The 60948-nt window shown below is 40.6% G+C and overlaps 2 protein-coding genes across 4 annotated transcripts in view; both read right to left on the reverse strand.

Moving 5' to 3' along the window:
- The window catches only part of LOC140478818 (apolipoprotein D-like), a 17687-nt gene extending 215 nt beyond the window's left edge, over window positions 1–17472 (reverse strand). Inside the window, exons 1-6 of one of the 2 annotated variants that reach the window (XM_072572227.1) lie at window positions 17303–17472; window positions 14897–15036; window positions 9177–9304; window positions 6586–6674; window positions 3542–3571; window positions 1–732 (exon numbers count right to left, since the gene is read on the reverse strand). The exon at window positions 1–732 is cut by the window's left edge and continues 215 nt beyond it. In XM_072572227.1, the coding sequence (XP_072428328.1) occupies window positions 506–732; window positions 3542–3571; window positions 6586–6674; window positions 9177–9304; window positions 14897–15016 (594 nt within the window). In that variant the 5' untranslated portion in view covers window positions 15017–15036; window positions 17303–17472 and the 3' untranslated portion in view covers window positions 1–505. Of the gene's footprint in view, window positions 733–3541; window positions 3572–6585; window positions 6675–9176; window positions 9305–14896; window positions 15037–17155; window positions 17175–17302 lie in introns of those variants that run through there. The other variant, XM_072572228.1, reaches the window with a different exon arrangement.
- An 18312-nt stretch (window positions 17473–35784) lies between these two features.
- On the reverse strand, window positions 35785–58071 carry LOC140478483 (apolipoprotein D-like). Of its 2 annotated transcripts, none has more exons than XM_072571743.1 (6): window positions 57947–58071; window positions 56320–56447; window positions 52102–52223; window positions 49425–49513; window positions 44040–44075; window positions 35785–36678 (listed from the first exon to the last, which is right to left on the reverse strand). In XM_072571743.1, exons 2-6 carry the CDS (start codon window positions 56425–56427, stop codon window positions 36452–36454), a joined length of 582 nt encoding a protein of 193 aa, XP_072427844.1. In that variant the 5' UTR covers window positions 56428–56447; window positions 57947–58071; the 3' UTR covers window positions 35785–36451. The 2 variants fall into 2 exon arrangements, with proteins under 2 accessions (XP_072427844.1, XP_072427845.1); XM_072571744.1 differs by lacking the exon at window positions 57947–58071 and adding an exon at window positions 57560–57825.
- Window positions 58072–60948: the final 2877 nt, after the last annotated feature.

The following is a 60948-nucleotide window of genomic DNA, read 5'->3' on the forward strand; positions in this document are numbered from 1 at the left end:
TAGCTAGAAATCATATTTTCTGCTTATTTACTGCCAGTCCATGATTTTTCTAGCTAATAAAATGATTGGGTGTAGAAAATATGAATTGAAATGTCACAAACAGAAAATTCAGTTGTTGAGTACAAAATTGGACACCATCTGGTGACCTCTTTCATGTTCATGACCACTAGCTAATGTCTGTACTTAGACCAAATGGTGTTTGTATGAAGTGTGATTCCAGTTATCTCGAATTTTAAGAGGCATTTATGGTCATCGATAGATGGACCAGTCAAGATTTTATCATTGATTTGAATTTCAGAGGGGTTAGATATTGACAATTGGAGTATTTCTTCAAACTCCTGCACTTTTGATGAAGATAACTCAATTCATAGTCCATCACAGCAACTGCAGCAGATATTATATAAGTTCAGTTATGCTAACTCCAGTATAAATTACAATGGAGTAAACTAAAAATCAGTATATTTTGACGCACGTTAAAATGTTTTATATGTACTCTGATCGGCTCTTAAGTGCAACCGTCAACATTGATTTTCACAAAATCTTCAGTTTTAATTTTGTTTCTTTCCAGGACACCATGCAGGTTCTGTGTGATATTTGCTGACAGCTGTCGTTCTCTTGAAAAAATCCAGGCATAAGGGGTGTGCATTATACCAAGGAAAGATACACAGGAGAATACCAGAGAGTAACTTGTATAGTCAGTGTCTAACACCCAGTAGTGTAAAATATTTCCATCTGAAATAAAAGAAAAAGAGTATTGAACATTAATCTGTGATAAATCAAGCAGCTAGTTTCTTTTTGTTGGTTCACCAGTTAATCAAATTAATTGCAGTTTTGGAAAAGAAATTCAGACATACTAAAACACAGCATTTCCAACAGTCATGTAATAAATATCCCCATTAGCAGATTGAGGACCATCTCATTGCTATCAGACTGCAGGACCAATTCTTAGCACCATCTCATTGCCCCTGGTAAGGTAGCATTGATGACTTTGGTCTTACAGAACTTATGCCGAATGCCATCCCAGGAGATCTTCAGATTCCCTCTAAATTACCTCCTCTTCACCTTAAACTCATCCTCTGATCTTAGACACATTTGCTATGAAGAGAAGATTCTCATGGTCTACTCTGTCTATACCTCTCATAATTTTGTATTCTTCAATCAGTCTCATCTGCTCCAAGGAATATGACCCTGACCGTCTCACTGTCTCCTAATAACTGAGATTTTCCTTCCCAGGCAACATCCAGGTGAATCTCCTCTGCACCCTGTCCAATGCAATTCACATTCTTCTAATAGTGTAGCGAGCAGAACTGCACACAAAATTCCATTTGGGGATCACCCCAAATTCTTCCTTGCTCTTATATTACACACCCAAGTTAATGAAGGCAATCATCCCATATGCCTTCTTCATCACTGTCACATTCGCTGACACCTTCAGGGATCTGTGACTTGTACACCAATGTCCCTTTGTTATTCATTACTCCCTTGGGACCAACCATGTATTGTGTAATCCTTCCCTTATTGCAACTCCCAAAATGCATTATCTCCCATTTATCAGAATTAAACTTCATCTGTCCATTGCTCTGCCGATTACCAGGTGGTCAATATCAGACTTGAGCCTGAGACCATCCTCCTCACAATCAAAAACACCACCAATTTCTGTCATTCAAATTTCTACTTGCACATCCAAGTCATTAAGGTACAGAATAAACAGCAAATGTCCCAGCAATAATCCCTGTGGTATTACCACTGGTCACAGGCTTCCTATCACAAAAATAAAACCCTTCACCATTGCTCCTTTGCCTTCTGTCTGCAAGCCACCTTTGGATCCAGTTTGCCAAATTGCCTTGGATGCCATGGGCTCTTAACCTTTGGACCGGCCTTCCACGTAGGATTTTGTCAAAAGCCTTAGTGAGGTCTATGTAGATCACATTAACTACACTACCCACATCAATATATTTAGTCAAATTTTCAAACAATTCAATTAAAGTTATCAGGTGGGACCATCAACACAGTTTGCCAGTGTTCTGAACTTAATTCTTACTATTGTGGATGCAATTAACTAGTTTGCTGAGATGAAAAATATTTGAAAGACCACCTCAATTTGCCTGTTACTGAAATTATGTTCAAAACCAGCAAGTGGGAGGTAGTGTTGCGACAGCATTCTCATTGAAGACTCACAGCCACAGCGTTAAAACCCTATCTGAGTTTACACGTATTGTTTGCAACATCTATGGGTGGCACTGTGGTTCAGTAGTTAGCACTACTGCCTCACAGCACCAGCTCGTTTGATTCCAGCCTCAAGACTATCTGTGTGGAGCTTGCATGTTCTCCCTGTATGTGCATGGGTTTCCCCGTGTGCTTCAGTTTCTTCCCACAAGTTAAGTGGATTGGGCATGGTAAATGGTCCTTAGTGTGCACAGATGAATAGGTTAGGTCTGTTAGCCATGGGAAATGCAGGGTTACAGGAATAAGGTTGGGGATGGGTCTGGGTGGCATGCTCTTCAGATGGTTAGTGCAAGCTTGTTGAAATGAATGGCCTGTTTCCACACTGGGGGAATTTTATACTATTTTCTCTATTCTATTCTATCCAGTGAGCACATATTTACACCAATAATGTCAATACACCAAATAAAATTTCTACCCAATGTCACAAATCAGTCAATTAGAGGCAAAATAAGTCAATACTGGAGTTCATGCCCCTTGGAGGTTTTTAATTTATGATTCAAGAGTTTGAGTGTTGCTGTAAAAGGACATATTTTGTCAAGGTTTTCTGTCTTAGACTTACTGGATATTCACAGGAACACCAATATGAATGGGAATAAGATTGTATTTTGTTTGAGAAGACAGTGCTAACTGGTTGACAAGTAGACCTTGCAATTAAATGCACCGATCAGCACTGTCTTCCCACACAGCATTCAATATTGTTCCCCTTCATAATGATTTTCAAGTGAACATCCTGATTATTGCACCTTAAAAAGTTTTAATAAAATGTATCTATTTTCAGCAATATTCTAAACCTGTATAACCAAATGACTATTCAAGAGTCTCATGGCTTGTTTTGCACCCATATTAATGTATTAAAAAATGATTTCTCTCATATGCCTCTGGTTTATACACTTCTCCATCTCATGATGTCAGTGTTCCTGCACACCATACTTGTGTTCATCGTTAATGGCTGTTGTTACATGAGTTATGTTCCACCACTGGAAATGCTACGGTAAATATCTCATGTTAGTTATTAGCTAGCAGTAGAGTTTTATTCAGGAAGTTGCTGTCTCAGTAAAGGCCCAACATCCATTTGTATGTTTGGAAATTCTGGTGGAAGTTACTTGCTAGCTTAATCCCCAACAAATGATGATGCCAAACTCAAAAATGAACTATTTTTTAAAAATTACTGCCAATTTAATGAGAAGCATTAATGAGAAACAGTAATGAGGAAAATGTAATCAGTAGTCAAAATACTGAACACTGTATTACATTCTCAAATGGGATCGAATTTTGTTTGTTTATTAATCAAGGAGCTGTAATTTTTAATACATACCATCGTAATGCTCTTGCCCTATTATCTGATCTGTTGAATGAAGAAAATAAAAATTAATCACAAGCCACAAACTTTCCATTGATTTTTAAAGTAGAACAAAATGGAACTTTGCATTTTACCACTGAAATTAAAATCTTTCACAATAAACAACCAACAACAAATTGTATTTGTTCATCATCTTTAACAGAGTAAAGTGCCCCTAAGGTGAATCATAGGAAGAAAAAATTATCAAGTCATAAAGTCACTAATTACACAGGAGGAGACTATTAGAACCGTCAATCCATGTTGATTATTCCTAAGCAATCCAGGAAATCCTGGGTCTTGGTTCAATTCCTGTAGATCTAGAAGCTTATTTCCTTCAAATGCCAACCCAATTTCCTTTTTGAAATCATTGATTGTTCCCCTTCACAGGTAGTGAATTCCAGGTCTGTACAACTCACTGTATACAAAGATTCTTTCTTATATCGCCTTGCACCTCTTGATCAGGTGTCCATCCGTGTCACCTAGAAATAATTTATCATTGACTACCTTATTTTGGACTGTTATAATCTTGCACACTTCGAAAAAATCTTTCCAGAATTTCCATTGTCCAATGAGAACAACACCAGATTTTCCAACCTAACCTTATAACTAAATTTCCCCATGTCTGGAACTATTGAGGGTAAATCCCCTTCATATTCATCTTCTCTTTAATTGTAAGCTTTGTTATCCATTCCCTGATTATATGCTGACATCTTTAAAGATCAATAGACTTGAACCCGTAGCACCCCTTCACTTGTAAACTCTTTAGAACACTGCTACTAAGTCTATATCGCCTCTCCCTCCTCACTCTGCCAAAATACATCACCTCACATTTCTCTGCACTAAATTCCACCTGCGCCTTGTCCATCCATTTTGTTAACCTATCTGTATTCCGCTGCAAGCAATTTGTATCATTTTTACTTTTTGACACTCCTTCAAATTTCATAACATTGGCAAATTTTGAAATTTCCTTCCATTCCAAGATCCAAGGCATTTCTTCACAACCACTTAGAATGCTGGTACTAACACTGGCTGATGGGAAACACCACTATCTGTTCTTCTTGCCTGAACAATACCCATTCATCACAACTTGCTGCTTAAGTCCCTGAGTCGAGAGTGTGGCTCTGGAAAAGCACAGCAGATCAGGCAGAATCTGAGGAGCAGGAGACTCAACATCTCGAATATAAGCCCTTCATCGGGAATGAAGCTTGTGGGCCGGAGGCCTGAGAGACAAGTGGGAGAAGGTGGGGCTAGGGAGAAGGTAGCTGAGAGCGTAATAGGTAGATGAAGGTGCAGGTGGAAGCAGTAGGTCGGGGGGAAGGTGGAGTGGATGGGTGGGAAGGAAGGAAGATGGACAGGTAGGATCGGTCAAGTGTTGGAGGCTTGGGACTGGGATAAGGTGGGGGGAGGGGAAATGAGGAAACTGGAGAAATCCACATTGATCCCATATGGTTGCATCTCTGAGTCATTTTTTTATCTAACAGGACATTGACCCTTTAATTTCATGAGCCAAAATTTTGTTAACCAGCCTTCCAAGTGCTATCTTCTTGAATGCTTTTTAAGTGCAAAAGTCTTTTGTAGAATAAAAGCTATAACCTCTAGAGGACGAAACCCTCTGTACAAACAAAACAGTGTTTCTCCAGTGAATAATCCTATTTACTGAAAGTGAAAAGCTTCAGTATTATGCAAAGGATGAGGCAGTGGGGATGTGGTAATGTCAGTGGTGTTTGCTTGAGTATTTAGTATTACTTTGGAATGTTATTAGTGTCTTCTATTGCGAAGACAGACAAAAATATTTCTTCTGCCATTCTCTGGATCCCTTGTTATTTTTCAGTTTTGTTCTCTGAGGGACCTGTGTTCACATCATCCTCTCTCTTCTTTTTCATATATAAAAATAATCTTTTATTGACCATTTTTATGTTATTGCTAGTTTGCCTTCTTAGATTACTTTCTCCATCTTTTTGTTTCTGGTTTTCCTTTTTGGCTTTTAAAACTTCCTTACATCATCCTGTTTGTCGCAAATCTTTTCCAGTACCAGTCTAACCCAGGATCAATGCACTGCCTTTTTTACATGCCCTCCTATTCTGATTTATTCACTGCCCTTTATTTGTGATAGCAACATTTAAGAGACATTTGGACAGATACATAAACAGGCTGGGAATAGATGGCTATGGACTATGTGTAGGCCAATGGATTAGTTTAGAATGGCATCATGGTCAGCAAAAACATGATGGGCTGAATGGCATATTTTTGCGGTATATTATTCTATGTCCTAACAGTCACTATTAGGGGGGGCTGTAAACTATTCCCACCAATATCCTCTTCCTCTTGTTATTTTCTACCACCACCTATATGGATGTTACATCATTCAATGCAAAGTCATTTTTTGCTATCATACATATTTCAGTTTGTGCGAACAAATCTTCCACTTTCTAACCATGTCTTCATAAATGCTAAAAGATTGCTCCCAGTAACCCCATTGTGCTGTTAATTTGTTTATTTTGTTATGAATACTGTGTACAATCAAGTAAAGAGCCATTAATTTTCTTTTTTTAAAATCAATTTCACCCCTAAATCATATTGGCTTGTATGCTCTGCTCCTTCCTATTCCACTCTTAGAATCGTTATAAAAATAAGTGCCTGCAGTGCTGTCATTTCTTTTTGCTTTGTAAGCCAACATATCTTCCCTCCTGAGACCTTCCCCCTCTAATTAAATCAAAAGCCCTCCAAACCCTCAACTTCTGCCAAATACAAGGACAAGGGCTGTGGATACTTGTGAACACTGTTATCTGCAAGTTCAGCTTCAAGCCACACACCATCCCAACTTGGAACAATATCACAATTCCTTCACTGCCACTATATCAAAACCCTGGAGCTCCCTTTCTAACATCACTGTGGATCTATCTACACTCCATGACTAGTTCAAGAAGGCAGTTCACCACCGCAGTGTTTAGAGCAATTAGAGGTGGGTAATAGATGCTGTCCAAATCCCATGAAAGATAAATAATCAAAAAAAAACTTACCAAGTCTATACTTTAGTTTTGCTTGATCTTTGGCTTTCTTGTCAGGTGGAATTAATTCTGCAGTGTATACATTCACATCATTACCCTTCCTGCAAAAAGCAGAAAAGCTTTGTATATATAAAAGATGAATCCAGTACTTCCATATTGTCATGAATTCATCTGAGGTAAAGAAGTGGAGTGATGGGGCAGACTCACCTCTTCAAGGTGAATCTTGAAACCACAAACCATTTTTCCTCCTTTCAAGGAGCCCAGGTCCCTTACATTACTTTCTATTGTATGGTGTGATCTTTCACATGGCTGTCCAAAGATGCAAGGTGAGCATGAGGGAACTCTGTAGGGAAACCCATCCCACTCCACAATTTGGATTGTCACAGGCAAGGAAGGAGTCTCCAAAGGCAGCTCCAATGGCATTCATGCTTATCAGGAATGTAACCTTTGAAGAGTCCAGTTTTGATTCTCGAACAAGGTTTTTGATAAACAAGGGAGACAATGATTACTGCACACAAACAGGGAGTGGAACTGAGACTACAACCAGATCAGAAATGATTGTATTGAATAATGAAGCAGGACCGAAGGGGCACATGGCCTACTCTTGCTCCTACATCCTACATTCGTATCTAAGTTGAGGAATCCATGGGTGGAATTCTCAAAATCAAATGAGCTGGTGTCATTTCACAGGTTCGAATAGAAAACAAATTTGAAACATTGAGGGGAGGAGAATGGTTTATGACTCAATAACACTATCCCAGCCTCCCTGGTCACAAACAAGCTCAATGTGAGATTGTTGCCCCTTGGTGGAAGGGGCAAAATCCATTTGCAAAAACTAAATGGATACTAGACATGCATATGTCAGGGCTTTTTTAGGTAATGATCAAGCACCCTAGGGAGGAACAGGAGGGGAATTGGGAGGGAAGATGGTGTTTCCATTTCAGAGTGGCGCCCTGATGAACACAGGGTATCCTAAAAGCATTTACCCCTCGACCTAACATTTTCATCAGTGTAGTGAAGACGTAGACTGTTCAGACTTGCCCAGTGTCCTCTGCCAAACACCATATGATATGAATGATGAAACATTCCAGTCAATTGGCTTGCAGCAACCTCATTTATTCTAAAATTATTTTCCTTTGGCCCATGCTTAATTCCATATACATTTTAACGTCAGGTTTGCAACATCACACTGTGTTTGAAGCATTTACGGATTGGTAGCTGTCTTGATTTCCAAATGCAACATTCCAATCACTTAAGTCTTTTAATGAGACTGTAGCCTTCATTTACACTCATGTTCTTTTTAACTACAATTGTTTCCAAGGCTCTGTTTCCAAGGCCACAAGTAACCCTGCAACTTAAGGCGCAAGGCTTGCTCAGTTCATATGGCAGGTGCCTTGGCAATTTGCTCGCAGGCCAGCAGGAGTGTCCCATGATCTGTCTGTTTTCCATATCACTTCCAGAGACCCTCAAACATCATCTGCTCCCCTGGGTCTGCATTCACCAGAGTGCCCTCGCTGATACTCCAGGAGTGCTATTGGATCCAACATAACCCTACCCTCTCCACAATCAAGACCCCTATGACATCTTTCACATCCTTTACTGAAAGATGTTCTTCTTGTCAATCAGGCTGACTTAAGGGTGGGAACTGCAGAGAATCTAGATCCATGTCATTTTTCAACAACAGTTGAGATAGATGACTGAAAGAAATAGAAACAGATGGGAATTAAGATGGCAATAAGTATGGTGGATGAAGTCCCTCATGGATTTGTTTTGCCAGATAACTTCCTTCCTTGATATAATTTGATGTAATTTAAGTCATTTCAGTTCCTGAGTAACAGCTTACTTATACAACTGCTTATCATCATTGGACACAGGAAAATGTTTAACTAACTGGTTGGCCATTTGATCCACTGGACTAACATTGTGGTGCTGATTTTTACATTGAGTGAAAGCAGTTCACACAGTTGGTCAAAGGGGTATCAGGGATTACTTGGTGGGATTATCATTTACTGGGATCAGCATCTAGTGATGCTCCACTATAACCTCTTTCATGGTGGCTGCAGTGAAATAAAGGCCACGAACAAAATGCCAACTTATCCACACCTGAGACAGGAAGATCAGGCTGGTACAGCAGAAACAGCAGCAGCAGCAGTGCTGTGGAGACCCAGTTTATTGTCACAGATATTGCTACATCTTCTTAATCTTTCTCCTTAGTGATCTGGAAGAAGACTTTTAAGTCTGCAATGGAGTCCTCAATTGGGAGAAGAAAATTAGGTACTCCTTTCCCACCTTTCTGCAGTTCAATCTTATCAAACTTGTTCAATTTTAGCACTGTTCCAAATTTTCATTGCTCTAATCAATGTTGGAGCTTGTGGTTTTCATTTTGGTGTATCACACTGTCCTTTGGAAAACTGCAGTAACGCCCTGTACTGCTGTACCAAAATAGTTTTTGCAGTCTCTTTATTTGGAGTATTATGGTAGCTAAATTTTAATAAGGAGGTCATGACAATCATTTTGATGTCTTGCATGTACACAAACAGAACATACACAAACCTGCATATATATATACACACACAGACACACACACAAACAGTCGAACTTACGTAATCAAAGTGGTAACCTCATATATGGTACTTATCCCATTGTACGCCGAGGATATTGTTTCAGAAACACATCTGAGGTCTTCAGTGACATTATAAAATCGTTCAATTTCATACCATGTACCCAAATACTGTAAAATAAAGTGTATTAGCTTATTAATAATGTGCATTATTCATTGAGGACCAAATGCTGAAGATGGGAATTAAATCAATACTAGCCATGCAACAAGTCAAAAATATCTTCACAAGATCCTCTTGAAGTTAAACCCTGCTGTGGTGGTGTATATCATGATTCTGTAAATATGATTCTCCATGCACCAGTGACCAAATCTCAATTCCTCAGATTTAACAGAAAATAAACATGTACTTCATGTTCCTATTAATTCCTCCTGAGATATAGATGCAAAGCTTTAATAGTAGAAAAGTGCAAATAGATCTTGACTTCATTTATTTATTGTCACATGTATTTTGTTACAAAATACAGCGAAAAGTGTTGCACGGTGTAGCCATTCTCTGGCACTATCTAAAAACAGAAAAATAAAGTAAAATATTGAGTAAAGAAATTTTAAAAAGTTTAGAACTTTACAGGCCTTCTTGTTAAGTACTCCGTCATGGAGTAGGGGCCTGGTGACAAGGTAAGAGTCCCTTGGCCATGCCACTGAAATGAAAGTTGCCACTCTTCCGTGCCATCTCACTTCTACCGATGCTCTCGCCACTATGAATCATAAGACCATAAGACCATAAAACATGGGAGCAGAAGTTAGGCCATTCAGCCCATCAGGTCTGCTATGCTACTCAGTCACGGCTGATAAGTTTCTCAACTCCATTCTCCTGCTTTCTCCTTGTAACCCTTGATCCCCTTGGCCATCAAGAACTTATCTATCTCTGTCTTAAATGTACTCAATGGCCTGGCCACCACAGCCTTCTGTGGCAATGAATTCCACAGACTCACCACTGTCTGGATGAAGAAGTTTCTCTTTATCTCTGTTCAAAAAAGTCTTTCCTTTACTCTAAGGTTATGCCCTCGGGTCTTAGTCTCTCTCACCAATGGATACATCTTCCCAACATCCACTCTGTCCAGGCCATTCAGTATGTTTCAATTAGATCCTCCCTCATCCTTCTAAACTCCATCAATTACAAACTCAGAGTCCTCAAATGTTCCTCACATGTTAAGCTTTTCATTCCTGGGACCATTCTCGAGAACCTCCTCTGAACACGCTCCAGAGCTGGTATATCCTTCTTGAGATATGGGAACCAAAACTGTGCACGTACTCCAATCATCACAGGAACTCACCAATGCCAATGCTACCAATGCCATTCCACTGTCTCTTCAATATTAAGGAACAACATGGGGTTGTTCTTTCATTACTAACATAGGGATTCATTGGTTTCCATTTCAATGGAATTTCAATTACTGATCAGAGCAAACTAAAATGGAGATGCTCGAATACAGAGCGTAACATCTGAAGAAGAGTTGGCAGTTTATATTTTGGGTGACAATCCTTTGTTGGATTCTCAGAGGGAGGCAAAGGCGCCTTTACATGAACTATTAAAAATAGGAACAGGACAGAAAACTATAGATTGAGAATATAGGAACATCTATCTCCTAATATAGCAAGGGATTTTATAAAGAAATTGTTATTGTATTTAATAGGTGGCCATGAGATTTTAAGTTCGTGCAATATTTTTATGCATGGAGTAGTAAAAATTGAAGATAAATGAAACAGTTGCTATGTAGGGAAAGGTAGTGAATATTATTTGGTTGACATGATAAAAGGCAAGAAGAGAAGAGGACCCCAAGAGGAATAGGAAAGAGGAGGACCCGGAGACAGACAGCAGCATATAAAAGAATGGGAAAGAAAAGGAGACATTTCAGAATACGAGTCATATTTGATTCAAAACAAGCTTGCCCTGCTCTTCTCTACACAGATGCTGCCAGATCTCAGAGTCATAGAGTCATAGACATACACAGCACAGAAACAGAACTTCAGTCAAACTCACCCATGCCGACCAGATATCCTAACTTAATCTAATTCCATTTTTCAGCACTTGGCCCATGTCCCTCAAAACCCTTCATATACCCATCCATATTCAAAGTTTGTGAGAAGATTTGTAGCTCGGATGCTCGTTGTTGCGGTTCTGTTCGCCGAGCTGGTCATTTGTGTTGCAGACGTTTCATCCCCTTTCTAGGTGACATCCTCAGTACTTGGGAGCCTCATGTGAAGCGCTTCTGTGATCTTTCCTCCGGCATTTGTAGTGGTTTGAATCTGCCGCTTCCGGTTGTCAGTTCCAGCTGTCCGTTGCAGTGGTTGGTATATTGGGTCCAGGTCGATGTGCTTATTGATTGAATCTGTGGATGAGTGCCATGCCTCTGGGAATTCCCTGGCTGTTCTCTTTTATGGCTTGTCTGATAATAGTAGTGTTGTCCCAGTCAAATTCATGTTGCTTGTCATCTGCGTGTGTGGCTACTAAGGATAGCTGGTCGTGTCGTTTCGTGGCTAGTTGGTGTTCATGGATGCGGATCGTTAGCTGTCTTCCTGTTTGTCCTATGTAGTGTTTTGTGCAGTCCTTGCATGGGATTTTGTACACTACATTAGTTTTGCTCATGTTGGGTACCGGGTCCTTTGTTCTGGTGAGTTGTTGTCTGAGCGTGGCTGTTGGTTTGTGTGTTGTTATGAGTCCTAGTGGTCGCAGTAGTCTGGCTGTCAGTTCGGAAATGCTCTTGATGTATGGTAGTGTGGCTAGTCCTTTGGGTTGTGGCATGTCCTCATTCTGTTGTCTTTCCCTTAGGCATCTGTTGATGAAATTGTGCGGGTATCCGTTTTTGGCGAATACATTGTATAGGTGTTCTTCTTCCTCTTTTTGCGGTTCTGGTGTACTGCAGTGTGTTGTGGCCCTTTTGAATAGTGTCTTGATGCAACTTCTTTTTTGTGTGTTGGGGTGGTCGCTTTCGTAGTTCAGGACTTGGTCTGTGTGTGTGGCTTTCCTGTAAACCTTTGTGCTGAATTCTCCGTTCGGTGTTCTCTGTACCATCACGTCTAGGAATGGGAGTTGGTTGTCCTTTTCTTCCTCTCGAGTGAATCGGATTCCTGTGAGTGTGGCGTTGATGATCCGGTGTGTGTTCTCTATTTCTGTGTTTTTAATGATTACAAAGGTGTCATCCACATATCTGACCCAGAGTTTGGGTTGAATTTGCAGTAAGACTGTTTGTTCTAATCTTTCCTAGAGGCATGGTACTCATCCACAGATTCAATCAATAAGCACATCGACCTGGACCCAATATACCGACCACTGCAATGGACAGCTGGAACTGACAACCAGAAGCGGCAGATTCAAACCACTATAAATGCCAGAGGAAACATCACAAAAGCACGTCACAGGAGGCTCCCAAGCACTGAGGATGTCACCTAGACAGGGGACGAAACATCTGCAACACAAATGCCCAGCTTGGCAAACAGAACCAGAACAACCCATCCATATGTTAATGTATCAGCCTCCACGACTTGGAGGGTTTGGGCTAAAGGGAGAGGCTGAACAGGCTGAGGCTGTTTTCCCTGGAGCGTCAGGGGCTGAGCGATGACCTTATAGAGGCTTATAAAATCATGAGGGGCATGGATAGGTTGAATAAACAAGGTCCTTTCTCTGGGGTAGGGGAGTCCAAAATTAGAGGGCATTCATTTAAAGTGAGAGGGGAAAGATTTAAAAGGGACCTAAGGGGCAAATGTTTCATACAGAGGGTGGTGCGTGTATGGAATGTACTGCCAGAGACAGTGGGGAGGTTGGTTATAACATTTAAAAGTCATCTGGATGGGTGTATGAATACAAAGGGACATTTTAAACATTATCTTCTAAATTGGAAACAGGAGCTGGCCATTCATTCCATTGTACATGCTCCTCAATCAATACAAAAACTCAAACACTTCAATAAATGTTTCCCATACCACGTCCAAGATCATTTAAATATTTAGCAATCAAAAAGTCTTTACCGTAAAAGTCATCTGAGGTTTACCAGCTTTCTTGGATAGAGAATTCCGATGATTCAGAATCCTCCAGATAAATACAATTCTCCTCAGTTTGGTCCCCCTTAATTTGAAACATTTTTCCTCTGGTTCTAGATTCCCACACCCAATACCCATACACAGATTTGGAGAGACTTCTTGCCCACATCTCCTAGATTTACACTATCCCTTTAGGTATTCTGTAGGTTTTAATAAGATCATCTCTCATTTTCTGCATCCTGCATGGAAACCTAGGAAATACGAGCAGGAGTAGACCATTCAGCCCTTCAAGCCTAAACCCACATCCCATGAGAAAATTTTACAAATCACATTTTCCAACACTTAGCCTATCGTCATGTATGCCTTGACATTGCAAGTGCACATCTAAATATTTTGTAAATGTTATGAGGGTTTCTGTCTCTACCATCCTTACAGGCAGTGAGTTCCAGATTCCCAATACTTTCAGAGTGAAAAGATTTTCCTCACATCTCTTTTGAACCTCCTGCCTGTTACCTTCAATCTGTGCTCCATGGTCATTGATTCTTCAGTCAAGTGTAAATTTCTGTCTTGTCTACCTTATCTGTGACCCTCATAATTTTATACACCTCCATAAAGCCCCCCCGCCCCCAGTCTCCTCTGGGCCAAGGAAAACAAGCCCAGTCTATCCAATCTCTCCTCATAACCAAAACTCCCCAGCCCAGACAAAATCCTGGTAAATCTTCTTTGCACTCTGTCCAGTGCAATCACATCACTCCTATAATGTGGATTCCAGAACTGTACATGAAATTCTAACTGTGGCCGAACCAACATTTAATACAGTTTCAGCAATAAACAGTGTGCGCTGCTAGAACCCACAAGACAGCATTTAACATTAATTCTAATTTCCAAATGCTTGGGAAGGTATTTCTAAATTAAATCCTGAAATTATAATCCAAATGGTTCAATATTTACCAAAGCAAAACAAAGAGAGATTTCCCCTTCTCTTATGGTCTGTACCTAACCCAACATTAACAATGCTGGTATTCAACTATTAACAATGTTTCCATTAAAATGCTGGTGCATTTTTAACAAATTCACTTGATAGTTACAATTAGTGTAACATGATTGTTCAGCACAATTATCCATGCAAATGATTTGCACAAATGAATGTATTTCCTGTATTTGGGCAAGTTATCTTAACAGATATTACACTGAAATAAATTAAAATATTAGTGTCAACACTTTCTGCAACTAAATCACCACAGACATATATTTAATGTGATTATCAGCAAGTACTTGTTGAGACAAATAGGTAACTTTTTGGAGCAGTGTTGAGCCTTCATCAGAAATTTCGGAAGGATCATCAATAACTGAAAGGTTAACTCTGTTTCTCTTCACAGATGCTGCCTAACCTGCTATGTATTTCCAACATTTTCTGCTTTGATTATTGGTGGGTTCAGTGGTGACTTCCCATTCTCAATAAGGGACCATGATCAAAGATGCTTGTTTTAGGGGACTAATTTGTGCTGTTTGTGCTGAATAAGAAACCATATAAGTTGGGGTGTAAGAACATAAATTGATTTTGTTTTCATCTCCGTTGCTAAAGTTGAGCAGATGGTGTGAAAATCCACTGAACCGTCCAATCCCTTTGGCAAAAGATGTTTTATTGATCCTTTGGCATCTGCAAAATGTATTTCGTTACACAAAAAGGAATTGCCAGGCAACTGAAAAATTAACAGGACAAACCTTATTGAGACTAAAATTCTTTTGCACTTCAACATGCTCACATCCACCCCACAGCGCAGCCTGAACTCTTTTGGTTAAACAAATGGAAGTGATCAACAGCGACAGGAACGACCCCCACATGGTAGCAGCTTGAGAGAAATCTGAAACACAAAAGAGATTTCTGAACCAAATATACTCACAAATTGACTGACTCATAAAAACACAGGCTGTTCACTTAATTTTATGGAGGCAACAGTTTGTCTGTAAATCCTCGGTCAGGGTTGCTGGTTCACTCAGTTGGCTGGATTGCAATATAGAGTGATGCCAACAGCATGGATTCAATTCTCACTTTGGTTTAAATTACCATAAAGGACTCTCCTTCTCATCTCAGTCCTCACCTGATTTGGTGACCCTCAGGTTAAACCACTGTCACCAGCCATCTCATTCTGGGAGAGCAATCCTTTGGGAATTCCAAAGACAATAGACAATAGACAATAGACAATAGATGCAGGAGTAGGCCATTCTGCCCTTCGAGCCTGCACCGCCATTCAATATGATCATGGCTGATCATTCCTAATTAGTATCCTGTTCCAGCCTTATCTCCATACCCCTTGACTCCACTATCTTTAAGAGCTCTATCCAATTCTTTCTTAAAAGAATCCAGAGACTGGGCCTCCACTGCCCTCTGGGGCAGAGCATTCCACACAGCCACCACTCTCTGGGTGAAGTAGTTTCTCCTCATCTCTGTCCTAAATGGTCTACCCTGTATTTTTGAGTTGTGTCCTCTGGTTCGGCACTCCCCCATCAACGGAAATATGTTCCCTCCTGCCAGAGTGTCCAGTCCTTTCATAAGCCTATACGTTTCAATCAGATCCCCTCTCAGTCTTCGAAACTCAAGGGTATACAAGCCCAGTCGCTTCAGTCTTTCCGTGTAAGGCAATCCTGCCATTCCAGGAATTGACCTCGTGAACCTACGCTGCACTCCCTCAATAGCCAGAATGTCTTTCCTCAAATTTGGAGACCAGAACTGCACACAGTACTCCAGGTGTGGTCTCACCAGGGAGTGAGTGCACTAAGAATATTTTTTAAAAAAGCTTGCTTCACCATAGAGAGAATTTTAACTTAACAATCCACATCAAGAGGTAATCCCTGATTATTCCGATTTGAAGGAGCTGGTGTTGGACTGGTGTGGACAAAGTTAAAAATCACACAACACCAGGTTATAGTCCAACAGGTTTATTTGGAAGCACTAGCTTTCAGAGCGCCACTCCTTCATCAGGTGGTTGTGAAGCAGAACCATAAGACACAGAATTTATAGCACAAGGAATACAGAGTCATGGAGCTGAAATGATACAATAAACAAATTTAGATTAAGTCTTTCATCTTTCAGAATGGGTTTGCTGGTTTCAGTTCTTTGATGCATAAATCTCAGAACTTTTTTTAAGTTACATTCTCAAGATACCTTCAGGTTTTCTAAGAATAGGTGCCACCACCGGTCAGACAATGCATTAAACGTGTATGGTTAAAGTCTGTCTGAGTTCCAATCTTGAGTCAGACTGGTTGTATTTCTGAAGTGGGATTTATAGAATCTTAAGTGGATTTTTTTGAGCAAACTAAAATATAATTCTGCAAATACAAATTCAGGAGAGACAGAGTGATTGTGTGCGTGTGGGTGTGAGTGCATGCGAGAGACACACGCATACACACTCTGACACCAAGCACCAACCCCAGCTCTTTTCATTCGGGAAGCTGCTGTGGCCGCTTCAGAGGAGCAACAGTCTCCCCGCCCGGTCGAAATACCGAAAGAACGGAGTCAATCGCGCTCTCTCTCTCCCCCTGTGTCCAAATCAGAGCTCCCCGTGTTCCAGTCCAGGCCAATGTTTATCCCCTGAACCTCCCCAGACGGACTGATGCTCACTCCCTTTAGGAACAGCATCCTGGCTGTATTCAAAATGGACAGAGCCCATTGCACAGGCCCTATTATCCAGTCCGACCCTATTATCCGACCAGGCCCTATTATCCGACCCGGCCCTATTATCCGACCAGGTTCTATTATCCAGTCCGACCCTATTATCCGACCCGGCCCTATTATCCGACCAGGCCCTATTATCCGACCCGGCCCTATTATCCGACCAGGTTCTATTATCCAGTCCGACCCTATTATCCGACCCGGCCCTATTATCCGACCCGGCCCTATTATCCAGTCCGACCCTATTATCCGGTCCGACCCTATTATCCAGTCCGACCCTATTATCTAGTGCCAATGCTGCCCTCACTCACTGTGTGAAATATGGTTGTTTTCCCCCTCAGATCACTTGCTTCGTGTGTACATCATTGTTATATCGCCTTTCTCTCCTCCGAGCTTCTCACAATAACCCTTCTCCCTTTCAGTAAGCCCCCTCCTCCCTCTCATTCCCAGCAGCTTACCCTGAGCAATGTGGAGAGTGAGCGGCGGTCAGTACCACAGCCGCTGGGTGCCAGCATCTGCCGAGCAAACTCACAGCCAGTCCTTATATTGCGAGTCCGCGCAAACCACCCAACTCCGAGATCACTGAGCGAACAGGGAAAGGGAGATTCAGAGCCGCCTCCCCCTGAGGGCAGCTGCCACTCACTCACGTACACGCCCGCCCCACGGAATGAGGAAGCAGCTCATGGAAGCCGCTTCTCAAATCTCCCGTCCTGTCCACAGCCCACTCACCCCTGGGCCATCGTCTTCAGGAATCATGCCAACAATATTAACCCCACCTGTTTGTGGGCTCTTCAGTGCTGCTGGTTTGATTTTAAACTGATTTGTTACTGTTACAGGCAACAGTATTGTACTGTGTGCTATTTCAAGCAAATCATACCGTCCACAAGTGCATCAGGGTAATGGGATGCAGAATATGGTGTTCCAGCTGCAAAGAAAGTGCCAGGCTACAGGATCAATGCCCTGGACTGGTTTAAATAACCAGGATGTAGCTGACCTTCACAGAGGGACTTGCTGCTTGAAGGACTGGACCCCTGGCAATACCTCAGTTCACTATCTTCCTCACTGCTTCATTGAATGCCAGGATGTGGAGATGCTGGTGTTACACTGGAGTGAATTTCTGACTTACTTCATTGAACTATCATGTTCCAGTATCAGGAAAGGGGTTAAATCCCACAATCTGATCCTTCTGAAACAAAAACAGAGATTGCTAGATTGCAGGTAATGGCCCAAAACGATTTCTCTCCACAGATGCTGGCCAGACCTGATGAGCTATTCCTGCAATCAATATTTTTGTTCATGATTTACAGAATCTGCAGTTCTTCTGATTTTAACCTGATTCTTCTGGTTTTCTGAATCTTTATTTAGAAAGTCTGAACAATGGGAAGCCCCACGTTATGTCCATTCAACTGCCTTTGCTAAGAACGAGATAAGTCGAATCCTTGTAGCCATGAAACTAGCTGGATTCCTCCCCAAATTCAGCTTTTACATATTAAACAGTACTTAATTTTGTTTAAGCAAAAAACCCCAAGTTCCCTTTGAATAATATTGGCGCTCTCAGGATGTGCTGGTCAGGTTTTAAAAATCATTTACTTTGGGTTTTGCTATTTTGTCTCCATGCTCAGTTGTCCTTGATGAACTGGTACAGAATGGTCCTCTTTAACCATTGCTGTTCCCTAGTGAATGTACCAGTGAGGATTGGCAGCTCTCGGATTTTATCAGTGATAATAAAGGAATGGCAGCAATCTATTTTCGAGCCTGCCTGATGTGAGGCTTGGGAGGAAACTTGGAGTTGGTGGTCTTCCTGTTTGTCTGCTTCCACTTGTTCTCCCATAAGGTCGAGGTCACAGGTTTGGAAGGTGCTGTCAGAGGAGCTTGGCTGAGTTGCTTCAGTGTATGTTGTAGATAATGCACACTGCTGCCACCGTGCATTAGTGGGGAAGGGACTGAATGAACAAAGTGGTGGATGTGTGATCAATCAAGTGGGCTGCTTTGCTCTGGATGGTGCTGAGCTACTTGTGTATCTTTGGATGAACTCATTTAGGTGTGACAATGCCACTCCTTTAACAAGGTTATATTTTCAGTGAGCTCATAAAAGACACAGACTCCAAAAGTCTGGAGTTGAAGGGTTTCAGGGCCAATTCAATTATAGCTAACTGATACTGTCTCAGAAGGCTTTCAGTTTTTAAAAAAATGTGTACAATGAAAGGGAAGTGGCCAGTTCTCCTAGCTCAGCTTATTTCTGGCTTGGTTTGGTTTTTAGCAGTAGTCTTGGAAAAGCCGCTGGACCCAAAGAAGCAGGTCCAGGCTGGTACTCTCTCTCTGGTGTCTCTCCTGTAAGACCCTGCATTTGATTTTACCTTTATCTGCCAAGGAGTGTTTGTGAGGATTGTTGCAAGTATTTGGAACAGCAGCATTACGTTGGGATAATCTGTTGAGTTTTCCGATAGGCTGTTGTTCTGTATTCTGTTCCCTTTTGTTTGTGTTTCATTTGGTAAGCTTGTAAATAAATTCTGTTTTGTTTAAAACTAAATGGTTTGGCCAGCTGCACCACTCCTGGAATATCCACATTACACCTGCTTAAAGCAACGTGCAAAGTTAGGGTCTGGGCTACTTTCTTGAAATGTTTTGAGGGTGTCTGGCCTGGTCCATAACATAGATCAGTGGAAAATAGTCTGACACATTCCTGACTTGACTTACACAGATGTTGGAATGGGTTTGGGGAGTCAGGATGTAAGACATTTGCCACAAAGTACGCAGCCTCTCACCTGCTCTTGTAGCCACAATATTGCCGAGTCTAGTTCAGCTTCTGATCACTTGTAGGGATTGCAAGTATCAAAGTGGGGAGTCAGTTCTGTAAACTTAAACAAAGTTGTATAGTTTGCTGCACAGAAACAAATCACTTGACCTAATAGGTCTCTGCACTTGATAGACATGAAGTTGCTGAACCAGTCAATGAAAACAATGCAGATTCTTTTTCCTTCAGAGCAAGTCCTTGACTTACCAAATGCTCACATCTGAATCGAAGAATTGCTACTGGGCAAATAGAGACTATTAAGCTGATCAAGTCTGCACTCACCCTCCAAAGAGCATTCCACCAAGATCCAACCATGCTCCCCCCTTAACATGGCTAAACTACCATGCCTGCACAAAACTGGACACTATGGGGCAATTTACCATGGCCGATCCACTAAACCTGCACATCTTTGGCCTGTGGGAGAAAACTGGAGCACCCAGCAGAAGCCTACACAGACACGTGGAGAATATGCAAACTCCACACAGGCAGTTGCCTGAGGGCGGAATCAAACCTGGATCCATACAAGACAGCACAGTTAACCGCTGAGCCATCGAGATGCCTCCTCAGCACTTCTCATGAAGTGACACCAGAAGCAAAACACTAACATTGCTTTCTTTCCACAGACCTGTTGAGTTTCCCCAGCAATTGCTGTTTTCTTATTTATTGTCCATCCCTACTTATCGTTGAGGAAGTGGTGATGAGCTGCCTTCTTGAACTGCTGTAATCATGCAAACCCACAATGCCATTAGGAAGGGAATTTCAGAATCTAATGACACTGAAGGAATGGCAATATATTTCCAAGTTTGAAAGAGTGAGTGATGGGGATGACATGAGTTATTTATATGGTGGCTTATTTATATTTTTACTTTTTATTTTGCCACTGTAATTTTTCAAACTAACAGTTAGTAAATGCTCAAGAATCATATGGAATACACTGTCCACCAGTTCGCATGTTTTTCTCTGCACCTAAATATTTCAGTGCAGCTTATCCCACAGAGAATTATGCACATGGATCATTTACTACAGCTCAATTGTACATTAAGCAACAAAAGGTTTCTAACCAATATATTTATGCATTCCAGAAACAGCAAGAGCAGGTTTCATGCTGTCCCTGTCAACAAAACAAACCTTCTGCTCCATAGCTTCATATGCTACATAATACGCAAGAACCCAGGGGACAGAGGCAGAAATATGTCAACAAATACATTACTTTCCACATGAAAAGCTCTTTAAGGGAGCATTGCCCTTTGGTTTCCTAACGTGTGAATATTATACTTTCCCTTTGGTTGTGGTTTTCCCACATCATGCATATTTCAGCAGTTTATCAATCTTCTCCTAATTATACTATTCAAGCAATCAATGGACAGAATATATAAACAAACAAATTCAAGGAGGAACAAGCAATTCATCCCCTCAAGCCTGGCCCAATGTTAATTAAAACCATGGCTGAACTGATTACTCCACATTTCTGCCTCCCTTGATAATTCTTTATCCCCCTGCTTACAAAGGATCTGCCTTAGACTCTGCTCCACCATCTTTTGAAGAAGATTTCCAAAAAACTTGTAACCCTCTTGAGATAGAAAAATCTGCTTATCTCTATCTTAAAAGGGTAACCTCTTATTTTTACATAGTGACCTCTTTTTCTACAACCTTTCTACAACAACCTGATAATGCCTTCCTCTTCTGAACTGCTGCAGATGTAAGTCTGGTCTATCCAACTTTTCCTCATAAGACAGCCAGCTAATCCAGGTATTACTCTTGTAAGCTTTCTCTGAACTCCTTGCAATTCATTTACATCCTTCCTTATATAAGGGGACTCATACTGAGCACAGTACTCTAAATACAGTCTTACCAATGCCCAGTATAACTAAAGCATAACCTGCCTATTTTTATATTTAAATCCCTTCACTATAAACAAACACATTTTAATAACTTTCTTGCTTAGTAATCTGTTGTGAATCAAGTACTTGGACATTTAGATGCTTTATAATCTGAGGTCACTGCAATCTCTCACCATGCTATTTTGTTATTCTTCTACCCAGAATGGATAATTTCACATTTTCCTTGGTAATGTGTTATAGGTTTTGGCCAATGATTTTCCTTCTCAGTCAGTGGTAACTGGTATGTGGCTGTCTTTCTATATCAGCTTACAACATGCAAAGACTATTGATTCATTGTCTGGTGATTCTTAGACATTAACTCATGTCTTAATGTTTTAATTTGCTGTGTGCCCACTACACCCTGAAATTTTCATTAACAGAAAGTTGTGTTTTAAATCTTTATTCTGGCAGACCTATAGAGTTATAATTACTTCATGAATTTTGCGAAAGGAATACAAATTAGTCATTGTTAGTAAAATGAAGTGAGGGTCGATCTTTGTAATGTTTCACCCCATTAAGAGTTTTATGTTGACCATAATTAGTCAGGAATATGGCAAAAATCATTTACACAAGATCTCCATTCATAATGCCCATGTTGTCTTTCATAGTTCTAGTCAAGTGCACAGCTATCACAAGAATATGTAGAATTCTGTGAAACATTACTTCAAGGTAAGACTAATAGTGCATGTATTTCAATGCACGAGGTCCGACAGGGAGGTGAACTTAGGACATGGTTGGGAACATCAAAGTGGGACCAGGATTTCGTAGTTATTGTAGAAATGTGGCTCAAAGAGGGCAACTTAATGTTCTAGGGTTTGGATGCAACAAGAAGATAGAAAGGAAGGCAAGAGTGGAAGGGGAGTGACACACACCTACCCACACACACACACACACACACAGGTACTCCTATACACAGACACACACAAAGACACTCACACACACTCCTACAGACACACACACTCTCACACTCACACATGCATCCTCTCCCAGACTTAGAGACTTTACACTCACACACAAATATACACTCTCTCTCACAGACACTCACAATCCTCCACCCCAGAGACACACACACACTCCCACACTCACACATGCACCCTCGCACAGACTTGGACACTTTACACTCACATACACATATACACTCTCTCTCACAGACACTCACACACCACACCCCAGACACACACACACATATACATTTGTGGCGTGAATTTGTAATTACTTTGCTCAAAAACTGCATGAATCCATGTCAGACTCTGTTTACTCAATTTTTAGATTAGAATCTGTCTAAAACTAATGGCTCAGACAGGGAACACAGGGGGCTAACACCATCAACATCTCAACATCTTATCTGCGCTAACACCAATTGTTACAGTTAACCTGAGAATGTAATGATTTTTTTAAAAATTGTGATTTACATATGAAAGAAGTGAAACTATCATGGTCATTCTAACAGATAAGAGACTTAACAACAATCAAGGTATTTTTCAATGTATAATTTCAGTTACATCACACTGTAAACTTTTGCTATAAATTCTGTGTCTTACAATTGTGCACTCCACAACCACCTGATGAAGGAGCGGTATTCTGAAAACTAGTGCTTCTAATTAAACCTGTTGGACTATAACCTGATGTTGTGTGATTTGTAACTGTGTCACTTTGAAACTGCCATTGTAAATGTAAATCATATTGATATTATTCACTTATTTATTTACTATTTATTGTATTTACACAACATACAATGTCTAGAATAGAATCAATCATTCATGTTATCCTGCAACATCTCAAATTTGAGGCATTAGATGTATAGAACTTTAGTTTGGCCACACTTGGAATATTGTGTACCCTTCTGGTCACGACACCACCAGAAAGATATGGATGGTTTGCAGAGGGAACAGAAAAGGTTTACTAGGAGTTTGCCTGTTATGGGGGATTTTAGCTATGAAGAAAGGTTGAATAAACTGCGTTTGTTTTCACTAGAATGCAGGAGGTTGAGGTTTATAAGATTGTGAAGGGTGAGAATAGAGTGGAAAGTATCAGGCTCTTTCCCAGGATGGAGGGGTCATTACTAGGGGATACAGGTTCAAATTGCAGAGGGTGATGTTTAGAAGAGATGTGCGAGGCACATTTTTCCCAGGAAGGGTGGTAAGTGCTTCAAAAGCACTGCCAGAGGAGGTCATGGAAGCAAACACAATAGCAGCATTCAAGAAGCACCTGAATGAATACATGTGTAGAAAAGGAATAGAGGGATACGGATGTGAAGACAGTTTTAGTGTGGAAGGACAAAATGTGTTGACGCAGGTTTGTAAGGTCAAAGGACCTGTTCTTGTGCGATATTGTTCTTTGTTCTTTGCACTGAAACATCTTTAAAACAATTATCGCTATGGGCAGAAATGTTCCAGCCCTTGTATGATGTGGACCATGACAACAAAGTTGGGAAATTGGATGAGGAGTCCTGTGAGAGCTTTTCAACGCTGAGGACAAAAAGTCTCATTTTCAAACTACAGCTCGTTGTAATTCTCTTGACTGAGCTGCGAGTGATCTATTTGCATATGTTAGCATGTATTAACAAATGTTTTACTTAATCTCAACTCTTAGTACACATTTTTCCATTCTCCCACCCCAACCAAAGAGCAGGTACCAGGCAAGTCGAGCTCACCACCTGCTTCTCCAGGCCTCTCATAAACCAGCAATAGCACAAGGCAACGGCAGGGCCAGCAATTACAAGCCCATGTCCATGAACATTTTCATCTGATATATGCCAGCCTCACAACATCATCATGGTCCATCACTGATCCACTTACTATTGTGGCTCTGTATTTCAATTTTGAACTTGGGAGCACATAGTCACCTTTCACTGCAATGTTGCTGCATGTTGCTGCACACAGGAGCAGGCACCCAACCATAGATTGCATTAGGTTGCATCTCAGGATTGCTTGTCCACTCTCTCACTCACCTTTTGTTTGTTTTAATGCTCACAGCATCCCAGCCTTTCCTTGCCTTGCCTTTTGGCATTTTGTCTCCTATACCTTAAAGGCTCAGATATTTCTGCTTTGCCATACTGCTCAGCACAGATTTCAAAAGCAGGCAGCTTCTCATACATGTCAGCAGTCATCAGTCATGGGATGGACATGCTGCTCTATGGCACAATCCTATGTCAATCACACACCGAGAGCATGCACTAGCGGCCTACACACCAAACGCACCACTCATGTTTTAACCAAAAGAGCACATCGAAGATGGGGGTTAGTCCTCAGTGAAGTCAAGGAAGGTTATCGTCAATCAGGGGATCCCAGTGCAGTTAGTCAAGGGCATTTCGCAATCACAGACTAATGTCAGTCAGTGGGTCAATCTCACTACAGTCCAGAGAATAGACCACAATCAATCCTGCAGATGCAGTGCAAAAGCTTCACAGAACATCATTCAGGCAGTTGCATGGAGATTAGTCAGGGGTGCGGTCAGTCATCGGTCCATTGAATTCAGCCAAGAGTGTGTATCATGGTCAGTCCTGCGGATGAGCAGGGAACACTCCTGTGGTTCAGAAGTGGGGGAGTTCAATGTTGGGTATTGAATACACCAACCTGTTGTTCAAGATATTGTATGGGATAAATTTGACATATAAGACGGGGAGGTGATCATGCATAAGAGGATGTGGGGTACTGTGGCAGGGAATATTATCTGTGGTCATCAATGTCATGATGGCCTCAGTGGGAGGAGCATGGGTCATGATATGGTTGGCAGGACAGAACTATAGATATGTGACTCAGAGGTTAAGGATGAGAGCTGCAGGCATAATTTCACATGGTATGTGGAAACCTATGATGAAGTCAATTGTAAATGGCTATCGGAAAGAAAGGGACATGAAAGTTTTGGGAGGATGTTGGAGACTAGACTGAGCCTGAGACTCACGGTGCCTAGGCTAGAAACTCACCATGAAACTTGACAAAAATTATACTTGACTGAATTCTGCTGAGATTCAGCCTTATGTCTGTTATTACCCATCTCTGTAATCTGATTAAGTATCAGAGCAAAATTAAACACTCGTGAAGGCGCAGGGAGTGTGAGCTCACAAGTAAGAGCAACCTGAAAGACAGAAATCAAACAGAAAATCCAGAATTTCAAAAACTTGCTGAATAGCTTGAAGTGTTCCTCTGCAGTTCCCTCCTTATTTTGCTGCTTTCGAAGAAGGAAGATGACAGGGGTGTCAGCCATGTTATTTTAAACTAGGCACTTGCGCTCCTTATTATATCAAAGGGAAAGATGTGCCCACTGGAAATTAGTCACAAACGGTGAAAAACAGGTATGCCTCAGTGAAGCTACACCAGGCAGAGTGGAATTAGTTTAGCTCAGTTGGCTGAATTGTTGGCTTACAAAACAGTGTGATGCTGACAGTGTGGGTTCAATTCCCATCACCAGTTTGAGGTTATTATGAAGGGCTCTCCTTCTCAACCTCTTCCCTTGCCTGAGGTCTGGTGGTCCTCAGGTTAAATCACGACCAGTTACTTCTCTTTAATGAGAAAGTAGCCCAATGGTCGGGCAAGATGATGGTGACACGACAGCAGGCAGGCTGTACAAGGTGCAGCACTCCCAGTGACTGCAAGGTCATCTCAACTTGAACTCCTGTTCCTTCAATCCATTCCAGAGTGCCTCAGGGGATCTCAGTAAAAGCACAGCGAGCAGATGTGTCAATCAGATGACTTACCTGTTTTCCACAGCTAACGACATCATTACTTTCCCCACGGGGATCTGGCAATAGCATAGCAGGCTATTGGATTTATTTCAGTTTATATGCCTCTCCCATCTTATCTAGCCTCACAGTTCATTGATATTAATTCATAAATTACACAATTTATTACTCTAACAATACACAACTGATAAATGATCATCTGCAAAGGATCATGCATGTCAATAATCATTTCCAAGACAGTAGTCATCATGATTTTATTTAAGGCAATCTACAGTGCAAGTGCCACACTTGCTATCAACTACAAGAGGTTAAACAGCATTGCAATGATTGCAGTTACTTTCATGGTTTGGAAAACAAGTCTCTGGTGTCTGATCCTGGTCCTCCAAAACTGAGGAGAGACATAACCTAACTCTCCAGAGAGAAACTTCTCAGTCACCATGTGCTACCACCACCTGGTGCTCCTTATTTCTGTTTATCAGCCATTGCAGTTTGCTTCAACTTTATTTTCTAAACCTCCAGGGTGTTGAAAGTGGTACTTGGAGTGAGGGATCATGTGTGCAATTATCTGGAAATGTGCCATAAGTCTTTTAGTTTGATTTGCTTTCACATAAAACACCTAGAGAAAAAGAAGAACATATGTCTTGCTGTGAACTTCCTGCTGCATTTTTACTTGTTCTCAGGATGTGGGAGACATTATCAAGGCATCATTTATTTACCATATTTAGTTATCTTGACGTTGTAGCACACGTCCACCTACAAGCCTCAATTCTGGAGTGTGACAGAATATTCTTCAATTACTTGAATGGGTATTATTCCAATAGCACAGAAGAAGCTCAGCACCATAACAGTTGCTGGGTCAAAATCCTTACGAACAACACAGAAAGGTAGACAGCATTTGTCAGTACTGAAGTCTGGAGGAGGTTGAAGACATTAGGCTTTGATGTTCATTCATGTGGAGCAGTTTGATATCAAAGGGAAAGAGGCTGAAAGTAGATTTTCTAAAACAATGGAGATGCAGCTGCAGGGAAGTGCAAGGAAGATTCAGGAATTTTTCTATTAAATCAAAGAAAAAAATACAGGAGAAAGAAAGATGGAGTATGAGTGTTCATCAGGAGGAGGAGGGGTAACAAGGCACATTGGGATGGCATGCTGGCTAGGTGATTAGCATTGCTGCTTCACTGCCCAGTGACCCAGGTTTGATTCCAGCCTTTGGCAACAGTCCATACGGAGTTTGCACATTCTCCCTGTATCTGTTCAGGTTTCCTCCGAGTGCTCCTAGATTCCTCCTACAGTCCAAACATGTGCAGGTGAGATGGATTGGCCATGCTGAATTGCCCATAGTGTCTAGGGATGTGTAGACTATGTGGATATGCCATGGGAAGTTCAGAGTTACAGGGATAAGTTGGGGGAGTGCATCTGGGCGGAATGCTCTTCAGAGGGACAGTGTGGACTCAATGGGCTGAATGGCCTGGTTCCACTCTTGAGGGATTCTATGATTACGTGTCCTTCATGCACTGGTCTGGGCCAGTAGGTACAATCTACTTGCTATCTTTGAGGATAAGGATGTGGGGTGAACAAACAGAATGTTAACTGTGGTGTCATGAAACTGGAGACAGTCAAAGTATTGAGGGGATGCTAGAAGAGCAGAACAGAAAGACTGCAATAAAAAGGAAATTCAGTCATCAAAGGGACAGGTAGTGTCCTCTGCAATCTGGATTAAGATTGCAGAAGATTATGTTATTTTACCTGATGTAAAGATATTTGGATAGGAACTTGGGAAGTGCAATGGGGAATGGGATGTGTGCTTGACTGGAGTGGGAACTAATTGTAGACAAGTGGGAGTGGTGCTGCAGTTGTGGTGATGATGATGAGCAGAGGATCCAGTTGTCACAGTTCACAAGTAAGAAACAAAAGTCACATAAACCTTCATGGAATGAAAACAATTATAAAATGGAAGCGTTAAAGAAACAGTAAAAAGGCACAAATATTGAGATCAAATTATAAAGCTTACACAGTAATGTGTATAGCATCCAAATGAAAAGCAAGAACTGGAAACAATAATCAACATCAAGAGCCATATGTGAATGAAGAAGGAACAACAAAAGAATAAAGAAGAATTAGGAGGGTGGAAAAATAGCAAAGAAGGAGAAAGAGGAGGGAAAGAAGAGGGAAGGAAAGTAAGGAGTAAAACTTTGTTGTACTCTCTTTAATGTGTCCATATCCTCTTGGAAGTGTGGTGACCAGAACTGCACACAATATTCCAAATGGCCAAGTCATAGTGAAATATCCAAAATGCACACGATCAATTTCCTGCCACACAGCTCTAGCAAAGTATTCACATCCATCAGCAATGACAGATAGCACAACTCAAAGTGAAGCTGTAAAACCAAGTTGTGATGCTTGTGTAAGGTTTAACCTGCATGTCCTTGGGGAGGGGGAGTTAAAGTGTTCAGCCACGGAGTGGTGGGGTTGGATGTTCTCCCGCACACTCAAGTCCTGGGCCTCCTCCACCACCAAACCATTACCACCTGATGCCGAGAGGAGGAATGCCTCATATTCTGCCTTGGGACCCTGCAACCACATGGGATAACTGTGGATTTCAACAGCTTCCTCATTTCCCTTCCCTCCACATTATTCCAGTCCCAAGCCTTGAACTCAGCCCGCCCTCCAGACCCATCCATCACTGCCCCCTTTGACCTATCATCTTCTCCCTCACCTTCATCCACCTATCGCTTTCCCAGCTACCTTCCCCCAAACCCCACCCCCTCCCATTTACCTCTCAGCCCCGGCCCACAAGCCTCATTCCTGATGAGAAGGGCTTATGCCTGAAACGTTCATTCTCCTGCTCCTCGATGCTGCCTGACCAGATGGAGGGACAGATAGTGTTGAGGAGACAGGGAGGCTACAGAAAAACTTCACTAGCTGGGAAAGTGGATAAAGATAGAATGCAATGTAGGAAGGTTTTTGGTTATGCATCTCGTTAGGAAGAATAGAGTATAGACCATTTTCTAAAAAGGGAAAGGCTTCAGAAATCTGAAGTACAAAGGGACTTAGGAGTCCTGCTTCAGGACTCCCTTAACATACTGCTGAGGTTGTATAAGGCTCTTGTCAGATACATTTGGAGTATTGTGAGCAGTTTTGGGCCCCATATCTAAGGAAGGATGTTCTGGCCTCGAGGGCGGTCCAGAGGAGGTTTACGAAAATGATCCCAGGGATGAAGGGCTTATCATATGAAGAGCTGTTGAAGACTCTGGGTCTATACTCAATGGAGTTTCAAAGAAGAAGGAGGGAATCTGATTGAAACTTACAGAATACTGAGGCCTGGATAGAGCGGATGTGGAAAAGATGTTTCTGCTAGTAGGAGAAGCTAGAGTTCAAGGGAATAGCCTCAGAATGAAGGGTTGACCTTTTAGAACTGAGATAAGGAGGAATTTCTTCAGCCAGAGGGTGGTGAATCTGTGAAACTTATAGCCACAGATGGCTGTAGAGACCAAGTCATTCAGTGTAGTTAAGACAGAAATAGGTAAGTTCTTGATTAATAAGGGGATCAAAGGCTATAGAGAAATGGCAGGAAAATGGGGTTGAGAAACGTATTAAACATGATCAAATGGTGGAGCAGACCTGATGGACTGAACAGCTTACTTCTGCTCCTATATCTTACAATCATATGGCCAAATTAACATATAGGAAGCAATCAGACTAGATCATACCTGCGATGGTGTTTGTCCCAGGAAACCACATCAAGACCCATCTAAATATTTGTACAGCACTGGGGCAATCACTTGGGTATCAATTAGTTGGAGACAAATCGCTTTTACAATGAGACACTAATTGAGAGAGGAATTTCCAGCCATAATCCAATCAAGGAATATGCAATGCACTGGCTGTGACTAGGTTTGGATCATTGGGCAGTTGGAGTGTGAAGTATGTGACAAGCCACTCATGATTAAATGACTGTTTTCTTTACAGAACTGGACAAAATCAACTGGGAAGCTGAAGGAACAGTACATCAAGGGGGTTCCTTCCCTCTTGCAACATCTCAGCCAACTTGCCCATTTTACATTTAGCCTGCTATTTGACCATCTATGTGCTGCATTTCTTTTCTTAAAATACACAACTGAGCTAGTGCCGCTGTTGTTGGAAGATTATATAAATAAATCTATCTATCGTTTTAAACTGTCTCAATGCCAAGAGTAGCAGAACAATCGAGTTAAAGAAGCAGGACCATCAAGTTCAGGCTGAAGCTGAAGTTAAGTCGCCAACCTTCCAGAGCCAGATAGCACTTTAGTTATGCTAGACTCTAAATTACTTAATTCATTGTGTGTGTGTGTGTGTGTACGTGCCTGTTTGTGTGTGTGTGTGTACACACCTGTGTGTGTGTACACGCCTGTGTGTGTGTGTGTGTGTGTGTTAGCCTGAGTGTAAAGGTCAGAGAAAATTTATTATTCTACTTGTACTGAGTTAAATACAATTGAATTATCACCTTTTTATAAACTCAAGAACATATCTTTTGGGTAGTAACATGTGAACAGTTAAACTCTCATGGAATTGGCAAGCATATCTTTTTTTTAAGGAAAATCATCCACAGTCAAAAACAAGCAGGAAAACAATGCAACACCTTCCCACCTGCTTGCAGCCATGAGCAATAACTGGGAGATATGTGGTGTTCCCATCCATCTGCTGCCCTAGGTCTTCTTGATGACAGAGGATATGGATTTAGGGAAGAGCTGGCAAAGGAGCAGTCTCTTGTGAAGATAGTTTTTACTCAACCACAATGTGCCAATTTCGGAGGGAATTTGGTATGGTGGATGGTATGCTGTTTTAAGCAGATGGATTTGTTCCTGGTTAGTGTTGAGCTCCTTGATTGATCTAAGAACCAAACCAATCTAGGTAAATGGAAAGTATTTCATTACCCTATTGTCGTCTGCCTGGTACTTCATACAATAAAAATAACTTGCATTTATGCAGTCACTTTTACAAAATAAACTATCCCAATGCAATTCACAGGGTCATCAAAAACATTTGAAACCAAGCTACATGAGACATCATCAGGCAGAAGGTAAAAATTTCTTTTGAGGAGTGCACTCAAAGAAGCAAAGAAGTTGAGAAACTTACAAATGGAATTCCAGACCTTAGGGCAGGGCCGCATAAGGTGGAGCATTTTAAATTGGGGATGGTGTAGATATTAACATAAATCCACTGGATTAGATAAAATTAAGTTAAATTAAATTAAATAAAATGAGAATAGGAAAGTGAAGTCTGGTGAGGACGTTATGGTTAGAAAGGTCATTGCTTTTAATGTGTTTCAGTGTTTTGCTGAAGGAACTTGCATGTGTTTATATGGAAGGTTGCAATTCATCAGGAGTGAACTGAACTGTCATAGAGTCATAGAGATGCACGGCATGGAAACAGACCCTTCAGTCCAAACGTCCATGCCGACCAGACATCCCAATCCAATTAATCCCACCTGTCAGCACCTGGCCCATATCCCTCCAAACCTTTCCTATTCATATACCCATCCAAATGCCTTTATGTTGCAATTGTACCAGCCTCCACCACTTCCTCTGGCAGCTCATTCCATACACGTACCACCCACTGTGTGAAAACGTTCTCCTCACCCTAAATCTGTGCCCTCTAGTTCTGGATTTGCAAACCCCAGGGAAAAAAACTTTGTCTATTTATCCTATCCATGCCCCTCATAATTTTGTAAACCTCTATAAGGTCACCCCTCAGCCTCCGATACTCCAGGGTAAACAGCCCCAGCCTGTTCAGCCTCTCCCCATAGCTCAAATCCTCCAACTCTGGCAACATCCTTGTAAATCTTTTCTGAACCCTTTCAAGTTTCACAACACCTTTCTGACCAGTAGGAGACCAGAATTGCACACAATATTCCAACAGTGGCCTAACCAATATCCTGTACAGCCGCAACATGACCTCCCAATCCTGTACTCAATACTCTGACCAATAAAGGAAAGTATATCAAATGCCTTCCTCACTATTCTATCTACCTGCGACTCCAATTTGAAGAAGCTATGAACCTGCACTCCAAGGTCTCTTTGTTCAGCAACACTCCCTCGGACCTTACTATTAAGTGTATAAGTCCTGCTAAGATTTACTTTCCCAAAATGCAGCACCTCACATTTATCTGAAATAACCCGCATCTGCCAATTCTCAGCCCATTGGCCCCTGATCAAGATCCTGTTGTAATCTGAGGTAACCTTCTTCGCTGTCCACTACACCTCTAATTTTGGTGTCATCTGCAAACTTACTAACCAGACCTCTTATGCTCGCATTCAAATCATTTATTTCAATGACAAAAAGTAGAGGGCCCAGCACTGATTCTTGTGGCACTCCACTGGTCACACGTCTCCAGTCTGAAAAACAACCCTCCACCACCACCACCACCAAAGGTCTTCTACCTTTGAGCCAGTTCTGTATCCAAATGGCTAGTTCTCCCTGTATTCCATGAGATATAACCTTACTAACCAGTATCCCATGGGGAACATGGTTGAATGCCTTACTGAAGTCCATATAGGTCGCATCTATCGCTCTGCCCTCATCAGTCCTCTTTGTTACTTCTTCAAAAAACTGTCACAGCAACTCTAAAAAGGCTGAAGTTCTGTTTAAAGACAGACAGCAATAGACAATTTATCAGTTAACAACTTGTGATTGTCACATAGAATTCTGCTGGGGAAATGTCATATTATTGATTGGATGACTTAAAAGTGAGCAAGCTAAAGCTAAGGTCAAAGTTTTTTAAAAGTAAGAGAAAAGCCTCTTTCCGGGGAGAATCAAGCAAGTCTTAATGAACAATTACTGAAACTAACCATGGAAGGTTAGTGATGTTTGATGGTCAAACTGATCGCTTGCTGAGGACAGAGCATTGTAAAAGTTTAAATTGAAAATCACACAACACCACACTATAGTCCAACAGGTTTTTTGGAAGCACAAGTTTTTGGAGCACTGATCCTTCATCAGGTGGTTGTAGACTACTACAACGACCTGATGAAGGAGCAGCACTCTGAAAGCTAATGCTTCCAAATAAACCTGTTGGACTATAACCTGGTGTTGTGTGATTTTTCAACTTTGTACACCCCTGTCCAACACCTGCATCTCCAAATTGTGTGCGAGTTTGAATACATAGCTTCTTTGTATGGAAAAAGGATATAGAGAGAGTTTGCCTTAGAACACAGTTAGTTACCTCAGGAGCGACTATCCGATTAGTGGCTGGAAATTGGATGGAGAGGGTTGAACTGGTCTGATCCCCACCAAGTCCATCTAACTAGATTCATTTGTGATTGTAAGTAATGTATGGGCAAGTTTTTCATAGGTTTGTTTGTAGTGTACATTGCTATAATAAAGAGCCTTGCGTATATTCTGCTGTTTGAATTACTTTGGGTTAGTGATATCCAGAGTAAAGCCAACAGTTCTAAGAAAGTGGGAACAAAAGCCTATAGTTCTCAAAAGTCTAGAATTAGGATATCGATGTCTTCAAACATCATGGATAGAAGTGATCAAATGAAAGGGTAAGACCATCAGGATGTTTTAAATCAAAGATGAAAATTTTTAAGTTGAAATATTACTTAACTGGAGAACCAATATTGCTCAGCAAGCACAGAGATGATGGATCAGTAAAGACATTCAGCAGATGCTTAAATAAGCTCAGGTTTATGGACAGTCGGATGTCAGATAGAGGACGCCATCTTGGAGTGTGCCAAGTCAAGTCTAGATGTAACAATGGCTTGAAAGAGGGTTTCAACAGATGAGCTGAGAAAGATAGTCAAAAGATGTTGCAGGGAAGGAAATGGATATTCTTTTTGACAAGTATAGACTGCGGCTAAATTTGACACCAAAGGTGTGAACAGTCTGACAGAGTTACAGTTACCAGACAGAGTCAGCAGATATTTAATAGAACTAGTGCATAATAGATCATCAAACTGAAACACTCTCTACACAGATGATACTACACCTGTGAAGTATTTACAACCTTCTGTTTTCATTTTCTATATGTGAAGTATTTCATGCATTTCATGGGAGATGAGAACAATGTGGGAAAGTGTGAGGTTATGCATTTTGGTACAAAGAGTAGAGGTGTACTATCTTGTCTAAATGGGAAGAGGCTTCAGAAAACAAGCACAGAGGGACTTGAGAGTGTAAGTTCAGATTCTCTTAAGGCTAACATGCAGTTACAGCTGCCAGTTAGGAAGACAAATGTAATTAATTTCAACACGGTCAGAATACAAGAGCAGAGATTACTGTTGTGGCTGGAAAGGCTCTGGTCAGACCACATTTAGAAGGTTGCAAGGAGTTTTGGTCACAATAACAAAGATGTGCTGGCACTGGGGACACTCTCGAGGAGGTGTATTATGGGATGAAGGATATGAGGATCAGTTGAGGACTCTGGGTCTGTGCTCAATATAGTTTAGAAGAATGGTGGGGGACCTCATTAAAACTTACAGAATACTGAGAGGCTTGGATGGAATGGATGTAGAGAAGATGTTTTGACTACCAGGAGAGCCTGGGACCCAAGATTAGAGCCTCAGATTGAAAATACAACCCTTTCGAACTAAATAGTGGAGAAATTCCTTCAGTCAGTGTGTGGGTGAATCTGTGGGACTCATTGCCATAGAGGGCTGTTGAGTCCAAGTTATTGTTTGTTTTGAAGATAGACTAAGACAATCAAGTCCTTCAGTGAGAAGGCAGAAGAATGGATTTTGGAAACAGATCAGCCATGATTGAATGGCGGAGTAGACTCTATCCACCAACTGGCCAAATTCTGCTTTTATATCTTATGACATTCAATTTCTGCTGCTTTATCTGTAGATTTCCCTTACTTATAATTAGAGATAAGATTTTCTGAAAACTATGTGTAACTTAAAAATGAAAAATGTGATGCAACTGCAACTGAAGGGAAACATTAGGAAGGCAAATGCAATGTTGGCATTCATTTCAAGGGGGACAGAATACAAGAGCAGAGATTGCTGTTGAGGCTGGAAAGGCTCTGGTCATATTTTTTAACACCATTCGTGTATCTCTTGAAGCATTATTTATTGTAAAGGTAGAAATGTTTACTACATACTGGAAAATGAATCCTGATTGCAAAGTAAACCCCAACTTAGCTTTCTTGTAGTTCAGGAACATTGCACATTCTAAAATGCTAATCACTTCACAAGATGAAAGCAGTGAAGTTTTAAAAACTGTTTGAAAGTATTCAGTTATGAAGTGTTCTCACTTCCAAATTTGCCACTGTGCAAGGGCTAACAGTACACAAAAAAATCCATAAAGCCATTCAAAAGAATATAATGAAATACATGATAAATATAGTCATGACTACTTTGTATTTTTATACTGCCAAGACCACTGCAAGTTTTTTGTATTTTTACAGTGTACAAAGCAAAATTGTAGCATGCATGAAAATTGAATAATGTAAGTTTTAACAACGATGCACTTTGCTAAACCAGCTCCAATAGAACATCAAAAATGGAGCTGCTTGCATTAAGTGCTTAGTTAAAACCCCAGTGCCTGGATAAACTTTTAAAATAACCACAACACACGAATAGTAAGAGATTAAAACAATCTTGACAGTATGGTTAAAATTGATGACTTTAATTTCAAAACTCAACATTTTACATTTAAAGCTTATTATCAGATGTAAGATTGCTATGATGGGTTGCTGACTGTCTTAGAGACTGTTTAATTTTCATTTCCATGAAAATTAATATTATTTATGGATAGCGATGACATGTAACTTTACTCTCTGGAAAATATACCTAATGCATTATAAGGCAGTTTCTAAAACAAGCAAGCAGTGTTGAATGCATGGTTTACAGCAGAGTGAGAGGGTGAGAAGTTGCCCATTCACGTTTTGACATGTTAAGTCACAACTACCAAGGAAGAGATGACTCTCTAGTTGATAACATGACCTCAGCCAAGCCCTTTGTAATTTGGCTCAATAAATTTCCATGATGCATGAATCAGAGCTTTAAAACAGTATAGGTGTTTTGATAGTCACATTACTTCAAATGGGGACAAATATTGACAACTAATGATAACTTGGAGATACTTATTATGACTTTCAGTTTCAGTAAAAATAAATTCGCACAATTCATAGTCCACCACAAGAAACCTTAGCATATAATATGTCATTCTAGATACATTAACTCAGTTGTGATGTGCAATTACATAAACTAAAACAATTCATTTTTATAACAGTTTAAAATGTTGATTTGTATGGTTTATGACCACTTCTTTATTAAGGGCAATTCACTTGATCGACTGTTTCCATTTTATTAATGTTAATTTCATGACTTATCAGAATATTTTTCAGTTGCTCGATGATACTTTCTTCTAGTTGTGCATGTCTTGACAATATCCATGCATAGATTGTGGGAGATAGAGAATGCTGAGTACAGGAATAGACCAGCGAATAACTTTTATAGTCAGAGGCTAAAATCTGGAATGGGATAAACTCAAATTTGTCTGCAAAAACAAAGTTCATTGAACATTAATCAGTGATGAAACAAGTTATTTTCATGAGGAAAGAACAGAGGCATGAAACAAATATTTGATGTTTGTTTTCACAATAGAAGACACAAGTTGCTTTCCCGAAATTCAGGGCTCCCCGGGAGATAAAACAAGCAAGGAAATTAAAGTCACTCATGTTGACTTCTAAATGAGATAACAGTAGGAGGTAGGACACTCTAACTAATTTAGGGTACTTAATTTAGGGAGGTAGTGCACAGTGGTAAAGTCACTGGACTAGTAACCTGGAACACAGAGTAAATTTTCCTTGGGACATTGGTTCAAATCTCATCATAACAGATCATCAACTCCCCATACTGTGGAAACAGGCTATTTGGCCTATCAAGTCCACATCAACCCACTGAAGTGTATCACACCTAGACCCATCCTGTAACCCTGCATTTCCGATGGCTAACCCACCAACAAGGCAACTTAGCATGGCCAATCCACCTAACTGGCACACCTTTGGACAGTGGGAGGAAACCAAAGCACCTGGAGGAAACTCATGCAGGGATGGGGAGAATGTATAACCTCCACATAGACAGTCACATGAGGATGGAATTGAACTTGAGTCCCTGGTGCTGTGAGGTAGCAGTACTAACCACTGAGCACTGTGGTGGTGAAATTTGAATTCAAAAATAAAAACTGGAATAAGAAGAAATTGTCAAATGGTGACCATTGGACCATTGTTCAATTTTGTAAAAATCTAACTGGTTCATTGATGTTTCCATATTGAAGGAATTTTGCCATCCTTACTTGGTCTGGCCTATATGTCTCTCCAGTAACTGCTCTCTGGCCAATTAGGAATAAATAATATGAAGGCAGCTCACTATCAATTTCTCAAGAGCAACTAGGGATGGACAATAAAATTAGCCTAGCCTGCAATCCCCTTGAAGTAATGGCAAGCAAACTCACTTTTTGAAATTTCATAGACCAGCCAAGTCTCTGAACATATACTTTTACAAATTTCAAAAATGTTTTTAAAAGTTCTACTTTTCCAAACTTAAGAACAAATTGAATAAACTCATACTTTGTACTCCATCTGACACCTTGTATCCATTCACTTACACTGTATCTCTTTGCAGCCGATTAACAAACTGAGATAAACTACTGCCATCCTCGTCATCCAAGCAATTTATACAGACTGTAGGCAGCTGAGGCCCCAGCACTGAAGTCCACAGCACTCCATTTGTCACAATCTTCAATCTTGAAAATTCCTAGTTTATGCTCGCTCTGTATTTCCTGTCCATTAACGAATCCTCTATACACACTAATAAATCATACCCCAACTACATGAGTCTTTAATTTTTATATTAACATTTTATGTGGTAGCTCATCAAATAGCTTTTGGAAATCCAGGTATACTATTGATACCCTTTGTCTATTTTAGTAATTACTGCCTCAGAAAAAACACTACATCCTTTTTGTAAAACCATGCTGATTGTGAATATACAGTTGGGCATGTAATTTAGGAACAAAAGCACGTCACTTAGCACTTCAAGCCCAATTCCCTATTCAATATGATCATAGTTGATTCATAGAATCCATACTGTGTGGAAACAGGCCCTTCAGTCCAACAAGTCCACACCGAACCTCTGAAGAGAAACCCACCCACACCCATTCCTCTGACTAATGCACCTAACCTATACATCCCTGAACACTATGGGATGGACAGAGAGAGACAGGAGATAATTAAGAAGACAAAATAGGAAAAAGAAGGAGCAAGCGTGAGACAGAGAGACAGAGGAATGGTTGGGCAATGTGATCAGCACTTTTAAAGGTGATTCAATTTTTTATATGAAGGATGATGCAAGACTATTTATCAAAGGAAGTGCAACATGCACGTTCAGGAGAAGCTTTGTCCAGGAGTAGAACAAGACAAAATTTTTATTCATGCATCGCATGTGGACATCACTTCCCAGACAACACTGATTGTTTATCCTTTGTTGCCCTTGAGAACATATGAACGAGGCACAAAATTAGGGCACTGTCTGCAATCTTGTCCTTCTAGCTGTGGGTTTGTAAGGCACTGACTTAAGAGCCTTGGTGAATTTTTGCAGGACATCTTGCAGACAGTACACACTGCTGCTTCTGAACACTGGGGTCGAAGGAGTGAATATTTGTGAAGGTGGTGCCAATTAAGCAGACTGCTTTGTCCTGGATAGTCATAGTGTCATAGAGATGTACAGCATGGAAACAGACCCTTTGGTCCAACTCATCCAAGCTGACCAGATATCCCAACCTAGTCTATTCCCTTTTGCCAACACTTTGTCCATATCCCTGAAAGGAGAAAGTGAGGACTGCAGATGCTGGAGATCAGAATCGAGAGTGTGGTGCTGGAAAAGCACAGCAGGTCAGGCAGCATCCACTGAGCAGGAAAATCGACATTTCGGGCATAAGCTCTTCATCAGGCATGATTCCTGATGAAGGGCTTCTGCCCGAAATGTCGATCCTCCTACTCCTTGGATGTGCCTAACTTGCTGTGCTTTTCCAGCACCACACTCTTGACCCATATCCCTCTAAACCCTTCCTATTCATATACCCATCCAGCTGCTTTTTAACACTGTAATTGTACTAGCCTCCACCACTTGCTCTGGCAGCTCATTCCATACATGCACCACCCTCTGCGTGAAAAGGTTACCCCTTAGGTCCCTTTTATATCTTTCCCCTCTCATCCTAAACCTATGCCCTCTAGTTCTGGACTCACCCCCATCTGTTTATCCTATCCATGACCCTTGTGATTTTATAAACCTCTATAAGGTCAACCCTCAGCCTCCGACACTCCAGGGAAAACAGCCCCAGCCTATTCAGCCTCTTCCCATTGCTCAAATCCTTCCAACCCTGGCAACATTCTTATAAATCTCTCCAAATCTTTCCTATTCATATACCCATCCAAATGCCTCTTAAATGTTGCAATTGTACCAGCCTCCACCACTTCCTCTGGCATCTCATTCCATACACGTATCACCCTCTGCGCGAAAAAGTTGCCCCTTAGGTCTCTTTTATATCTTTCCCCTCTCACCCTAAACCTATGCCCTCTAGTTCTGGACCCCAGGGAGTCTATTTATCCTACCCATGCCCCTCATAATTTTGTAAACCTCTATAAGGACACCCCTCAGCCTCCGACGCTCCAGGGAAAACAGCCCCAGCCTGTTCAGCCTCTCCCTATCGCTCAAATCCTCCAACTCTGGCAACATCCTTGTAAATCTCTTCTGAACCCTTTCAAGTTTCACAACATCTTTCCAATAGGAAGGAGACCAGAATTGCACGCAATATTCCAACAGTGGCCTAACCAATGTCCTGTACAGCTGCAACATGACTTCCCAACTCCATGACGAATAATAGTGGATCCAACACTGATCCTTATGGCACATCTCTGGTCATAGGCCTCCAGTCTGAAAAGCAACCCTCCACCACCATCCTCTGTCTTCTGCCTTTGAGCAAGTTCTGTATCGAAATGGCTAGTTCTAACTGTATTCCATGAGATCTAACCGTGCTAAACCAGTCTACCATGAGGTACTGTGTCGAACACCTTACTGAGGTCCATATAGGTCATTCCACCACTCTGCCCTCATCAAACCTCTTTGTTATTTCTTCAAAATGTCAATCAAGTTTGTGAGACATGACTTCCCACGCACAAAATATGCCGACTATCCCTAATCAGTCCTTGCCTTTCCAAACACATGTAAATCCTGTCCCTCAGGATTCCCTCCAACAACTTGCCCACCACCGATGTCAGGCTCACTGGTCTATAGTTCCCTGGCGTGTCCTTACCACCCTTCTTAAACAGTGGCACCACATTGGTCAACCTCCAGTCTTCTGGCACCTCATCTGTGACTATTGATGATACAAATACCTCTGCAAGGAGCTCAGCAATCACTTCCCTAGCTTCCCACAGAGTTTTAGAGTATACCTGATCAGTTCCTGGGGAATTTCCACCTTTGCACGTTTCAAGACATCCAGCACTTCCTCCTCTGTAATATGGACATTTTCAAGATGTCAACATCTATTTCCCCACATTCTATATCTTCCATGTCCTTCTCCACAGTAAACACTGATGCAAATTACTCATTTATTATCTCCCCCATTTCCTGCAACTCCACACATAAGCTGCCTTGGTGATCTTTGAGGGGCCCTATTCTCTCCCTAGTTACTCTTTTTTCCTTAATGTATTTATAAAAATCTTTGAATTCTCCTGAACTCTATTTGCCAAAGCTATCTCATGTCTCCTTTTTATTTCCCTCTTAAGTATACTCCTACTGCCTTTATACTCTTCTCAGGATTCACTCAATCTATCCTGTCTATACCTGACATATGCTTCCTTCTTTTCCTTAACCAAAACCTCAATTTCTCTAGTCATCCAGCATTCCCTACACCTAACAGCTTTTCTTTCACCATAACAGGAATATATACTGTCTCTGGACACTCGTTATCTCATTTTGGAAGGCTTCCCATTTTCCAGCAAACCCTTTAGCTGTGAACATCTGCCCTCAGTCAGTTTTTGAAAGTTCTTGCCTAATATCATCAAAATTAGCCTTCCTCCAATTTAGAACTTTAACTTTTAGATCTGGTCTGTCCTTTTCACTATTTTAAGACTAATAGAATTATGATCACTGGCCCCAAAGTGCTCCCCAATTGATACCTGCCCTGCCTTACTTCCTTGTCAAGCTTCTTGAATGTTGTTAGACCTGCACCAATCCAGGCATGTGGGGAGTATTCCATCACACTCCTTACCTGTTCCTTGTTGGTGGTGGACAGGCTTTGTGGAGTCAGGAGGCGAGTTACTCACCCCTGGCCTGCACCTGTAGCCACCTATATGGCTAGTCCAGTTCAATTCTGGTCAATGGTAACTCCTATGATGTTGATAGATGGTAATACCATTGAATGTTAAGGGAGGATGTTTAGATTCTCTCCTATTGGAAATGGTCAATGCCTGTCATATGTTTGGCACAAATGTTTCTTGCCAATTGTCAGCCCAAGCCTGGATATTGTCCAGCTCTTATTTAAACATAGTCTTCTTCAATATCTGTGCTGAATACCATGCAATAATTAGCAAACATCCCTCTTTTTGACCTTATGATGGAAGGAAGGTCATTGATGAAGCAGCTGAAGCTAGTTGGGCCTAGGATCGTATCATGAGGAACTCCTGCTGAGATGTCCTGGAGCTGAGATGACTGACCACCACAACCACCTTTCTATGTGTCAGATAGACTTTTCCCCACTATTCATTCATTCCAGTTTTGCGAAGGCTCCTTGATGCCACACTTTGTCAAATGCAGCCTTGATGTTAAGGCCCATTACTCTGACTTCCCCTCTTAAATCAGCTCTTTTGTTCATGTTTGGATCAAGGCTGCATTGAGGTCAGGAGCTGAGTGGCCCTGGTGGAACACAAACTGCATATCAGTGAGCAAGGTGTTGCTGAGCAGGTGCTGCTTGATAATATTGTTGATGACACCCTCCATCGTTTTACTGATGGTTGAGAGAACACTGATCGGTCGGTAATTGGCTAGGTTGGATTTGTCTTGGCCTTTGGGCAAAAGATGTATCTGGGCAATTTTCCACATTGTCAGGTAGATACCAGTGTTGTAACTGTATTGAAACAACTTAGCTAAGGGAGCAGCAAGTTCTGGAGCACATGTCTCTAGTACTATTGCCTAATGTTGTCAGGGCCCAAAGCCTTTGCAGTCTTGACTACAACCGTTTCTTGATATCACATGGAGTGAATCAATTGGCTGAAGACTGGTATGTGAAATGCTGGGGACCACTGGAGGAGGCCGAGATGGATTATCTATTCAGCACTTCTGATAGGAGATTGCTGTGAATGCTTCAGCCTTGTCTTTTGCACTGATGTGCTGGGCTCCCCCATTATTTAGGATGGAGATGTCTGTGGAACCTTTTCAAATGTGTTGTTTAATTGTACAGCACCCTTCATGACTGGTTTTGCAGGACTGTGGAGCTTAGCTCTGACCCATTGAATGTATAATCACTTGATTCTGTCCATCATTTGCTGGTTATGCTGTTTGTCACACAGTCAGTCCTGTTTTGTAGTTTTACCAAATTGATTTGTCATGTTTATGTGTGCCTGTTGATGCTCCTGTCATGTCCTCCATCACGATTCACTGAACTACATTGATCCCCTGGCTTGACGCTAATTGTTGGGGTTAGGGGGCGATATGCCAGGCCATGACAATGCAGATTGTATTGGAATACAATATAGCTGTTGCTAATGGCCCACAGTGCCTCATCATACGTAGGTGTAATAAATGTCTCTTGAATCTTTCAGGCTACATTACTCACTTCTTGTAATAGCAACAGTGAGAAGAGAGACAGATGGAAGAGAGCAATGACAGAAAGACAAAGAGAGAGAAACATAGCTACAGAAAAGAGGCTAATGGACAGGGAGAGAACATACGTTGCTTTGGTGCCATTTCAGAGAATCAATAAAACAGTGAAGAACCTGTCTTGTAAAAATAAGCTTTTGGGTGTATTTAAAAGTTGTACATGGAATGATCTGTTCAGCATTTAGATTTTAAGTATAAATTCTTACTAGATATAATACCTAATTATTATGCATTTTCTTGTTCTTGAGTGTTACAGTAAAACTATTCAGTGAAATCATTTTGTATTTTTTTCCATTGTTAACTGATTATTCAAGTTTCTTTTTAAAATGTTACCAGGCTTTACAGAGATCACAACACCATAAGAGATGTTGAATGAAATGGTGTAATTACTTCTGTAAAAGCTATAAATAAATCCCTTGGGCTTAAGGAAGCAGAGATGAAGGCTGGAGTAGGGGTGAGAGGGTAACAGTTTTAATGTGGACTACATCACTCAAGATTCAACATTTAAATCTCAATACCTTCCAAGACAAAGCAACCTGTTTATCGGCCTTCCATCTAATATTGCCTGAGGACCGTTGGTCAATTGTTGGAGTGCATCTCATAGATGGCATACAACAATGCCAGAGACAGTGAATGCTGAAGAAGTTAGATGCGGTGTCAATCAAGTTTTGTCCTGAATGGTGTTAAGTTCCTTGACCTTTTGTAAAGAGTATCCTATCACACTCCTGACTTGCGCCTTGTAAACGATGTACAGGCTCTAACGAGTCAGGAATTACTCTGTACTGAATTTTGAGCAGCTGACCTACTTTTGTAACTGGCCCAAATTAATATCTGGTCATTGGTAACTTCCAGCATGTTGATAGTGATGGATTCAGCATTGGTAATGCCATTCAATATCAAGGGAAGATGGTTGGATTCTCATTTTGGAAGATTCAAACTTCTTTGATAAAAAAAAGTGTTGCATATTTCAGTACATACCTGAATTATCAGAATAAAAGAATTCCATGTGTATACCTGAATCAACAAAATAAAAATCATTGTATTAACACCACGTTTGCCAAAAAGGAACAAAACTAAACAGTAATAATACCAATGCCAATGTAAAACTAAAATCACCTAAGTTCAGGCTAAGTGAATGCTACACCCTCACCCTCTCTGAACAAGGTAAGAAATTGACACACAATTCCACAAATTATCAAGGGATGGAATATTTTTTAAATAATCCAGCAAACTATTTGCACAAAACTGATATCAAATATGAATGTTGTTGGCAGAATTCACTAAATATCATGTAAGATTGGATTTTATCTAGATTAGTTTTCTAAAGATAAAGTTATTCATTGACGTTATGATGTGGAAATTATTTAGAAACCAACAACAATGACTTCTGGTGCCAGAATGTCCATTTGATATCAAATTGTGGATGCACCAATGATTACTCCATTGAACAGAGGGATTATTATCAGTTAATCATCTGAAGCCTGAATTGGGCCTTAATAAGTGGTCATTCATTCTTGAAGCTTAATTTTTATTAGATTGGATTACTTACAGTGTGGAAACAGGCCCTTCAGCCCAACAAGTCCACACCGCCCCGCCGAAGCGCAACCCACCCATACATTTACCCCTTACCTAACACTAGGGGAAATTTAGCATGGCCAATCCACCTGACCTGCACATCTTAGGACTGTGGGAGGAAACCGGAGCACCCGGAGGAAACCCACGCAGACACGGGGAGAATGTGCAAACTCCACACAGTCAGTCGCCTGAGGCAGGAATTTAACCCAGGTCTCTGGCGCTGTGAGGCAGCAGTGCTAACCACTGTGCCACCGTGCCGCCCTAGTGTGAGAGTGGGCACTTTTGCCTGAGAGTGAGGTACAGCCTGAGTATAAAGTTCAGGGAATTTGGCAGTGTTGGAATTCAGTGCAGAGATGCTTTTTGCTTGCTTTGTTTTGGTCCACATTTTGTAAGGTTATTTTAACAGAATAAATTGAGGTCCAGGATTAGGGGCCCATCACAGGTAAACTGTAAGTTCATTGGTTGCAGGCTACAAACTAGAAGACCAGTACAAAGTTTTTAATTTGATTTTCTTAAAAGAAATAATAAAATCAAGATACCAGGCCAAGTGATGGCTCATACATGCATGACATGGGAGCTGGTGGACCCCATTGTGGCTCATAGTGACCACATCTGTAGCAAATGTCATTTGGTTGAGCAACTCCAGCTCAGAGTTGAGGAGCTGGAGTCTGAGCTTTGAACATTGCAACACATCAGGAAGGGGGAAAGCTACTCAGACATCATGTTTCAGGAAGCAGTCATACCCTTTAGATTAACTACATCAAATTTGGTCAGTAGTCAAAGACAAGAGGATGTGACTATGAGCAAGGCAGGTAGGAGGATCCAGGGAGGAAGTCTGAAGGAGCCTCAGTCCTTGAGTTTGTCTAACAGGTTTGAGATTCTTGCTCCCTATGAGGATAGGAGTAAGGGCTGTAAGAAGGATGAGCGCACTGACCATATCACAATAGTAAAAGGAACCATTCAACGCTGGTAAAAAAGAAAAATATATTTGTGATCAGGGATAATATAGTCAAGGGAATAGACACTGTCCTCAATGGCCCAGATTGAGAATCCTGAAGACTGCGCTGTCTGCCTGATGCTAAGAGGAATTTGGGCTGCAGAGGAATTTGGAATGGAGGGAAAAGATCGATTGTCCTGATTCATGTAAGCACCAACGATATTGGTAGAAAGAAGAAAGCTGTTCCATTGAGGGAGTATGAGCAGCTGGTAGCTAAATTTAAAAAGAAGAACCAAAAAAAAATCTCTGGATCACTACCTGAGCCATGAGCAAATTGACAAAGGGACATCAAGATTAAAGGGGTAAACTTGTAGCTAAAGGACTGTTGTGGGGAAAAACAGGTTTGAATTCATGGGACATTTGCACCAGTACTGGAGAAGGAGGGAAGAATTCTGATGGGAAGAGCTCTACCTGAATCATACTAGGTTCAGAGTCCTTGTGAGTTGCATAACTAGGGCTTTGGAAAGTGTTTAAAACTAAATATTTGGGGGCGTGGGTTCAGTTATGGGGAGCACTCAGCAGAGGTTAAAGTCTCCAGAACATGTAATAGGACAGAGATTCCCGACTGTTTCTAGACACTAACTTCAGGCACAGCAGATAAGAGAACAACTATGAGAAGGGGGGAAGTCAACACAGGACTATGAGCCACAATGGGGTCCACCAGCTCCCACATCATACATGTACAAGCCATCACTTGGCCTGGTATCTTGATGTTACTTATTTAATTTTTGAAGGAAATTAAATTAAAAACTTTGTACTGGTCTTCTAGTTTGTAGCATTATACTTAAATACACACAAAAATGAAACAAGATAAATGAGTTTCTAGCATAGATAGAAATTGATGGGGATAATGTTATGGATGTCACGGAGACATGGCTCCAAGGGGTTCAGGGCTAGAAGCTAAATATCCAAGGATACACATCCTATCAAAAGTACAGGCAGTTGGGCAGATGGGGCAGGGTTGTCTTGCTGGTGAAAAATGAAATTAAATCAATGGCAAGAAGTGATATGGAGTCGGAAGATGCAGAATCTGTGAGGGGAGAGTTGAGCATCTGCAAAGTTGATAACAGGTCTCCTAGCAGTATTCAGGATGTTCAGAAGAAACTAATTCAGGAGATAAAAAAGGCGTGTAAATATGCCTCTTTTATAATAATCACTGGGGACTTCGGTACAGAGGTGGAACGGGAAAATCAGGTCGATAGCGGATTTGAAGAAAAGCAATTCATGGAATGTCTACCAACTGCTTTTTTTGAAGCAGCTTGTGGTTGAGTGCAGTAGGGTTGAGGCAATTCTGGGTTTATTGATGTTTAATGAAGCAAGTTTGATTAGGGAGCTGAGGGTGAAGGAACCCTAAGTGCCAGTTATCATAATATAACTGCAGTCACCCTGCAGTTTGAGAGGCAGAAGATTTAATTAGATGTGTTACAATTCAGTAAGGGTAACTACCAAGAGATCAAGGAGGAGCTGGCCATAGTTGTTTGGAAATAAAGCCTAACAAGAAAGACGATAGAGCAGAAATGGCAGGCACTTCTGGGGATAATTTGGGAGGCACAGCAAAAAGTTCATCTCAAAGAAGAAGAAATACACAGTCTGTGCTGATACAACATGATAGCTCTGTTCCTGTGCAATCCCGCGTTATAAGAAAATCATGTCATAGAAGCACCATTTAAACTAATGGGGCCGGAAAGTTCATGTTCTACAATAATGGTCCAAATTCTTCAATCGCATTATAGCCAATTTGCATTGAAGAAATGCGCGTTATAGCAGAATCTACTGCATCAAGGGGAGAACGAGGCAATGATGGCTGACAGGGGAAGTCAGGGACAGTATAAGAAGCATACCATGAGGGTGAAGTTTAGTGGGAAGCCAAACGTGTGGGTAGCCTTTAAAAACCAGCAGAGAATAACTAGAAAAGCAATAATGGGGAGAAGGTGAAATATGTAATAAAATAGGTCGTAATGTAAAAGAAGATTGCAAAAGTATTGTTTAGATATATAAAAGGTAAAAGAGGCAAGAGTAGACATTGGATTGCTAGAAAATAAAACTGGAGAAGTAGTAAAGGAGTACAAAGAGACAGTGAAGGAACTGAATAGATATTTTGCATTAGTTTACACAGTGGAAAACACTAGCAGCAAACCAGAACTTCAAGACAATCAGGGGGCAGAGGTGAGTGTAGAGGCCATCGCTAAGGAGAAGATACTGCGGAAGCTGCAAGTGTGAACATGGATAGATCACCTGACCAAATGGACTACACTACAGCGTTCTCAAGGAGATGGCTGAGGAGGTTGTGGAGACATTGGTGGTGATTTTTAAGGAATCACTAGAGTCAGAGATGGTCCCAGGTAACTTGAAAATGGCTAATGTAACACCACTGTTTAAGAAGGGAGGAAGGTGGAATTCAGGAAACTATAGGCTGATTAGCCTGCACTTGGTCATTGGTAAGATTTTAAGAGTCTATTCTGAGATTGCAGAGTACTGGGAAGTGCACAGTAAAATAAAATTGAGTCAGCACAGCTTCATCAAATAGGGGTTCATGCTTGACTAATCTGTTTGAATTGTTTGAAGAGCCAATGAGCAAATTTGACAAAAAAGAGCCAGTGGACATGATCGACTTGGATTTCTAGAAGGCCTTTGACATGGAACCATTTAAGAGGCTGATAAATAAGACCCAATGTGATCAAGGCAAGCTACTAGGATGGATAGAGGATTGGTTGACTGGCAGAAGCAGGGAATAGGGGTCTTTTTCAGGAATGACAAGTAGAGTTCCACAGGGATCCATTTTGGGACAACAGCTATTCATGTTACATGTTAATGATCTGGGCAAAAGAACTGAGGGCATTGTTGCTACATTTGCAGATGCACAAAGTGGATGGACAGGTAATGCTGAGGAAGTGGGCAGGCTGCAGAAGGACTTGAACATGCTGGGAGAGTGCTCAAAGAAGTGCAGATGGAATACAATGTGGGAAATTATGATGTTATGCAGTTTGCTGGAAAAAACTGAGGCAAAAACTATGTTTTTCAAATGAGAAAGGCTTTGGAAATCTGAAGCACAGAGGGACTTAGAGTCCTAGTTCAGGATTATCTGAAGGTTAACATGCAGGTTCAATTGGCAGTTAGGTAGGCAAATGCAATATGGGCATTCCTTTAAAGAGGGCTACAATATAAGAGCAGGAATGTCCTGCTGAGGCAGTATAAGGCTCTGGTTAGATTACATTTGGAATATCGTAAGTAGCTTTGAGCCCCGTGTCTAAGAATACATGTTGACTATGTAGGGGGTCCACAGGAGGTTTATAAGAAATATCCTGGGGATGAAGGGCTCATCACATGAGGAGCACTTGAGAACTCTGGGTCTGTAGTTGATGGAGTTTAGAAGGATGTGGAGAGGATCTGATTGAAACGTATAGGATAATGTGTTGGCATTGAGAAGATTTTTCACATTAGTAAGAGAGACTAGGACACAAGGGTACAGCCTCAGAGTAAAGGAATGATGCTTTAAAACAGAGATGAGAGTGGTGAATCCATGAAACTCACTGCCACAGCAGGCTGTGGAGGTCAAGTCATTGAGTGTATTTAGGACAGATAGATTGATTCTGGATTAGTAAAGGGATCAAGAGTTACAGGGTCTTGACAGCAGAAATATATCAGCAATGATCAAATGATGGAGCTGATTCAATGGGCAAAATAGCCTAACTCCGCTCCTATTTCTTGTAATCTTTTGGGTTTAAAAAGAAAACAACTGGCAAGAGTTATAGGCCAATGGAAGTAGTTTTAATGTTTCTTTCTGTACTTACCATGTTGAAACCGTATTTTAAGATTAGCTGTTTCATTCAGACGAGCTACAAATAACTCTCCTATGTAAAGTATTCTTTTCTCATCATCCCTGTACAGAATACAAATTTAAAAAATATGTGTGAGTAATCTTTACTTCAGCATTTTGTGACCTAATATCATGGTACAATTTGAAATCTCAGAAATAGTATATGACCAGGACTGGCTCAGTAAACACTAATGTGAGAGATGAGTTGAGTTCATTTACTGTTATAATACTTTGTAGCAATACTCAGAAGGAAAACAATTTCTCCAGCACCTATAACATATGGAGCCAAGTAACAAAATCAGAATTTACTCCTGCACCTTTATCTTCCCCCAAAGTGCTACCTTTGCCATTATGTAACTTGAGTGCAATGGATCAATAAACCCTAAAATAATTGGTAATGCATTTGGAATACAGAAGGTTCCAGGGGAGGAGTGATTCAGCAGTGGTGCCCTGTAAAGGAAATTGTGCAATAAAGGGCAGCACAGCAGCTCAATGATTAGCACTCCTGCCTCACAGCACCAGGGAACCAGGTTCTGTCCCAGTCTCTGGTGACTGTCTGGCTGGAGTTTGCACATTCACCCCATGTCTGTGTGGGTTTCCTCCCACAGTCGAAAGATATGCAGGTCAGGTGGACTGGCTGTGCAAAATCACCCTTACTGTCCAGGGATGTGTGGGCTAGGTGGATTAGCCATGGGAAATGTGAAGTTATGGGGTTTTGAGGGGGCAGTGGTGCTGGGTCAGGATGGGATGCTCTTCTGAGGGTCAGTATGGACTCAATGGACCAAATGGCCTGCATCCACACTACAGGGATTCTATGATGAACCATTCTGAAGTCTCAGTGATGGAAGGCAAGACAATAACAGTTTATTATAGAAATTGAAGATGGCAGCAGTTGTCAAGTTAATTTCTGGCATGCTCTTGGGAAATGAGGCAAGAAGAAGGTGCCTTAAATAAAATGCAAGAGTGAACAATTAATCTGACAATCTTGCCCAAGAGCCTGTAAGTAAAAGTGCAGAAAGCAATTCACTGAAACTTACCAAATGGCCATTATTAAAAGGTCAGCTATACTTTAATATTTGAATCAGTGTGATAATGTATTTACTTTTATAATACGAGTGTTCCTCTTATTCAACTTGATGACTTCATACTCTCATTGCACAATAATTAGCCTAAATTAATCATTTTTTTTCTAATCATATTCCATGAGACAATTTCTCTGATACAGATCATAGTAAAACGTTTCAATCCACACCATCAATTGCAAGCTGTTTTTATAGTTGCATCAATAATTGTACATATTGAATCATTGAAATGCAATGTTCCCCATAATCATGCATTTTTTTTCCTTACATATATCTAATTGTCTTTTTAAAGTAACTACTGAATATGTTTCTACTACCCTTTCAGGCAGTGCATCATGGATAATAAACACTTGCTGCATAAAAACTTTCCTTATTTTAGCTCTGGTTCTTTTATCAGTGAAATAGTTGCTCCCTAATTTCCCTATTAAAACTTTAAATTATCTCAGTTAATTATTCACTGAAAAATTTCACCTCAAGTCTCTCCACACGACTGAAATCCCTCACCCTGGTGGCAATCTAGTAACTCTCCTTCACTTCAAAACCTTTGCATACATGCTATAAAGCGTTGTGCTCAGAACTGGAAGCAATACTTTAACCAAAGCCAAACTAGTGAGTTAAGTTTTTGCATAATTTCTTTCCTTGGTTCATATTTATAAAGCCTACCATCCCATGAGCTTACTTTCTGAAAGAAAAAGGCCTTATCCACTTGTCTTGACACCTTCAAAGTTTTGTACCTGCGAAGCCTTGCTCCTGAAATATCATTAAATCTACTTGTCATTACATTTCTTTGCACTGTTTTATAACTTAGTTACTTCTGAAGACAATAATTTCATTGGGAAACTATTTGGTTGATTAATTCCATTGTCAAAAATAAATATCCTCCAATCTGTTTTCTGTTTTTTTTACCAGATCCTACTCTTCCATTTAACTTTGAATACAATTTTATCTTTGTCATCCAATGGAAGTGTAACATTAGCTTTCCAAATGTCAAGCTCTAGAATTCACTCCCTAAATCTTTTCAACTCTCTCTCTCTCCCCCCCCCCCCCTCTCCATGAAAGTGGCTAGAGATCTGAATCAATTTTTAATTCAAATTTTTTGTCTCTATATGCTCATGTTTTGGGTGTTTAAAAATACATTTTAAATATTAGATATATATGAACTATTTGTGTTATTGATGCTAAGTTACAATTGCTTTGAGCAACTCCATCATATCCATTAATGGGCTATATTTTATACCTGAGCACAAAAAAAACTTGATTTTTGCATTTGGATAAATATAATCCAAATTAACTGGAACAGCTTCTTCAGAGCTCCTGGTTTTTTTTTAAATAGATTTATTCACAGGTGCATGAAAACAAGGATGCAGGAATTAAATATTGCAATGCTGAAAATCTGAAATAAAAACAGAAAATTTCCAAAAATATTCAACAGCTTACTGAGTGACTGGGACCAATTCAGGCAATATTTTTGTTTTTTATCATTGCAACAACTTGCAATATGATTTACCATTTTTGCACTCTTGATTTTTACCAATTGCTCAGTTTTCCCTCTATTCCTGGAATACTTACCGCTTCTCTGTAGTGTTAACAGAGATCCAAAGGGCGGAGGTTTCAGCAAATTTGTGTGTGATGCAACTTCCTTTATCGGAATGTGGATGAAGAGCTTCAATTTCATACCACATTCCCATAAACTGAAATACAAAATTTAAACATTAGATTTGTGAACCTGAGTGCAAACATCAATGAAGATTTAACAATAATATCAAAACAACTTTCATTCCCTGTGAAGTCTTCAAAATTCAGATCATCTCAAACTTCACATAGTTTGTTAATATTTTTTAAATGATCACTGTCAAGCCCAGCAATCAACTTGTTCACTGCAGCAATGAAATGCATCATTTTATAATTGCTTGTGAGATGAATGCTGGTTAGAAAACTGGAAGAAATCACTTCTGGTTTTCAAAGTGTAATGGTATATTTAATGTCTGCCTGAACAGGCAGTCACAGCTTTGATTCACCCATAAGGTGTCACAAGACAATGGGCTTTGAGTACTGCACTGAAGTGTCAGCCTCAATCAGTGTTTCTCACTGAGTGAGATAGGATGTGAAGGTCATCCAGGTGGGACACACAGTTTCTGGAAAAAAGACATTAAAAACAGAATTAAAATATTATCTATTTGAACAAATATGAAGACATTTTAAGAAATAACTACCATTTTCTTCCATATATTTTTGTGAGCAAGCCTTCTCTGCCATGGCAACTATAAAATGGAAGGAAACCAGCTTCAACTTGAAACAGCTCTTCATGTCACAATTTCAAACATTACCCCGAGAATTGGCATGTTTGCAAATTAACACAACTTCTTGCTGAGACTGAAGTATTATCTCCTTTTTGTTATTTACAGTTTAACAATAAAATGAATTCAGCAAAATCATTGCAATTTTTTAAGTCCTTAAATTTTAATTATTGATTACTACTGTAATCAACTGTACATCACTTCCATGTATATAAACATAAAAATCACTCCTTTGAGAAAGTGAGTTTGGTTTTGACAATGGACGGACCAATTTTTTTGACAAAATGGTTGGTGGCATATATGATGCAAAGGGTTTTGAACCATTAACCTAAATTCTGATTCCAAGTGGAACTTTGTGGTCTTCAAAGGAGTTCACAATCAGTGATAAGTATAAAAAGATGTCAACGATCTTCCAAGTTTTGAGTTAGTTCCAACATAAATGTATGCATCTGTAGTAACAAATGATACATAGTCAAAAGTCATGGAGATAACTTGCTTCAAGATTAAATGTTAAAAATGATCCAAAATATCTCAGGGCACAATCCCATTGTTGATCACTAAACTCAGTGCAGAGAGGACATTACATTTGCATGAGTCAGGCTGGTTCATGAATCACTTTAGTACTCCTCCAATACCCACTTCTCTATACATATCTGAAACACTAGCACCGATCTCAGTGTGAGGAGGATCGGCTCCAGTCACTTCCAATTCTGCCAATGGACTGATTTGCATCTCCACAAGATGAATTATCACTTTGCTCATTTTTCCTTGTATTTGCAACAATTCAAAGATCCAAGTCAGATATCTTGCCCTCACTGAGGTGCACATTTGGTCTTGGAAAAGCACAGCCGGTCAGGCAGCATCCGAGGAACAGGACAGTCAGTGTTTTGGGCATAAGCTCTTTATCAGGAATGAGGCTTGTGGGCACTCTTCGACTTTGATCTCCAGCATCTGCAGTCCTCACGTTTTCCTAGCACATATGGTCTTGTAGAATTTGGCACATGACCACTGAGTTGACAGCTGTCATTATTACATCAGGTTTGTTTTGTAATGTTTCTGTAAAAAAAAGATTTCCTTCTAATCTGAGCAGCAGGAACTCTTGACCTGAGGAAGTCCAGACTGATTGCCAATTCCTTTGTAAGGGCTGCATGAAATTTCAACCCCTTAAAAACCAAAAGGAAATTCAGAGAAACAGTAAGTTCCCTGGGAAAAAAACATCGCATTGAGAGAAACAGAAAAGCATATGGAATTAGATTTCCACCTCTGAAATGTGCTTTGATTCTTCACTTTGTTTCCCCTCAAATTAGCTGAGTCATAAATATTAAGCTCTAAATTCATGTGCAGGACATAATACATTAATAGATCATCTTGAATGCTTCTTCCATCCAAAAAGCCAATTGTTTTCTGAATATTGTGCTATTACTACTAGGTCTTTCCAAGCATTAAACAAAAGTTCATAAAGTAAGCCTTGCAGGTTATGAAATATGTTTTTTAAAAAATCAAAAATGATTTGAAAGAAAATATGGATTGGTTCCTATAAAGATGAGATGTGAAGTGAAACAAAGGGAATTCTTTAAAAGTTCTTAGATGGGACGTGAGCATCATTAGCAAGGTTGACATTAGTTGTTCATTCCTAATTGAAATTTGAAATCTAATTCCATACTCTTTTGTGTATCTCACAATGAGGTGGATGGTTTGTTCATGGAATATACTATTTCTTTGAGTTTCCTTTTGGCTTTTAAGAGGTTAAAATTTCATGCACCCCTTACAAAGGAATTGGCAATTGGTCTGGACTTTCTTAGGTCAAAAGTTCCTGCTGCTCAGATTAAAAGGAAACCTTCTTTACAGAAACAAAACAAAACAAACCTGTTGTAATAATGGCAACTATCAATTCTGTAGTCATTTACTAAACTCTGCAAGACCATGTGCACCCCACCAGTGAGAGCAAGATAACTGACTTGGACCTATGAATTGTTTCAAATAAAAGGAAAAAGGAGCAAGGTGGTCATTCCTCTTGCGGAGATGTAAATCAGTCTATTGGCAGAGTTGGAGGTAATTGGAGCCAATCCTCCACACACTGAGATCGGTGCTAGTGTTTCAGGCAGACAGAGTGAAGTGGGTGTTGGAGAAGTTCCTAAAGTGATTCATGAACCTTGAGCTGATTAGTTTTTCTCGGCCATTTCAGAGGGCAATTTAGAGGACATCACATTTTTTTGGGTTGGGAGTCACATATGGACAAGACTGGCTAAGGGCCCTTCCCTGCTGGGACATTAGTGAACCACATAGGTTTTTTACGACCTGCAGCAATGGTTACGTGGTCTTAACTCCAGATTTTATTAATTTAAAATTTCATTATCTACCACAGTGGAATTTGTCTTCAACAGATTATCCGAGGATTCTAGATTACAAAATAATCAGCGGATGATGTGGCAGAAACTTGTAGTGTCTTTCTCCAAGTCAATATCAATATCTAATAAATACATGTCTGATTACTTGGTCTATATGCAATCTCCATTATATCTATATTTATTTGTGTGTAAATATTACAATTCTCAACATGAAAGATGCCATGTTTGACAATATTAGTTAACCACTTTGTGCAGTAAAGTTTCTTGATTGAAATGTAACATAACCAGATCTGGAATAAAGCCTTCTCACACATTTGCCTGACAACAAAACTTTAAAAGAAAGAGCTCATGCTTAGCCAATTGATCATGGAAAACATAAAGTTTTAGTATGAAGCAAATAATTAGGAAAGCTAATAGAATGTATCTCCTTATTTAAGGAAGGATATAAATACAAAGGAAGCCGTTCAGAGAACGTTTACTGGACTAAAATCTCAAAAGAGTGCGTTAGCTTATGAGGAAAGGTTGGACAGGCTCAGATGTATCTGCTGGAGTTTAGAAGAGTAAAAATCATCTGAATTGTAACAAATTTTCCTGAAGGATCTGGACAGGGTTGATGCTGAGCGGATATTTGTTCCTGCAGAAGAATCTAGAACAACGGGTCACTAAAAATAAGCCTTGTTAAGACAGAGAGAAGAGGTTGATGCATCTTTGGCATTCTCTTCCTCAAAAAGCAATGGAGGCAGTTTTCTTGCATATTTCTAAGGCAGAGGTAGATTTATTCTCGATAAGGTGGAGAAAGTTTATCAGAGATCAATGGGAATTTGGAGTAATCAGATTAGCCATGATCTTGTTGAATTTCAGAGTGGGCTGAAGGATGTACTTCTGCTCCTAATTTGTATGTTTGTGCATTCATATATTATACAGGAATGTTGTTACCTTCAGCAGAGAACTGATTTCATCAGACTATACTATACTGGAGTGAAGTCCAGTTCCCAGAAATGAAAGAACAATGTGCTGAATCACTGTGCAATTCAGTCCTCTTAATGTGTACTGTTTTCTACAATTTCTAAAAGCTTCAAACATTGTTAGTATAATAGGTTTGGTGATGCCACATAACTATCTAATTAACAGCATTTACTCACCTCACTTAGAGTGAAATTTCTTTGCACTGGTAATTTTGGACATGATTTGAAACTTCCTTTGGTGATGCAGACAGAAAACACAAGCAGCATCAATATCAGTCTCTGCATACTACAGTCTTGGTGGTGATCTGAAAGGAAGAGAAGCTATATCAGATTTATCAACCTCATTACTCTGAGTCTGAATTCCAGAGGGTGGCATTTTCAAGTAATGGATGTAAAAACAGAGGCACATTTTTAAAATATTGCACATCCTGACATACGTTATTTATTATCTTAACATGCACCTTTCATATAAAGGAGCATCAACTTTATTTTTTAAACTCAGTTGTTAATCTTCTTCAATCTTTGCTTTTACTTTCCTTTTTAAAAGGTGCTGTGGAAAACACTGAAACTACTGAGATGAGGATCTGGAAATTTACATCGAACTGGAAAGGTCGATTCTGTTTCTCTCTCAATAGAAATTGCCAGACCAGCTGAGTTTCTCCAGAACTTTCTTTTATATTGCCTCTATTATTTAAAATTAATATTGCCTGATAATGGTTTAGTCTGGTATTTTAATTTGTTCCATTCATAACTGAGAAATAATTCATCATTTCATAAAAAGGATTTTTTTTCGAAAACAGCTAAATTGTAGCGATTTTAATGATTCATTAATTTCCCTTTTTATTTTTAATAATATACTTTATTCACAAAAATATCTTTGTATACGTACATATTGCAGTTCGGCTCTCTACAGTGGCGTAAGAAGGAACAAAATCATTGGAGTTTGACTCTATCCAACAAACAAACAAACCAACCAACGCATTTCGTAGAGTAACAGGGTTGGAGAATGGGTCTGGGTGGGTTACTCTTTCGAGGGTCGGTGTGGACATCTTGGGCCGAATGACCTTTTTCTACACTGTAGGGATTCCATGATCAGTTCTTGTACTCTGTAGCTGATGCCTATTAAAGCTACCCGAACCCCTAAGTGAATATGATCGACCAGTTTATTGCAAACTGCTATATACACATAGTTTGCAGTCTTTGTTCTTGCTGTGCATGCAAGGCTTTTGATTAGATTAGATTCCCTACAGTGTGGAAACAGGCCCTTCGGCCCAACAAGTCCACACCGACTCTCCGAAGAGTAACCCACCCAGACCCATTTCCCCTCTGACTTTCCACTGCCTTTTCGTACTCTTTAATTTAAATTATGTTAAAACTGTGTTTGAACCATTGTAAGCAGCAAACTTAGGCTCATTACCTCTTAGCGCTTTCCGATCATTTTCCTAAATTCTTCCCTTTTTTATTAGTTTGACAATTCGGCCCGTTCTCGGGTCCACACGTGTCGGCCCAATTTGTATGAATTGTACAAAGATGTTTCAGTCGATGGTTTAAATATATTGTTGCAAATTTCTCGCCCAAACAAACGCACTTGCGGTGTTTTCATCTAAAATTCCCAACAAATAAGAGTTCCGTTTCTTCAGTGGCACAACCCAACTAACTCAAAATGGGCTGAAACAATTATCAGGTTTTAGCAATGGGATGGCTAGAAACCCACCCCTGTTGCAAATCAGCTTGCTACAATAGTTTTTTCTCCTTCCACACCCCCAAACCCCTCACAAAATGTTTATAATTCCCAGCAGCTTACCCTGAAACAAAGTGGAGAGTGAGTGACGCTGTCACCTCCAGGTATTGTCTGCCACTTCCTAGCGAACAACTGCACAACTAGTCCTTATATCCAACTCCTCGCTACCCACTAGATCAGAGAGTTACCTAACAGGGTGAGGTAAAAGCAATCCCAGCCGGCGGTCTCTGGGGACATCCCGTGAGGTACACGTAAAGTTGAGTGGCTGCTCGCCAAACTGCTTAGTTACTCTACAGTGCACTAACTGCTTTTGAAACAAAAAAAATATGGAATTTTATTGTAGAAGTTTGTTGGAAGGTTTGAGCTCTGGTCAAATGGCTCTTAGTAGATCTGTCTTGGGAAATGTTACACGTGCATGGGTGCTGAAAGGAGTTGTATCGCACCGTCTGCGAAATATCTCTGGTTTTGTGTTCAGTGAATTCACAGAGTGGAGGAGAGACTAGTCTGTAATTGACAAACACATTCAAACAGCAATTAAAATAATAACCGTTTTTCTAAACTGAGCACTGATTTATCTTCTGGCGTCTCTTCCAAATGAGACCTTACTGCAGCATCTGAATTTCCCCATGGTATATGATACATTCCAATTCAGTAGCAGCTGGCTCGCTGCTTGGCACCTGTCACTGTAGCCGCAGCGCAAACAGGATGGAAATTACAGCCAAGAGCAAAGGGCTATTCAATTCACCCCCAACACTTCAGCTATTTCCCCACCACCCTCTGAGCTAACCAGTTATGTGGCTACCACTTGGAATATCGTGTGCAATTCTGGTTTCTCTCCTATCGGAAGGATGCTGTGAAAGTTGAAAGTGTTCAGAAAATATTTACAAGGATATTGCCAGAGTTTGATCTACAGGGAGAGGCTGAAAAGGCTGGGGCTGTTTTACCTGCAGCGTCGGAGGCTGAGAGTTGACCTTATAGAGGTTTATAAAATAAAGAAGGGCATGGATAGGGTAATAAATAGACAAAGTCTTTTCCCTGATGTGGGGGAGTCCAAAACTAGACGGCATAGGTTTAAGTTGAGAGGGAAAAAATTTATAAGGGATAACTTTTTCTCATAGATTGTGGTGCATGTATGGAATGAGCTGCCAGCTGAAGTGGTGGAGGCTGGTACAATTACAACATTTAAAAGGCATCTGGGTGGGCATATGAATAGGAAGGATTTAAGAGAATATGGGCCAAGTGCTGGCAAATGGGACTAGGTTAGTTTAGGATATCCAGTCAGCATGGACACATTGGTCCGAAGGGTCTGTTTCCATGCTGTACATCTCTATGACTCTACAGCTCTAGGTCTGATGGTGCAGCCAGCTCTATCTCTCAGCCATAGGAACTAAGTTGAACTCCCAGTCCAGGACTTGTTGGTCAATGAGGGTGTGTTTATTTTGTGGCCAAATCGGTTGTATATCAACTTAGTAAATCCTTCCAACACATGCCAATGAAGACAATAAGAACAGGAGAGATTCCTGGCTCGCCATGTGAGGGCAAGAAAATTGGAACTCTACCATCACCATCTTTGAGCCCAGGCTACCACCTGCTTGTAAAAGTGTAGAACGTCACAACTCTGACCCAGTCCCTCCTTGGGGCTTCCAAGTTACATCCCACCTGATGCTACTGAACAAGTCAGATTGCAGCATGAAATCTGGCTTGATAGATCATACTTGGATATTTTGGAATATTCAAATACACACACCTGTTATACACACAATATTTTGGAATACTGCGTGCAATTCTGATCTCCCTCCTATTGGAAAGATGTTGTGAAACTTGAAAGGGTTCAGAAAAGATTTACAAGCATGTTGCCAGGGTTGGAGGGCTTGAGCTATAGGGAGAGGCTGAGTAGGCTGGGGCTGTTTTCCCTGGAGTTTTGGAGACTGAGAGGTGACCTTATAGAGCTTGATAAAATCATGATGGAAGTGGATAGGATAAATAGATAAAGTCTTTTTCCATGATGTGGGGGAGTCCAGAACGAGACGGCTTAGATGAAGGGTGAGAGGGGAACAATTTAAAAGGGACCTAAGGGGCAACTTTTTCACACAGAGGGTGCTGCATGTGTGAAATGAGCTGCCAGACGACATGGTGGAGGCTGGTACAATGACAATATTTAAAAGGCTTCTGGAGGGGTATATGAATAGGAAGGGTTTAGGGGGATATGGGCCAATGTTTTGCAAATGGGACTAGATTAGGTTACAATATCTGGTTGGCATGGACAAGTTGCACCGAAGGGTCTGTTTCTGCGGTGTACATCCCTATGACTATAACTCTATGACTTGGTCACTTCTTTAAATGTTAACCAGGCAGCCTTTCACTAAAACATAGCACAAAAGGCAATAGATTTTGGGTTGAACAATAAAACACAACAAAGACAAATAACATTTTAAAAATCAAGCTAACTATATATACTGTTAAAAGGTTTCTAGCAACAATGAAGACCAAATCTACTCCCCAGTCAGATCCCTTTATTCTTCCAAACTTCAGTGAACATCCAAGGAACAGGATGCTGCCTGACCTGCTGCGTTTTTCCAGCAACACAATTTCAGCTCTGATCTCCAGCACCTGCGGTCCTCACTTTCTCCTCAGTGAACATACGCCCAAGCTATTCAACCACTTCATAAGGCAGGCCTTTCATCCCTGGAATCAACCTTGTGAACCTCCTCTGAATGGTGTCCAGTGCCACGACATCCTTCTTTAAGTAAGGAGACCAAAACTGGACACATTATTACAGATGGGACCTCACAAATACCTTATATAATGGTAACAACACTTGTTTCCTTTTGGAATCAAGTCATTTTGCAATAACCACCAGTATTCCATTTGCCTTTCTTATTATATGCAGCATCTCCATACCCACTTTCTGCAATTCATACACACAGATGCCAGATCCCTCTGCACTGATGCATTTTGAATCTGCTTCCCATTTAAATAATAATTTGGCCTTTTATTTTTCAGAAAAAAGGATGACTTTGCAATTATTCACATTAAACCCCATCTACCAGATCCTGGCCCATTCT

Source organism: Chiloscyllium punctatum, chromosome 6 (genome assembly GCF_047496795.1).
Source record: "Chiloscyllium punctatum isolate Juve2018m chromosome 6, sChiPun1.3, whole genome shotgun sequence".
NCBI classification, from domain to species: Eukaryota; Metazoa; Chordata; class Chondrichthyes; order Orectolobiformes; family Hemiscylliidae; genus Chiloscyllium; species Chiloscyllium punctatum.

What these genes read in the sequence shown, in the direction of transcription:
- LOC140478483 (XM_072571743.1), bottom strand. Translation starts at nt 56,427, where the DNA reads ATGCAGAGACTGATATTGATGCTGCTTGTGTTTTCTGTCTGCATCACC. An exon ending in GTTAACACTACAGAGAAGCG is followed by an intron (nt 49,514 to 52,101) that starts GTAAGTATTCCA and finishes TATTCTGTACAG; the next exon opens with GGATGATGAGAAAAGAATAC. An exon ending in TAAAATACGGTTTCAACATG is followed by an intron (nt 44,076 to 49,424) that starts GTAAGTACAGAA and finishes TTGTTGATTCAG; the next exon opens with GTATACACATGGAATTCTTT.